At 43.0% G+C, this 71870-nt stretch overlaps 3 protein-coding genes across 6 annotated transcripts; 2 read left to right on the top strand and 1 right to left on the bottom strand.

Annotated features, from left to right (window-relative positions):
• The first annotated feature begins 2218 nt into the window (after positions 1–2218).
• LOC121572739 (plasminogen activator inhibitor 1) lies at positions 2219–8334 on the top strand. The gene is made up of 8 exons (XM_041884761.2): positions 2219–2372; positions 4123–4361; positions 4700–4924; positions 5176–5370; positions 5912–6211; positions 6560–6646; positions 7667–7750; positions 8166–8334. The coding sequence occupies exons 2-8, from the start codon at positions 4124–4126 to the stop codon at positions 8210–8212; spliced, it is 1176 nt and encodes a 391-aa protein (XP_041740695.2). The 5' UTR covers positions 2219–2372; position 4123; the 3' UTR covers positions 8213–8334.
• A 1303-nt stretch (positions 8335–9637) lies between these two features.
• On the top strand, positions 9638–37789 carry LOC121571295 (AP-1 complex subunit sigma-1A). Of its 4 annotated transcripts, XM_041882687.2 has the most exons (7): positions 9808–9996; positions 10901–11076; positions 11718–11754; positions 14058–14236; positions 29518–29626; positions 33295–33432; positions 35576–37789. In XM_041882687.2, exons 4-7 carry the CDS (start codon positions 14058–14060, stop codon positions 35621–35623), a joined length of 474 nt encoding a protein of 157 aa, XP_041738621.1. In that variant the 5' UTR covers positions 9808–9996; positions 10901–11076; positions 11718–11754; the 3' UTR covers positions 35624–37789. The 4 variants fall into 4 exon arrangements, with proteins under 4 accessions (XP_041738622.1, XP_041738621.1, XP_041738620.1 ...); XM_041882686.2 differs by lacking the exon at positions 10901–11076; XM_041882684.2 differs by lacking the exons at positions 10901–11076; positions 11718–11754 and having other exon boundaries at positions 9809–9996.
• Positions 37790–58855: 21066 nt separating this feature from the next.
• vgf (VGF nerve growth factor inducible) lies at positions 58856–64903 on the bottom strand. The gene is made up of 2 exons (XM_041882683.2): positions 64676–64903; positions 58856–61597 (listed from the first exon to the last, which is right to left on the bottom strand). Exon 2 carries the CDS (start codon positions 61551–61553, stop codon positions 59367–59369), a length of 2187 nt encoding a protein of 728 aa, XP_041738617.2. The 5' UTR covers positions 61554–61597; positions 64676–64903; the 3' UTR covers positions 58856–59366.
• Between the last annotated feature and the right edge of the window lie 6967 nt (positions 64904–71870).

Here is a 71870-nt window from a genome sequence, read left to right on the forward strand (position 1 = left end):
CTAGTGCAGTGGCGGGTCATTTCAGTTTTCACACCTCTTAAACACACATAGCTGTTGGAGAAAAGGAAATATATACAGGGCCTCTCAGCAAAATGTCAGAATACGCAGACATGCATGCACACACACACCTTCACGGACATTTTCAACTTCTCCCTGACCCAGTCTGTAATACTTACGTTTCAAGCAGACCTCCATAGTCCCTGTGCTCAAGAACGCAAAGGTAACCTGTCTCAATGACTATTGGCCCATAGCACTCACATCTGTAGCCATGCAATGCTTTGAAAGGCTGGTCATGGCTCACATCAACACCATCATCCCAGACACCCTGGACCTACTTGAATTCACATACCGCCCCAACAGATCCACAGATGACGCAATCTCTATTGCACTCCACACTGCCCTTTCCCACCTGGACAAGAGGAACACCTATTTGAGAATGCTGTTCATTGACTACAGCTCATCGTTCAACACCATAGTGCCTGCCCTCCAAGCTCATCACTAAGCTAAGGATCCTGGGACTGAACACTTCCCTCTGCAACTGGATCCTATAGGGAGGAGGTCAGAGACCTGGCAGTGTGGTGCCAGGACAACAATCTCTCCCTTAATGTCAGTAAGACAAAGGGGCTGATCGTGGACTACAGGAAACGGAGGGCCGAGGACGCCCCATTCACATCAACAGGGCTGTAGTGGAGCGGGTTGAGAGCTTCAAGTTCCTTGGTGTCCAAATCACTAAGGATCTATCATGGTCCATGACAACGCCTCTTCCCCCTCAAGAGGTTGAAAAGATTTTGCATGGGCCCTCAGATCCTCAAAAAGTTATACAGCTGCACCATTGAGAGCATCTTGACTGGCTATATACACGGGGTACGGCAAGCGGTACTGATGCACCAAGTCTGGAACCAACAGGACCCTGAACAGCTTCTACCCCTAAGCCATAAGACTGCTAAATAGTTAGGTAAATAGTTAGTCCGAGTAGCTATTTGGTTATCTGCATTGACCCTTTTTGTACAAACTTTTTTTGACTAATCACATACGCTGCTGCTGTTTATTATCTGTCACTTTATTCCTTGTTATATGTACATATCTATTTAAATGACCTCGTACCCCTGCACATCGACTCGGTACTGGTACCCCATGTATATAGCCAAGTTATTGTTACTCATTCTGTATTTATTATTACCTTTATTATTACGTGTTATTACTTTTCTATTATTTCTCTATTTTCTTTCTCTCTGCATTGTTGGGAAGGGCCCCTAATCAAGCATTTCACTGTTAGTCTACACCTAATGTTTACGAAGCATGTGACAAATAACATTTGATTTGATTTGACCTACACACACACACACCATTGCCCCATCGCTCCCGCTGTCCATAGTCCTTGTGCTGATTGTACTTTGTTGCTGTAATTTACAGTATAGTACTGGGAGCTACTAGAATGGCTCATAAAAGTTGCAACAATGGCGTCATACCAGACCAGAGATGTTAGCTTCACTTCCACATGTTTTGTCTGTCTCTCTTATCTCTCACACACATACCTGTGAACATGCAGACGCTTTGTGAGTACGCGGCCATGGAATGCTTGCAGCTACAGAACCAAATTTGGAATTCTGATGTGTCAGATCTATGACTGTGTGTCACCCCTCTCTGAGAGGAGAGAAAGAGGGAGCGAGAGGAAGGGAGAGAGAGTGGAAAAGAGAGAGAGAAAACGACATGGGAAGAGTGGGGATGGAAGAGTAGACACAGTAGAGACAGGTAGAATTGGAACCACATGAGCTTTGCCAGACAATGGGAGCTCCAAACTCCCCTGAGTAAACAGCATGACTAAACCTACTCCCTCCCGCTCTCTCTCGCACTCTCTCTCTCTCTCTCTCTCTCTCTCTCTCTCTCTCTCTCTCTCGCTCTCTCTCCCCAAGTGCAAAAAGAAACAAAGAGAAAAATGTGCCTGAGTCTCTGTGTGAGGTAGAGAGTGAAAAAGAGGACATAAGTGAGTGTGTGTGTGCCAGGGAGAGAAAGAGAGAGAAAGCGTGTGTGTGTGTGTGTGTGTCACAGCCTCTCTAGGGAGTAGAAGCCTGTCCAGACAGTAAGGGATGTCAACATCATAGTCACTAGTAACTTCCTCTCCACACATGTCTACAGGAGCGGGGCCTATAGGGAAGAGGGAGGGGCCTAGGAAGCCATGCCGCTAGACTACGCTATATAAAGCAGCAGAACTCTCACACACTCACACTCAAATGATGCTTCTCTAGTAACTCACAGCGAAAAGACTGACAAACTGAGCTACTACTATTACAGCAACTCTCAAGCAACTCAAGAGCTACTTCAAGCTTATCTTCATCAAGTTCATCTACATCTTCCAACACTTGCGCTTCAAGGTAAGAGTGAGTTGATGATTATATTTTTTAGAGCAAATGTTAATGTTCTTGGAAATAGGCCCAGAAGGCAAACTTAGTCTTGTTTTCCATTTGTTGTTGTTATTATGAAACAAACCACTAAATGGAAACATATATTGTCTGTGTGCGTCACTAAACAAACTCAGAGGTTGTAACAATTGCATTGTAAGTTGCATACAGACAATATGTTGTAAGAGTCAATATTTGAACCCTGAACTTCTGAAAAAGAAAACACAGTATATTTTCAAATTCTACAACAGCAATGTGTGTTTAAAGATGTATGAACTCAAATGACCACCGCTGCACTAGAAGCCTTGAGGGCAAAATAAACTGTTCTGTTTCAAATGGTCCAAGTATACAATTAAACAGTCTTGATTAAGAAGCATATGTTTTTACATATATGAAAACAAATATAGAATGACAAACAAATGAGCAAATCAACAATAGCACGCAGTGGCACCCCAATAAACACTTGTTCAATTCTGTCTCTCTCTTTCTCTCACACACACTCACTGTCTGTCTGTCTGTCTGTCTGTCTGTCTCGTTTATTATCCCTTTTATACCATGGCTATAATTTAAAAATAAATTAATAAAATATAACCGGAACCCTTGGTTATAAAATCCTGCATAAGACACATGACATAATGGCCATAACAAACGCTCTCACCCATCTCTCTAGCTCTGTACATTTAGGATTAAGGTTACAGTTAAAATGAGAACCCTCATACTCCGTTAAAGTGGAACTGATAGCATTTTAGCAACAATCGTATTAAAATCTGTTCATACTGTATACACCCCCAGGAAGAATCTGACACTTTAAAAAAAATATCTGACAAGCGAGCACTTAGATATGGTCATTTTCACGTTTTCATAAATTCTTAGAATGTTTGGGAATTACGTCTCTCTCTTTCTCTCACACACACACACTCACTCACTGTCTGTCTGTCTGTCTGTCTGTCTGTCTGTCTGTCTGTCTGTCTGTCTGTCTGTCTGTCTGTCTGTCTGTCTGTCTGTCTGTCTGTCTGTCTGTCTGTCTCTTACTCTGTCTCTCTGTCTCTCCTCTCTCTTCTCTCTCTGTCTCTCTATGTGTGTGAGGCTGACACTTGGGTCTTGTCTCTTGTTTTGTCTCACCCATGTCTGTACCCACAGCAATCCAATGCCAGGGCCACTGTGCCAAGGTCTGTTTTCCATATTCATTAGTAGACACCGTAGCAAAATGTTTTGCTACAGAAAACGAAAATGTTTCTTATTGGTCAATTTGCTGCATAGTCCCTCCCTGTTTAAGTCAGTTTTCTTACGTTTGCTGCCTGGTGAATATGACCCTCTTTTTCAAAAGTGAACCATGTAAACTATTTTCATTTACTATCCTTCCTCCAGAAGTGTGGTTACATACCTCTGGCTGGGATGTCTGTACTGGTCCGGTTTAATATTACATATATTTGAAGGTTGCCCAACAAGAAACAGATTGAGCTATAAACACACTGTGGAATGCTTTTTAAAAGGGTTCTAAATTCTAATGGCTAGCAAGCAGAAACTGTGTCAAATAATTTATGCAACTGAGTCAGAAACGGACCTGTGTATTTGTTGAGAACATAAGACTTTAACAACTATGGTTTTAAATAACCCCTCAGGTAACACTCTTGTATGTACAGCAGCAATGCATCTGAAGGACCTTTTCATCTGTCTTTCTTTGATCCTTCTATCATTTGACTCATCTTTCTCCCCTCTCCAGGATGCTGTGCCTGTACGTGTGCTTCTTCCTCAGCTTCTCTGGAGTGGCCCTTTCTAACCTCCAGGAGAAACAGACAGACTTTGGAATGCGGGTCTTCTCCCATGTGGCCCAGACCTCCATGGGCTCTAACCTGGCCTTCTCACCCTACGGCGTGGCCACCATCCTGGGCATGGCTCAGCTGGGCGCTGGGGGTAACACCCTGAAGACACTCAATGCCAAATTGGGCTTCTCTCTACAAGGTAAGGGTTGACTGTTTTGTAGTCTCTTACCACAGCTGTTATGTATAACGACATAGGGTAGTTGCATGAGTTTTGCAAAGTGAGACAGATGGTAGACTTGGCTTTATCTAAACAATGAGGCCTTGATAATAACATAACTCCAGGCTGACATAGTTATAACAAAAAAGAGCCATCCTAGCTTGCGACTAGCAACATCCCCACTATCTCACCATCTCTATTTGCAATCGTGACTCATTCATTCTCTCATTCTCTCCATTCCACTTCTCCTCCTCCTCTTCCTTTCCAGCCTTCTTTGTACTTTTAATCATATATAAAAATCATTGATTCCTCTCCTCCAGAGCGAGGGATGTTGCGTCAGCAGTGTCTGCTACAGCAATACCTCTCCAGTGAGGAGGGAGTGGAGCTGGCCAGTGGGGTCATGGTAGAGAAGAAGATGGCCCTGGAGAAGGGCTTCAGGAGGCGGCTGGGGAAAGCCTTCCAGGCCTCCCCTCACCAGTTGGACTTCTCCAGGCCAGACCAGGCCCTGGAATTCATCAACGCCTGGGTCTCTGACCACACCGCAGGTGAGATACAGTAGTATAGTATTGGCTCATACCTTCAATGTCATGCCCATCATCACATATTGCAAGTGTGCAATTTGTGAAAATAGATGAAGTTGTAGTAGATGTAGCAACAACAATGCATACAACACAACCAGTGACAGACAGAGAGAATACAAGTTGCTTGTTTTCTCCAGCAAATAAAACTCTTCGTGGGATTAGACCGATTTATAATCTAAACAAACCTCCCTAACGCTCTCTTTTCTCTGCTCCAGGTACCATCCCTTCGTTCCTGTCATCCGGTGCTCTGACCGACGAGACCCGCATGGTCCTGCTGAACGCTCTGCACTTCCAGGGGTTATGGAAGGTGCCCTTTGACCCCAAGATGACAGAGGAGAGGCTGTTCCACTGTGCCAACGGCAGCTCTGTGCCCGTACCCATGATGAGGCTCACACATCGCTTCAACTATGGTGGGAAACTCAGGCTGTTTTTCAAGTGCAGAATTTTCCCATTAGACATTTTTACATTTAAGTCATTTAGCAGACGCTCTTATCCAGAGCAACTTACATGAGCAATTAGGGTTAAGTGCCTTGCTTAAGGGCACATCGACAGATTTTTCACCTAGTCGGCTCGGGGATTAGAACCAGCTACCTTTCGGTTACTGGCACAACGCTCTTACCCACTAAGCTACCTGCGCCTTTTTACATCCCATTGACATTAATACATCCTCTCTTCTCTTTAAATACTTTAGAAGTTAACTTAGAATACCTCATTTTGGGCAGAATCCTAACATGAAATCTGTGCACGTAACTCAAGTTTTCGCGTCTTCCATTGATATCATTTACACCCATTTAGTTAGGACTCTGCCCTTAGGGCATGCATTCTTCAACAGTGATTCAAACGAGTCCGCCCCAGCCCAGCAGCCAGTGTTTAAAACAGTCATGACTACAAGTACTACCTCCACTAATCAAACTGAAACTAATCCAACCTCTCCTCTCTTCTCCTCTACAGGTGAGTTCGAGACCCCCGACGGTGTGGACTATGACGTCATCGAGGTTCCGTACGAGGGCGAGTCCCTGAGCATGCTGCTGGTCACACCCTTCGAGTCCGAGAGGCCAGTGAGCGCGCTCAGTAGCGAGCTGACCACCAGACGCCTGCAGCAGTGGAGAGAGGAGTTGAGGAGTGTCAACCGTCAACAGGCCCTGCCCAGGTTTACCCTGGACACTGAGGTGGATCTGAAGTCTACACTGACCAGGATGGGGTTGGGGGACATGTTCAACCTGGCCAAAGCAGACTTCACTCGCATCACCAGTGAGTACCCTACCATTCATCACTTAGTAATTGGTGTCTGAAATGGCACCCTATTCTTTATATAGTGCACTACCTTTGATCAGGGCCCAGGGCTCTGGTCAAATGTAGGGCACTATGTAGGGAATAGGATGGGCTCTGTTGCAATATCCACACTACTAGCATTTCACTTTAGAATGTATTGGGCATATATTCTGTGGTATGAAAGTATGGACATTGGAAAGTGACAGACTTGGTCCTTTCTTTACTTCCATATGATCAGTGTGTGTGTTTAGCAAATACAGAATACTGTATGTTTCTCATTCTTTTTAGACAGCTAATCTAAACTCCCTCTCTTTCTTTCTCTGCCAGCTGAGGAAAGGCTGTGTGTGTCCAAGGTTCTGCAGAAAGTCAAGATTGAGGTGAACGAGAAGGGAACCAAGGGATCAGCTGCCACAGGTACATTACATGACCAATACTTATTCCTGATGATTTAACCAATAGTATAACGAAGTGTTTGACAGTTTTGACTAGGCTTTTATACAATACATTTATGATGAATTGATGATAGTATAGGCTACAGAGTTGCGTTTTGACAGTATTTGTTAAACGGATGTACATAACGATAATTAATTGATGTTAAAGTGATGATACTGTACAGAGTTGCGTTTTGACAGTATTTGTTATACGGATGTACATAACGATAATTAATTGATGTTAAAGTGATGATACTGTACAGAGTTGTGTTTTGACAGTATTTGTTATACGGATGTACATAACGATAATTAATTGATGTTAAAGTGATGATACTGTACAGAGTTGTGTTTTGACAGTATTTGTTATACGGATGTACATAACGATAATAAATTGATGTTAAAGTGATGATACTGTACAGAGTTGTGTTTTGACTGTATTTGTTATACGGATGTACATAACGATAATTAATTGATGTTAAAGTGATGGTACTGTACAGAGTTGTGTTTTGACAGTATTTGTTATACGGATGTACATAACGATAATGAATTGATGTTAAAGTGATGATACTGTACAGAGTTGTGTTTTGACAGTATTTGTTATACGGATGTACATAACGATAATTAATTGATGTTAAAGTGATGATACTGTACAGAGTTGTGTTTTGACAGTATTTGTTATACGGATGTACATAACGATAATTAATTGATGTTAAAGTGATGATACTGTACAGAGTTGTGTTTTGACAGTATTTATTATACGGATGTACATAATTAATTGATGTTAAAGTGATGATACTGTACAGAGTTGTGTTTTGACAGTATTTGTTATACGGATGTACATAACGATAATTAATTGATGTTAAAGTGATGATACTGTACAGAGTTGTGTTTTGACTGTATTTGTTATACGGATGTACATAACGATAATTAATTGATGTTAAAGTGATGATACTGTACAGAATTGTGTTTTGACAGTATTGTCTCCTCTCTTTGTCCCTTACAGCTGCCATTATGTTTTCTCGTATGGCTGTAGAGGAGATCACCCTGGACAGGCCCTTCCTTTTCCTCATCCAACACAAGTCCACAGGTGAGTTTCCCTCACTGTGCCTACACCACCATCTATGTTACAAACAACATCATGTTAGCCTTGGTTATCCACTGTCTCAAATCATCACAAGTCTAGCTAGCTGTGCCCTTTTTATACAAGTGCATACGCTTTCATGTAGGTTCAAGGGAAGTCCAGCCATTTTGTCCCTGCATATAGGCCCTCTGTAGCTCAGTTGGTAGAGCATGGCGTTTGCAACGCCAGGGTTGAGGGTTTGATTCCCACGGGGGGCCAGTATGAAAATGTATGCACTCACTAACTGTAAGTCGCTCTGGATAAGAGCGTCTGCTAAATGACTAAAATTTAAAAACACTGTATGATCTTGTACAGAATTATCTTTGACATACTTCCTACCCTGTTTGTCCTCTAATATAAAATGTTTGTTTTCCCCTCCCAGGTGCTGTACTGTTCATGGGTCAAGTCAACCAACCCCAGCAACACTAACAGACCAATATACCAGAGAGGAAGAAGCGAAGAGAGAGGAATAACGGCCCAAAATCTGTCTTCTCCAGCGAGGAGTTTTTGTATGGAGGTCAATGAAAGTGTCAAATTTGGTTAACAAAAAATGGAATGGCTTATTTGATCGAATACTAGTTTCTTAATGCTTAGGTTGTTACGAGTGTACACTTTATATCAAAGTTGTGCCTGTTGTTCACGCGCATATCTGCCCTCCCATTGGCTAGCTAGAAAGGTCCCACCTGATTTTGCCTCCTCCCGACTGCCTTCCATTTTTTAATAGATGTATTTTCATTGTTAGAGTGGCTACTTGAGTATCTTGTCAATATAATGGAGAATCTGTGCTGATACACAACGACCATGGACATTCCTTTCATTCCATTGGCAGGGACACCTGTCAATCAACTTGCTACTGAAACTGACCATGAATAGTTAAATCTATGACCTGGACAATAACTGTAACTTAAATGATACTTATCTGCATATTACCAAAAGGGCAAAATGCATATATTTTTATAAGTGAAAGTTTATATACCTGTTATTTGCGCTGATGTTTTTTATTTGTGAGCAATGGGTATGGATGAAAATGCCTGATATTGATATGAAGGGAAAATTATTGAATGGGTAAGATGTATTTTTATTTTGCTGTTGAATTGTATCTTTATTTTCTGTAATGCTCTGTTTGTTCCGACAAGTTGTATTTTTACAGTATTTATATATTTATTAAAATTACAACTTTTTTAAAAACATAATGTGTTGTGGACTACAATTTAAAAAGTTTGTGCATATTAGTGTTGACCTCTTGTGTCCATAACATGAATAGTGACTTAGAAAAGCAATAATGTAGTTGTTGGACTAGTTGGATCCAGAAATATAGGCTTTAATTCAGATAAATATACAATAAAATATGCCCCACAGTGTGACATTAGCTGTCTGTAACCTACCTGTTGTGGTTGCAGTAACTTTAGGCAACAGAGTAGGCCTAAATGTAATATTGAATGCAATTATGTGTAGAGCCTATGATAAAACTGCCAAGCTAAATTGTGTAGAAATCTATACAAATCTCTATCTGGCTGATTGAATAAGCCCCATGTAGCTCAGTTGGTAGAGCATGGCGCTTGCAACGCCAGGGTTGTGGGTTCGTTTCCCACGGGGGGCCAGTATGAAAATGTATGCATTCACTAACTGTAAGTCACTCTGGATAAGAGCGTCTGCTAAATTACTTAAATGTAATTGAACGCACACATTTTGGCAATCACTTCGTAAGAACTCAGTTTCCATGGAAACCACATGACTGTCTTGTCATGGCAACAACATCTGAACATACTGTACTGGTGCGAGATACACATGCCCCCCATCCCCCAACAATCCTATAGCACCCCGAATCAGATTTCTAATTTAATATAATCAACTCCTAAACGCAAACGAAACAACGTTGTGTCTACATACGTTTTTAGTTTTAGTTATGGCATTGTTTGAAATAGACCTAGTAGATCTAGCGAGTTCGACACAGTTGGCTTGGCTGCAAACTGACTTCACCGGTTGCCTCAAAATGCGCAATGCGCATGTTCACTGAGGAGGGGAACTGCTGACGTCTGTCACCGGAGTCGTTCTTACTAGCTAGCTGGCTGAATGGGTTGCTTGCTCGAGCAGTAGTATTCTGAAACAGACATGGAATGTTGACGTTTGCTGTGTTTAAAACGAAAAGGAAAATCAAGTAATTCATATACAAAGATCCAAGTTAATATTTGCGTTGAGAACCTGATAAAATGGTAAGTAATTTCGGCATAAAAAGAGATGAATAGCTAAAGCTAGCCGGCTAGCTCATTACATTACCTGCAAGCAAGGTGTATGGTTTCAGGAAGCAGAGTGAAGCAAGCTGGTTGGCCACCTGTGTTAGCTAGCAAGGTAAAGTGGCTAATGTTAACATAGCTACAGGTACTGTAGTCAACTTGCTTGCTTGCTAGTCGACAGGCCGCACATTTGAATTTTGCCTAATATAAATTCTAACTTCGATAGGAAGATGTATGTTGAGCTCACTAGCTAACAAGTTATCTTCGAAGGTAACCTTAACGTTACATAACTAAGGATTTTTGACATTTGCTTAGCTAGCCAAATAGTGTCGTGATTAGCCAAATAGCTAGCTTGCGACCTGGTTTGTTTGCTTACGACGAAATGTACACTTGAACTAGGTAGTTTGACATGTTCCTCAGGTTACTGTCATTGTTAGTGTGTGTGCATAGTTGGTGTTAACAGACGTAAAGTTAGCTGTTGACTGGCTACACGTTGCAGATACTCTGTGACCCTCACCTCTGACCCTGCACTACCTGCATTGATACAATGATCAATGTGTATTGATAAAATGGTGTTCCACTATTCAGACACCCCTTTCTCGTTTGCTGACCTGGTTGTCAGTCAGTTAGTTATGCTACTTCATTTGTATTGCTGCCCGTTTACTGCACCTTTACTGTGGACATAATTATAAACTGTTGACTATTAGACAATTGTCACCTTTGTCAACTTGAAGGGTGTCCAATCAAAAACGCATATTTTGACCAATGGGTAAAATAATATGTTACCTGTGTAGATAATCCTTTAAGAAAACCAATGGTCCAAACCTCATGTCTCTATCACAATCTGTTAAAAATCTATTGATTTGAGTTTTTACCCTTGTAGGACAGCCAGAATTAGGGTGACTAAATCAATGGAGGCCAGAGAAAAATGTGTTCAGAAATCAAGAAAATTGCATCGTGTCAGCTAGGCTGGATTCTGTGCAAGAATTAAGGCTACTGGCTACCTGACAGGCTCACTTTACTGTTGAGCTCATCATCTTTCTTCTCCAATCCGCAGAGGTAAGATGGATATTGATTTTGAGACATGACATTTAGTATTTTCATATTTTAGTATACACTTTTCATATTCATTCGAAATTCCTCTTCCTTTTTCAAGATTTCTCACAAAAACAAGTGTATCTCTGTGAAATGTCAACGGAGCACTGAGCGTATACCAAGCTTTTTATTTTCTAAGGCTATTAGGTTTAATTCAGTTTGTCATGCTGGTTTGGCTTTTTGCGACCCGCGGAACCAACTTGGAAGAAGACGACCACAAAATATAAAATCCTCAGAAGTTGTTAAAATAAATCTGACTGCAATGTCAACAGTGCTTGGTTCTAATTATCGGATGTATTAGGTTACAAAATCCGTCTTTTTGGATATAGTGTTAATGATATGTTAGAGAAAGACCCCACTGAACGATTCAAAACATGAATAATCATATTTGTCTTGGTAAAATGTATTTTATAACATACGGAAGTGAAATGTCATCACCAAATCACGTTTCACTCAGGGCAGTGTGTGGACACCCTACAACTTGGTAAATACTACCTACACTCCCTTCCTTCACCAGTACACTCCAATATAGGGAAATGCTGTCCTCACCAGTGTCCTACCACAGAACATAAAACCCCTTCCATGTCTCTCCTTCTCTCTGTCAGATTAATACTAGAGAGAAGGCACTGAGCGGGTTCGACTGTAAGTAAAGTGGAACTAGCAAAGAAGTTGACTGTGTTATTGATTGGTGTGAGTAGAGTTTGTACGGTCTGTCCAGTTCTGTGTTTTTAACCTAAAATCATGTGTAGCTCAGCTTTGCATCTATGTTTCGTGGTCACCAACCAACTAACTAGCTAACTAGCCGGTGTGCCAATCTGTTTGTACTATCATATCAACTCCTTGTTTGGCATGACAATGAGTGACGAGTTGGCATGATAGCACAAACAGACTCGCACTCAGGCTACTAACTAACTACTGACGTTCTCTGTGTAGCTTTCAGTCTAATATTGTGTTTGCTGTAGCCTCAGCCTAACTGATACCCAACAGTTACTGTCATTAATATTTGATTACCGGTAATATACTAATATTTGTGGTTGGCTGGCCGTTGCTTCTTGATGAGTGATGGTTCTAAGTTGTACTAATATTTATGTTTTAGATATACTGTACACAGTCCTGTATACTGTGTTGGCTAAGTTGAATAGTGTTAGCCTGGTCTCAGATATATTTGTGCTGTCTTGCCAACTCGTATATAGGAGTTGGCAAGACAGCGCAAACAGATCTGAGACCAGGCTAGAATACGGTGGGTTCGTTGACCATAGGAGTTGGCAAGACTGCACAAGCGAATCTGAGCCTAGGCTAGAATACGGTGGGTCCTTTGACTGCTTTATAACTAAGTAGGACTGCTTTATAACTAAGTAGGACTGCTGCTGCTACATCACACCACATTATAGGATCTGACACAGATGAGCCTAAGAATAATCTCCCAAAAGGAAGCTGCTCTATTCTTATGCACATCATGGCCTCCTTTACTTCACACTCCCTTGTCACATGCCCCTCTCTCTCTCTCTCTCTCTCTCTCTCTCTCTCTCTCTCTCTCTCTCTCTCTCTCTCTCTCTCTCTCTCTCTCTCTCTCTCTCTCTCTCTCTCTCTCTCTCTCTCTCTCTCTCTCTCTCTCTCTCTCTCTCTCTCTCTCTCTCTCTCTCTCTCTCTCTCTCTCTCTCTCTCTCTCTCTCTCTCTCTCTCTCTCTCTCTCTCTCTCTCTCTCTCTCTCTCTCTCTCTCTCTCTCTCTCTCTCTCTCTCTCTCTCTCTCTCTCTCTCTCTCTCTCTCTCACTGAAGAGACTCTTGATTTTATTAAATTTTTTGGAGAACACAAGCACTCCTCACATCTTCGCTGTAACTTTCTCTCACTCACTCACTAACACACCACACACACTGTATGCAAATAGAATGATAGTCATTTCAAAAGGTGACTTTCACAGATGATGTTGTAGGACATATTACAAAGTCGAGATCCAGGCCAATGTAAATGAGGAGGACTGTTGTGGGTGAGAGTTGGACCATATGGTACGGGGGGGGGGTGCTACATTAGTGGCCAGGCAGTCTCTAGGAGATTGACGCTACACCACACCACGTGGTTCCAGGGAGTTTAAAAGCAGAGACTGTAGATTGTTGTCCATGGAGGGTCTGATAACTAGTCCAGTGGGAGATGTAGTCTGTTACTGTACTTTTTCCCCCTCGTCAATATTAACAAGGTTGAAATGTAGGTATAGACGCATGTAGGCCCTACTAGCTTGTGACATGATAGATTGTGACATAAAAAATGGCACATTTGTGTCATGAGGTAAGGTCTGTCTGTCCGTCCGTCTTTCTCCCCCTCTCTCTCTCCCCCGACTCTTTCTCTCGCTCATAATCTCTCTCTTCCTCTTTATGCATATCGGTTGTTCATTTTTTAGTCAGTGTACATAGAACAAAATCTCCCCCATCATACTTATAATCCCCCTTTCCTGTGTTTCGACCCTTATCCCAGTCCAGGTTGCTAATAAATGAGACGTACTGCACCAGCACAAAAGCTTAACCGTGTGTGGTGTGTCCAGTATTAGGTCTTACTGCTTACTCTGTGTGTAAGCCTGTGTCTACCTAATATGTGTAGGCCTACATATCACTACCTGTCTGCTGTGCCCCCTCATCTTCTCTAGATGCGTTTCATGCTGCTGCTCAGTCGGCAGGGGAAGCTGCGTCTCCAGAAGTCCTCCCTCCCTCCCTCCCTCCCTCCCTCCCTCCCTCCCTCCCTCCCTCCCTCCCTCCCTCCCTCCCTATGCAAATGTGTCTGTTTGTTTTACCCTCTATGTTCTGTCTGTTGTACACACTAGTTCATCCTGAAGTTATCTGGTACTAACTTCCTCTCTATATGCTATTGATCCTGTCTCCTATCCTGTGTGTCTCCCCTCTTGTTTCCTCCCCATGTAGTCTGACATTAACTCAACCCTGGTCTCCCTCCTCTAGATGCGTTTCATGTTGCTGTTCAGTCGGCAGGGGAAGCTGCGTCTCCAGAAGTGGTACACGGCCACGGCCGAGAGGGACAAGAAGAAGATGGTGAGGGAGCTCATGCAGGTTGTGCTGGCCCGCAAGCCCAAGATGTGCAGCTTCCTGGAGTGGAGGGACCTCAAGATCGTCTACAAGAGGTACTGGAATACACACACACACCAGGAATTTTCTGCCATTGAAATCCTTGGGCGGTCCTGTCATGCCAAATAATGTCCCCCGGCCAAAAAAGTATCCCCCTCTGCGTCACAATGGAATTCGGTAAACTATTAGCGTCCGTTGCTATATCAACGGTGTGATGACCTAATGATTAGAATTTTGGAGGTCATTACAGCCTAAATGACGTTCTTTTCATCATCGCTATGCAAACATGCTGATTTCCGCGACAATTTCGCTGTTTAAACAAGTTTTGTTTAGCTAATAAAATGAAAACATTACTTCGAACTACTTTTGGGTACCTTGTTAACATTAGAACATAATCTGTGTCTTAAACGTTGCTACGTTTCGGAAATGGCAAAGAAAACGTCTAATCTACTTGACACGTTAAAGTTACTTACATTACAGATCAGTCAGCTAATTTCCACTCCATTCATATGCAAATCTGTTTGATTCATACACTGGCTTGTCTGGCTGTCATGTTTTTATGTAAATCTGCCCTTCCCTTATCTACACTGAAATAAGATAATGTCAGTAGTCCTCTATTATGATTCATAGCTCATTAGTACACCCTTGTGGTTGAATATATGTATCTATTGTAGGTGCTAGGATACAACAGTGAATAATGTGGAACAAATAAATACCATCAAAGGATACCTTACAACTTACAATGAACACCTTGTGGAACAGCTGTGAAAACCAACTTGGCAATATTTAAGATTTTAATAAATAAACGTTGATATTTCTTGGTACAGTTGTTTTGAACACTCACATGGCAATCATAGACTGAAATACTGAATTCTGGTGTTTGGAATATAGAGGAGGTGGTTGCTGTGTGGGTGGGAGGTTCTGCCTGTCACTTGTTCTCAACAGGTAGTTAGTCTCGGAAGGGGGACTTGAAGGGGGAGACTGCAAAGTCCAGGCACTGCTGCTCTCTTTGTTCTGAGTGTTTGCAGTGCTAGTGTTTTTAGTTAATCTGTATATCTCACAAATTATGTGCCCAGTATGCTAGAGCAATAACTTTCTTAGCAGATAATGATAACAGTAGCTGTAGATGATGTAATGAAAAGTTGGAGGGTGGTTGGTAATGGAGGACATCAGGTGGATCCACGTCTGGGTGTTGGGCAGAACCCCTATGTCCTGGAGAACAGGAGCAGAGTTAAAGGGAACAGGTTAGGAGACAGATGTAAACAAGCAAACACACAGGTTACACTTTACTGGGAGAAAATGTGATGGATTATTGCATTGATATAAATGGGAGATATGTACTTTTCAACACTTTTGGTAGCCTACCTCAAGCTGGTCCCCCTTCGACTCAGAGCACAGATAATCAGACTGATCCGAGCTCACTGGTTCTGGTGGACGGGATACCTCCTGGGGGGCTCGGACAGTCGATGGTCCTAAAGTCATTTGGAGAGGAAAATTGAAGAGGTACATTTTTATAAACTCTGCATAACTACAATTTCTTGCTTTCTCAAATGTCAACCAAAGCTTAATATACTTTGTCTATTGGGCTTCACCGAAGTGTAGGGCATCAGTGCTTTCAGTGGTCGACCGTCCAACTGCTCCAACTGGAGAAGATTATTGGCTTCCACCGAGGTAACCCTAGGAAGACAAAGAGAAAAATATCAGTGTTAGGGAAACTAAAGCTAGCTTCAGGTTATTTTGTGTGCAAATGCAAATAGTTATTCTCTGAGATTTTTTATATTCTCTTTAACAGATGGTGACCCCAGCTAGGAGCGAAAGAGCAGTGAGGTTTCCCAGGTCTCGCCTTCCTTTCGTCCTTCTTCCAAACCAAGTAATTCGCCCGGATGTCGTAGCACTTGGTCCCCTTCTTGATTCTGCTCCGGTAGCTCTCCTTCTGTTTCTCTTGCGCCTTGTAGATGTTCAGTCTCACCTTGATTGATAATAGGAATAAATGCAATTATATTTCATATTACAAAAACATTTCTTACATATCTCTTGGAGGGCCAGAACATAAATTAACAGCGGACAATCATTTTTACCTGGTCAAAAACCTCCACATCCTTCTCAGTCCGTGCCTGAAGGTGGTCCTCGAAGGCATTCTGATCTGGTTGGGCAACTTCTACCACGTCAGGTGGGGTTTCAGTGATCTGAAACACGTTATACAAAAATAGCAATAGACAAACACTAAGTCAATCACAAATTTGAAAGACTACAGTATATGCAATAATTGTATATACAATTGCATTGTTTACCTCCGTCAACAGCTGCGGCTCCTGTCCGTACTCGGTGGAGGCCTGGATGCTGCTGTTGTGTGCAAAGAGAATTACCTTCAGGTTGTTCGCCCACCCTTCCTGGTACCAATCAAGGGACTTTCCCATGTCAGTCTTGAGGGTCTGGTTGGTCCATTCACCAAACCTGGAGGAGGGGGTAGGAAAGCGATATCTATTGACAATGTAAGATATTGAAAGATGTCTAATTATGTACCATGGAAAAACAAAAACAAATTGTAAAAAATAAATAAGACAAACCATTGGTGATAGAATATAACCTATAACATTCGTACCTTGTTCTAGCGTTCATGACCTCGGTCACTCAAGATGACCTCAGGAGAACCCTGGGTGTTGAAGATATCCATCATCGCCTTGGAGGTGGCCTCGCCAGTCTCGTCCTTGATGGCTATCATACAAAACAAAAATCTATTTTGGGATCCAAGCACCCTTTATAATTGGTTACAGAAGGGAATTTAGAGTTAAGCACGTACTCTTCCTTTACTGACCTTAATGGGTATTACCTCCACCTACTTGGTAAAGTGATCGGTCGGCGTCAGACACCAGCTGTTGTCATTCCTGGATTTCGTGAAGGGTCCGATGAGGTCCACCCCCTAACATTTAGTGGTCCGATGAGGTCCACCCCTAACATTTAAAGTGTTAGAGAGAAGATTACTTTATTCTTACCCGTATCTGTGTCATACAGCATGCAGATTTTCATATTTGTAAGCATACTGACACACACACACATTCTATAATATTGAACTCTGCTGTGGTCAAATAAAGCAACCATTACCAAACAACTTATCAGGGCAAAATTTGAATTGGGACACTTACCAATCATGTGCCATGGTGAAACAACTTTGATGGGCTTCATCTCCGGCGCCACAGTCTTCGCCCTCTCAAACTTCTGGCAGGCTAGACAGGGTACTGAACATTAAGCACAAAGTGACAAATTGAAACATTGTGTGCTCTCTGATATGACATCAATTGAAATCATAATAATTTCAGATATAAAAGAATGTGATTGATAAACAAAAGGTTATTTCACTTGCCCAGCTGTCCGCCTCCTTGACAATTCTCAGTCAGAAGAAGCGTAGGTTGATTTTGGCTATCATGCGCTTCACTCCGAAATGGCCAGCATGCAACTCGGTCAGCACGGCCTCCTTCTCCTCCTTAGGAAAAATCACCCTTCTGTGTGGCTGGCCATCCTTCCCCCGTAGGTACATATGCTTGCCTAACAACTTGGAACAGAAGAGTTGTTGAAATACTCAAGTCTAAGTACATTTGCATTGCTGTCTTTCTCTCTCTCTCTCTCCATCTCTCTGTCTGTCTTCCACTCTCTGCCCACCTCTCTCTCCCTCTCTCACTTTAATCCTTTCTTTCTCATTTTCTGTCTAGCGAAGACACCTAGTTAAGGGCATTTGGAATGACCATAATTGCTTACACCTATCCATTTGATTGATCAGGTTTAATTTATAGGTACAGATACATGCATATGCACACATTGTGATATTGTTGTATGGTGGTATTAAACATTTTGTATTGTAGATATGTAGTGGTGTAATAATGTAATATAATGTACTTTTATCTTTTGTTTTATAAGTAATGTAAGTGCTTTAATATGTTTGGACCCCAGGAAGAGTAGCTGCTGGGGATCCCTAATAAATACAAATAGCTAGATACCTCAATACGACAGACCTATAACTATATACAGTGGGGAAAAAAAGTATTTAGTCAGCCACCAATTGTGCAAGTTCTCCCACTTAAAAAGATGAGAGAGGCCTGTAATTTTCATCATAGGTACACGTCAACTATGACAGACAAAATGAGAAAGAAAAATCCAGAAAATCACATTGTAGGATTTTTTATGAATTTATTGGCATATGATGGTGGAAAATAAGTATTTGGTCAATAACAAAAGTTTCTCAATACTTTGTTATATACCCTTTGTTGGCAATGACACAGGTCAAACGTTTTCTGTAAGTCTTCACAAGGTTTTCACACACTGTTGCTGGTATTTTGGCCCATTCCTCCATGCAGATCTCCTCTAGAGCAGTGATGTTTTGGGGCTGTCGCTGGGCAACAGACTTTCAACTCCCTCCAAAGATTTTCTATGGGGTTGAGATCTGGAGACTGGCTAGGCCACTCCAGGACCTTGAAATGCTTCTTACGAAGCCACTCCTTCGTTGCCCGGGCGGTGTGTTTGGAATCATTGTCATGCTGAAAGACCCAGCCACGTTTCATCTTCAATGCCCTTGCTGATGGAAGGAGGGTTTCACTCAAAATCTCACGATACATGGCCCCATTCATTCTTTCCTTTACACGGATCAGTCGTCCTGGTCCCTTTGCAGAAAAACAGCCCCAAAGCATGATGTTTCCAACCCCATGCTTCACAGTAGGTATGGTGTTCTTTGGATGCATTCAGCATTCTTTGTCCTCCAAACATGATGAGTTGAGTTTTTACCAAAAAGTTATATTTTGGTTTCATCTGACCATATGACATTCTCCCAATCCTCTTCTGGATCATCCAAATGCACTTCAGACGGGCCTGGACATGTACTGGCTTAAGCAGGGGGACACGTCTCGCACTGCAGGATTTGAGTCCCTGGCGGCGTAGTGTGTTACTGATGGTTGGCTTTGTTACTTTGGTCCCAGCTCTCTGCAGGTCATTCACTAGGTCCCCCTGTGTTGTTCTGGGATTTTTGCTCACCGTTCTTGTGATCATTTTGACCCCACGGGGTGAGATCTTGCGTGGAGCCCCAGATCGAGGGAGATTATCAGTGGTCTTGTATGTCTTCCATTTCCTAATAATTGCTCCCACAGTTGATTTCTTCAAACCAAGCTGCTTACCTATTGCAGATTCAGTCTTCCCAGCCTGGTGCAGGTCTACAATTTTGTTTTTGGTGTCCTTTGACAGCTCTTTGGTCTTGGCTATTGTGAAGTTTGGAGTGTGACTGTTTGAGGTTGTGGACAGGTGTCTTTTATACTGATAACAAGTTCAAACAGGTGCCATTAATACAGGTAACGAGTGGAGGACAGAGGAGCCTCTTAAAGAAGAAGTTACAGGTCTGTGAGAGCCAGAAATCTTGCTTGTTTGTAGGTGACCAAATACTTATTTTCCACCATAATTTGCAAATAAATTCATTAAAAATCCTACAATGGGATTTTCTGGATTTTTTTTTCTCAATTTGTCTGTCATAGTTGACGTGTACCTATGATGAAAATTACAGGCCTCTCTCATCTTTTTAAGTGGGAGAACTTGCACAATTGGTGGCTGACTAAATAATTTTTTTCCCCACTGTATGTGGAGGCTGCTGAATGGAGGACGGCTCATAATAATGGCTGGAATGGAGTCAACGGAATGGTATCCTCCACATCCCCGTGTTTGATACCATTCCATTTACTCCATTCCAGACATTATTATGAGCCGTCCTCCCCTCAGCAGCCTCCACTGAACTATAAGTATAGCTAGCAACATGTAGATGACCAACTAGCTAGATGAAAAATGGTTGTACATACAGTACCGGTCAAAAGTTTGAGAAAACCTACTCATTCAAGGGTTTTTCTTTATTTTTACTATTTTCTACATTGTAGAATAATTGTGAAGACATCAAAACTATGAAATGACACATATGGAATCATGTAGTAACCCAAAAAGTGTTAAACAAATCAAAATATATTTGAGATTTAAGATTCTTCAAATAGCCACCCTTTGCCTTGATGACAGCTTTGCACACTCTTGCCATTCTCTCAACCAGCTTCACCTGGAATGCTTTTCCAACAGTCTTGAAGGAGTTCCCACATATGCTGAGCACTTGTTGGCTTATTTTCCTTCACTCTGCGGTCCGACTCATCCCAAACCATCTCAATTTTGTTGAGGTCGGGGGATTGTGGAGGCCAGGTCATCTGATGCAGCACTCCATCACTCTCCTTCTTGGTAAAATAGCCCTTACACAGCCTGGAGGTATGTTGGGTCATTGTCCTGTTGAAAAACAAATGATAGTCCCACTAAGCCCAAACCAGATGGGATGGCGTATTGCTGCAGAATGCTGTGGTAGCCATGCTGGTTAAGTGTGCCTTGAATTCTTTAAAAAATCACACAGTGTCACCAGCAAAGCACCCCCACACCATAACACCTCCTCCTCCATGCTTTACAGTGGGAAATACACATGCGGAGATCATCCGTTCACCAACACCGCATCTCACAAAGACACAGCGGTTGGAACCAAAAATCTCCAATTTGGACAGATTTCCACCAGTCTAATGTCCATTGCTCGTGTTTCTTGGCCCAAGCAAGTCTCTTCTTCTCATTGGTGTCCTTTAGTAGTGGTTGGTTTGCAGCAATTCGACCATGAAGGCCTGATTTACACAGTCTCCTCTGAACAGTTGATGTTGAGATGTGTCTGTTACTTGAACTCTGTGAAGCATTTATTTGGGCTGCAATTTCTGAGGCTGGTAACTCTAATGAACTTATCCTCTGCAGCAAAGGTCACTCTGGGTCTTCTATTCCTGTGGTGGTCCTCATGAGAGCCAGTTTCATCATAGCGCTTGATGGTTTTTGCAACTTCACTTGAAGAAACTTTCAAAGTTCTTTCCGTATTGACTGACCTTCATGTCTTAAAGTAATGATAGACTGTCGTTTCTCTTTGCTTATTTGAGCTGTTCTTGCCAAAATATGGACTTGGTCTTTTACCAAATAGGGCTATCTTCTGTATACCCCCCTACCTTGTCACAACACAACTGATTGGCTCAAATGCATTAAGAAGGAAAGAAATTCAACAAATTAACTTTTAAGAAGGCACACCTGTTAATTGAAATGCATTCCAGTTGACTACCTCATGAAGCTGGTTGAGAGAATGCAAAGTGTGCAAAGCTGTCATCAAGGCAAAGGGTGGCTATTTGAAGAATCTCAAATATAAAATATATTTTGATTTGTTTAACACTTTTTTGGTTACTACATGATTCCATATGTGTTATTTCATAGTTTTGATGTCTTCACTATTATTCTAAAATATAGAAAATAGTAAAAAATACAGAAAAACCCTTGAATGAGTAGGTTTTCTAAAACTTTTGACCGGTAGTGTATTTCTTCCTATTTAACAATATTTTCTTATATGAAGAGAAATATATGGTAAAGAAAGAGTGTTCTCTTTTCAGTCCTCTGAAGTAGCAGGTTGTCACCGTCAAAAACACTGTTCTTGTAGAGCAATACTGAGGTAATAACTTTGCGCGGACTGAGTGAGCGCTTATGAGTTGAAATAGACCTAGAACTACCCGTGTCCTCCTTCCTTCGCCACCGCTACGAGGTAAAATAGAGCCAAGCAACCAGCATAGCAACGGACGCTTTGGTGTATTACGTAATCCTGTCAGAATTTTGCAAGTTCTAGCAACAGAAGCTAAAACTCATTGAATCCCATTGTGACCCGGGGGGGGGGGGGGACGACACTATTTGGTATGACAGGCCGCCTAAGTATTTTTTCTTGGTTGTGTGAAACCGCATGTAGCTGCTACATGCTCTGTTCACATACATACTTGAAAATGTGTAACAAGGGCTACTGCGTGCTACACATACAGTTGAAGTCGGAAGTTTACATACACTTAGGTTGGAGTCATTAAAACTTGTTTTTCAACCACTCCACAAATTTCTTGTTAACAAACTCTAGTTTTAGCAAGTCGGTTAGGACATCTACTTTGTGCATGACACAAGTAATTTTTCCAACAATTGTTTACAGACAGATTATTTCACTTATAATTGTGTATCACAATTCCAGTGGGTCAGAAGTTTACATACACTAAGTTGACTGTGCCTTTAAACAGCTAGGACATTCCAGAAAATGATGTCATGGCTTTAGAAGCTTCTGATAGGCTAATTGACATGATTTGAGTCAATTGGAGGTGTACCTGTGGATGTATTTCAAAGCCTACCTTCAAACTCAGTGCCTCTTTGCTAGACATCATGGGAAAATCAAAAGAAATCAGCCAAGACCTCAGAAAAAAAATTGTAGACCTCCACAAGTCTGGTTCATCCTTGGGAGCAATTTCCAAATGCCTGAAGGTACCACGTTCATCTGTACAAACAATAGTATGCAAGTATAAACACCATGGGACCACGCAGCCATCATACCAATCAGGAAGGAGACGCGTTCTGTCTCCTAGAGATGAACGTACTTTGGTGCAAAAAGTGCAAATCAATCCCAGAACAACAGCAAAGGACCTTGTGAAGATGCTGGTGGAAACCGGTACAAAATTATCTATATCCACAGTAAAACACGTCCTATATCGACATAACCTGAAAGGCCGCTCAGCAAGGAAGAAGCCACTGCTCTAAAACCGCCAAAAAAAGCCAGACTACGATTTGCAACTGCACATGGGGACAAAGATCGTACTTTTTGGAGAAATGTCCTCTGGTCTGATGAAACAAAAATAGAACTGTTTGGCCATAATGACCATCGTTATGTTTGGAGGAAAAAGGGGGAGCTTGCAAGCCGAAGAACACCATCCCAACCGTGAAGCACGGGGTTGGCAGCATCATGCTGTGGGGGTGCTTTGCTGCAGGAGGGACTGGTGCCCTTCACAAAATAGATGGCATCATGAGGAAGGAAAATGATGTGGATATATTGAAGCAACATCTCAAGACATCAGTCAGGAAGTTAAAGCTTGGTCGCAAATGGGTCTTCCAAATGGACAATGACCCCAAGCATACTTCCAAAGTTGTGGGAAAATGGCTTAAGGACAACAAAGTCAAGGTATTGGAGTGGCCATCACAAATCCCTGACCTCAATCCTATAGTTTGTGGGCAGAACTGAAAAAGCGTGTGTGAGGAAGGAGGCCTACAAACCTGACTCAGTTACACCAGCTCTGTCAGGAGGAATGGGCCAAAATTCACCCAACTTATTGTGGAAGGCTACCCGAAACGTTTGACCCAAGTTAAACAATTTTAAAGGCAATGCTACCAAATACTAATTGAGTGTATGTAAACTTCTGACCCACTGGGAATGTGATTAAATAAATAAAAGCTGAAATAAATCATTCTCTCTACTATTATTCTGACATTTCACATTCTTAAAATAAAGTGGTGATCCTAACTGACCTAAGACAGGGAATTTTTACTAGGATCAAATGTCAGGAATTGTGAAAAACTGAGTTTAAATGTATTTGTCTAAGGTGTATGTAAACTTCCGACTTCAACATAAGTATCTGAAATTATGTTTACTCACTCAAACACTCACAAAAATGGTATTACTTTATCCGAAAGGAACTTCAGTTGTGGCAAGTCGAATAAGATAAAGATGTATACTAGACATATAAACGGCAACATTCACACATGACATTACCAATGTTTAGGCCTATACAAGATAAATGGAAGTGACAAAAATCTATTTCATGAAAGAGCCATGCTCTACAAGATACACACAAACCACACAACTCAGTTTTAATTTAAAATCCATACTGATGCCGGTACAAAGCTGTTAGTGGCTCTCTTGGTTTTAAGACGACCTGAGTCTGTTCCCTGATGGCAGTACTGCATTTTGGCTGTTCAGTGGATGTGTAAGATCCAAAGTATTTTATTTGCCCATCCTTATGTTTGCGCTCTTTGTAAATGTCACGGAGAGCCTTTTGCTTTCTCCGTACAATATTACCACAGACCTGCACAACTCTCTCAAGGGTATTCAGACTTGCCCATGTGAGGGAGCCAAACCAGGCGACTACACTAAATGTTAAGACGGGCTCAATAAAACATCTGTAAACTGCCAACTGTCTCATCTGAAAATGAGTCGTCTTGGTTGGAATGACGAATCAGCCAGTGACTCAGTGTTTGGCGTTACACTAATTCCCTCCCTCTACTGGTAGTAATTGCTCTTCAAAAGTGGTTCCAGGGGGGCATTAAAAGAGACTTACCTGTCACATCATGATATTACTCTGTGTGTGTGTGTGTGTCTCCCAACCTATCTCCTGGCGTTATCACCCAGGCTCCAGGCTGTCTTTGAGGGGTGTTTGGTATTGTTTTCCCAAAACACTGATTTTACATTTGACAGCGTTTTCCGTTCCAACTGATGCTCAGTGACTCACCATTTGAACACTCATTCCTCCTCCCACCTCTCATACAGAAGCCATCCACACACAGCACTCGGTGTAGAAGTTGCCCATAGGATCCTACGTTAATCTACACCACAGTGATTCTGTACAAGCTTATGCTGCACTTCCACCTAAGACTTACCCCACACCTGTGTCGCCATTGTTTTTGTTAATTAGGCTTGGGCTGTATACCGGGATATTTGGAAATAGCCATGGGATGGTTTTTCAATACCGTTGAAACTATTTATTTGAAGTTTTTTAATAAATGTGAATCTTTTTTGCTACTTAAGTAAATACCTGCAGTCAACTTGTGCAATATGTTTAGGATATAAAGGAGATCGCGTTCTTCATTTCAGCTGTCACAATATTTCATTATGAAGCTTATTGGTAGTCCCCAGTCATGTGGTATTTGTTTACAAGCACACAACAACAAGAGACCAGAGCCTTGTGAGTCACTCACTGTTGTGTAGCATGCACCAGGTGGTCTAGTTACAGTATGGAATTCACAACGAAATGTTTTCCAGCTAGATATTTTTTATAACTATTAAGTTAACTGTCTAAAATGTGCTTAATACTCTGCAGTTGCGCATTTGGTTTGCTAATTTAGTAGCTAGTTAGCTACCTAGCTAAGTGGTTACCTTCTTCCAAAGTCAAGCTTCGCTTTGTAACAGCAGAGAATCCCTTCCTGGATCAAGAGCCTTGCTGTCTAACATTTGTTTTGTGCGTGCAACAAACTGTGAGTAGCATTTTTGAGTTAATTGTATAACTTTATGAGTTGGGATGTCCATCCTAAAAATGGTTTAGATCAGAGACTGTATAAAATGTTCGCAATGCGCTCGTTAGCATTTAGTTAGCATTCACTATGGGATTTTATATGTACCTGTTGGCATTGCTAACCTTTAGATTACAGAGGCGGTGGGGATAGAAAATAGTGCCCCTTGTGTTCTGTGCCGGTATAACCGAATATCCCGATATGGCACGAGGTCTGTATGACAAAATGGATACCGCCCAAGCCTAGTGTTAATGTAAGCTTTAGTGTAATTGTTTCCATCAGGAGTGTGACACTAAAGACTTGGGGCGGGCAGAATCAACAACCTCTGCATCAAGTTGCTTTGTGAGAAGTTGTTAAAGTTCACAGTTAGCCATTCTTATGTAAATGCCAGCTGAAAACTACCAGTGGCTTGGCCTTGGCCCCAAGTCAGGGCAGGTCCGCCGGAGCCATGGCCCAGTGAGAAACGGGTGCCGGCCCACATACATTGCCTTCAGAAAGTGTTCCCACCCCTTGACTTTTTCCACGTTTTGTTGTGTTACAGCCTGAATTTAAAATGCATTCAATTAAGAGTTTCTTTGTCACTGGCCTACACACAATACCCCATTAATGTCAAAGTGGATTCTACCACATAATCCGAGGTCGCACTTCCGCATCTGCGGTGAAAGGTGACAGAGCTAGAGCAGTGTTTGTCAGACCATGAGACATCCCGAAAATCGGTCTTCTCACAAAATCGTCTGTAGCATCCGAACGGATGGAAAGATGAGACTCACGAACATGATAGTGTTCTCCGTTTTCCTCTTCGACCCCCACAAGCGTCTTGGGACTCGTCTGAAGTTGGTACAGCCGATCTACCAACTTCTGTCTGTAGCGTCCGAACAGTTTTGGCTACACACTAATATGAACCCTCTGTGGAAATGTGAGACACTCACAAACACGTCGGTTGTTTTGCTCTAGAATGCCCACAGACCTCACAAGACTCGTCTTAAGGTCCCTCGGTACCAGCTGAAAAAATTTATTGAAGTACCGTACTAGTGAAAAGTTTGGACACACCTACCCATTCAAGGGTTTGTCTGTATTTTTTTACTATTTTCTACATATTAGAATAATAGTGAAGACATCAAAACTATGAACTAACACATATGGAATCATGTAGTAACCAAAAAAGTGTTAAACAAATCTAAATATATTTTATGTTTAGATTCTTCAAAGTAGCCACCCTTTGCCTTGATGACAGCTTTGCACACTCTTGGCATTCTCTCAACCAGCTTCACCTGGAATGCTTTTCCAACAGTCTTGAAGGAGTTCCCTCATATGCTGAGCACTTGTTGGCTGCTTTTCCTTCACTCTGCAGTCCAAATCATCCCAAAACTTCTCAATTGGGTTGAGGTCGGGTGATTGTGGAGGCCAGGTCATCTGATGCAGCACTTCATCACTCTCCTTCTTCGTCAAATAGCCCTTACACAGCCTGGAGGTATGTTGGGTCATTGTCCTGTTGAAAAACAAATGATTGTCCCACTAAGTGCAAACAAGATGGGATGGTGTATATCTGCAGAATGCTGTGGTAGCCATGCTGTTTAAGTGTGCCTTGAATTCTAAAAAAATCACAGACAGTGTCACCAGCAATGCACCCCCACAACATCACACCTCCTCCTCCAAGCTTCACGGGGGGAACCACACTTGCAGAGATCATCCATTCACCTACTCTACGTCTCACAAAGACACGGCAATTGGAACCAAAAATCTCAAATTTGGACTCATCAGACCAAAGGACAGATTTCCACCATTCTAATCTCCATTGCTCATGTTTCTTGGCCCAAGCAAGTCTCTTCTTCTTATTGGTGTCCTTTAGTAGTGGTTTCTTTGCAGCAATTGGATCATGAAGGCATGATTCACGCAGTCTCCTCTGAACAGTTGATGTTGAGATGTGTCTGTTACTTGAACTCTGTGAAGCATTTATTTGGGCTGCAATTTCTGAGGTTGGTAACTCTAATAAACTTATCCTCTGCAGCAGAGGTGACTCTGGGCCTTCTTTTCCTGTGGCGGGCCTCATGAGAGCCAGTTTCATCATTGCACTCGATGGTTTTTGCGACTGTACTTGAAGAAACTTTCAGAGTTCTTGACATTTTCCGGATTGACTGACCTTCATGTCTTAAAGTAATTATGGACTGTCGTTTCTCTTTGCTTATTTGAGCTGTTCTTGCCATAATATGGACTTGGTCTTTTACCAAATAGGGCTATCTTCTGTATAGCAAATCTACCTTGTCACAACACAACTGATTGGCTCAAACGCATTAAGAAGGAAAGAAATTCCACAAATTAACTTTTAACAAGGCACACCTGTTAATTAAAATGCATTCCTGGTGACTACCTCATGAAGCCAGTTGAGAGAATGCCAAGAGTGTGCAAAGCTGTCATCAAGGCAAAGGGTGGCTACTTGAAGAATCTCAAGTATAACATGTATTTTGATTTGTTTAACACTTTTTTGGTGACTACATGATTCCATATGTGTTATTTCATAGTTTTTATGTTTTCATTATTATTCTACAATGTAGAAAATAGTAAAAAATAAAGAAAAACCATTATTAATTACACTTTGGATGGTGTATCAATAAAACCAGTCACTGAAAAGATACAGGTGTCCTTCCTAACTCTGTTGCCGGAGAGGAAGGAAACTGCTCAGGGATTTCACCATGAGGCCAATGGTGACTTTTTAAAAGAGTTAGAGTTTAATGGCTGTGATAGGAGAAAACTGAGGATGGATCAACAACATTGTAGTTACTCCACAATGCTAACCTAAATGATAGAGTGAAAAGAAGGAAGCCTGTACAGAATAAAAATATTCCAAAACATGCATCCTGTTTGTAACGAAGCAATAAAGTTAAACTGCAAAAAATTTGTCAAAGCAATTACCTATTTGTCCTCAATACGAAGTGTTATGTTTGGGGCAAATCCAATACAACACATTACTGAGTACAACTCTCCATATTTTCAAGCATAGCGGTGGCTGCATCATGTTATGGGTTGACTTAAATCTGCTTGAAAATGTATGACAAGACTTGAAAATGGTTGTCTAGCAATGATCAACAACCAATTTGACAGAGCTTGAAGAATTTTGAAAAGAATAACGGGCAGATATTGTACAATCCAGGTGTGCAAAGCTCTTAGAGACTTACCCAGAATGACTCACAGCAGTAAGCGCTGCCAAAGTTGATTCTAACATCTATTGACGCAGTGGTGTGAATACTTATGTAAATGAGATATTTATGTATTTCATGTTCAATACATTTGCTAAAATGTCTAAACTTGTTTTCAATTTGTCATTATGGGGTATTGAGTGCAGATAGGTGAGATGTTTCTTTCTCTCATTTTAGTCCATTTTGAATTCAGGCTGTAACAAGAAAATAAGTTAAGTGGTATGAATACTTTCTGAAGGCACTGTAGAGGGAAACAGAAAACACAGGTAAATCTGATGGAAACTCTCAACAGTGCTCTCTGCAGTGTAGTGCAATACCTGTTTCTGGCCAGGTGAGAGTCAAAGAGCTGACTGACTTCGCTAATGCTCTAATACAGTGTTTCCCATCTCCGGTCCTCGAGTACCCTCAACAGCATACATTTTCTTTGTAGCCCCGGACAAAAACACCTGATTCAACTTGTCAAGGGATTGATGATTAGTTGACAAGTAGAATCAGGTGAGCTTGTCCGGGACCACAACAAAAATATGTACTGTTGGGGGTACTTGGGGGGGCTGGCGTTTGGAAACAACACACATACTTACACATGGTATAGTGCATAGCTTATCTTTCAGTAGTTATTAGTTGTCTAAGGGTGCGTTCAGTAGGACGCAACGTTTTGGAACGTTCAGATAGAATATGCTTTGTAGAACAACATGCCCCTCTGACATGTAGATTAAGAAATGTTGGCTATATTCGTGGCATTTCTATCTGCAACGTTTGACAACATTTGGCTACTGAACATGGCCCTGGGTTACTGACTGGCTGGAGCTCCATGGATTTCCCCAGAACGTTTAGTTCTCAGCTGAACCTCAATGAAGAAGGTGTGGGTGTGTTGAACCTCAATAACCCAAAGACTGTGTGGGGTTTTCTGGGTTCCTTCCTTCCAGTCCGCCTCTGCATGCTGTTTGCGCTAATAAGGTGTGTATGTGTTCGTGCGCGCTCTATAGGTATGCCAGTCTGTATTTCTGCTGTGCGGTGGAGGAGCAGGACAACGAACTCATCACTCTAGAGGTCATCCACCGCTTCGTAGAGCTACTGGATAAGTACTTCGGCAGTGTGAGTCTCTCGCTCTCTCTCTCATTTGACTTCTCTAGCCAACTCTTTCATTATCTCTTTAGCCAACTTCATTCTCTCTCTCCAACTGCTTATTTCTCACCTCCACTCTCATCTCATCAGATATTTTCCATTTCATCCTCCCTGCTTCTCTTCCATTTCATCCTCCCTGCTTCTCTTCCATTTCATCCTCCCTGCTTCTCTTCCATTTCATCCTCCCTGCTTCTCTTCCATTTCATCCTCCCTGCTTCTCTTCCATTTCATCCTCCCTGCTTCTCTTCCATTTCATCCTCCCTGCTTCTCTTCCATTTCATCCTCCCTGCTTCTCTTCCATTTCATTCTCCCTGCTTCTCTTCCATTTCATCCTCCCTGCTTCTCTTCCATTTCATCCTCCCTGCTTCTCTTCCATTTCATCCTCCCTGCTTCTCTTCCATTTCATCCTCCCTGCTTCTCTTCCATTTCATCCTCCCTGCTTCTCTTCCATTTCATTCTCCCTGCTTCTCTTCCATTTCATCCTCCCTGCTTCTCTTCCATTTCATCCTCCCTGCTTCTCTTCCATTTCATCCTCCCTGCCTCTCTTCTATATTACTACCGGACAATCTAAGGATTTTCATGTAAGTCGATGACTCGCACCATATGCTGTTTATTCCCGCTCACTGTCCCTCTGTTGATCTATTCAACTCTCCATATTTTCCACCAGTGTCGTCTGTCGGCTATACAGCCAATTTGGTTTAGACATATTTTCAGCCGGCTGCTTTTTCCACATAAATTAACTAGGCAACTTTTCAATTCACTAGTCAGAAAAAAGTCTGCCGAGCCCTCAACCATTAGAATGAACGACATGGATCTTCTAGCAATCTATTGACAGGCGCCTGTCAGTCACAAAGTGAGCGCTGACAGGGAAACACAGCTGGTTTGACAGTCTGCTGTCTGTCCCGCATCTCGTTACCTGGGTGTGTGTGTGTGTTGTGTGCGCTGTGGTTGCAGTCAAATTTCTTTACACAGAGGGAGAACGCATGATTTTGCATGTCCCATATAGTAGTGTGGTAACGACGATTCGAAATCCACTTAGCCTATTGTTTGCTGGCACATACATTTACCAAGCAAATCAACCATATGTATTTATAAAGCCCTTTTTACATCAGCAGATGTCACAAAGTGCTTATACAGAAACCCAGCCTAAAACCCCAAAGAGCAAGAAATGTAGATGTAGAAGCATGGTGGCTAGGAAATACTCCCTGGAAAGGCAGGAACCTAGGAAGAAACCTAGAGCGGAACCAGGCTCTGAGGAGTGGCCAGTCCTCTTCAGGCTGTGCCGGATGGAGATTATAAGAGTACATGGCCATTAAGGCCAGATCGTTCTTCAAGGTGTTCAAACGTTCATATAATGAACAAAAATATAAATGCAACATGTAAAGTGTTGGTCCAATCTTTCATGAGCCAAAATAAAAGATCCCTGAAATGTTCCTATGCACAAAAAGCTTATTTCTCTCTAATTTTATGCACCATTTTTTTTACATCCCTTTTTGTGAGCATTTCTCCTTTGCAATATCAATAAGCTGATTAAACAGCATGATCATTACACAGATGCACCTTGTGCTGGGGACAATAAAAGGCCACTCTAAAATGTGCAGTTTTGTCACACAACACAATGCCACAGAGGTCTGAAGTTGAGGGCGCGTGCAATTGACATGCTGTCTGCAGGAATGTCCACCAGAGCTGTTGCCAGAGAATTCTACTATAAGCCGCCTCCAACGTCGTTTTAGAGAATTTGGCAGTACAACTTACCGGCCTTACAACCGCAGACCACGTGTAACCACTCCAGACCAGGACCTCCACATCCGGGTTCTTCGCCTGCAGGATTGTCTGAGACCAGCCACCTGGACAACTGATGAAACTGAGGAGTATTTCTGTCTGTAATAAAGACCTTTTTGTGGGGAAAAACTCATTCTGATTGCCTGGGCCTGGCTCCCCAGTGGGTGGGCCTATGCCCTCCCAGGCCCACCCATGGATGGGCCTAATGAATTTATTTCAATTGACTGATGTCCTTATATGAACTGTAACTCAGTAAAGTCGTTGAAATTGTTGCATGTTGCGTAATAATCACCGTGGTTATAGATGGTGCAACAGGTCAGCACCTCAGGAGAAAATGTCAGTTGGCTTTTCATAGCCGAGCATTCAGAGGTCGAGACAGCAGGTGCAGTAGAGAGGGGGTCGAAACAGCAGGTCCGGGATAAGGTAGGACGTCTTGTGAACAGGTCAGGGTTCCATAGCCGCAGGCAGAACAGCAGAAACTGGATCAGCAGCACAACCAGCTGTGACGGGGATAGCCAGGAGTCGTCAGGCCAGGTAGTCCTGAGGCATGGTCCTAGGGCTCAGGTCCTCTTGGAGGGTAGAGAGGGTGAGAGAGATGGGAGAATTAGAGGGAGCATACTTAAGATCACACAGGACACCAAATAAGACAGGAGAATTACACCAGATATGACACTAACCCTAGATATCCGCACATAGACTAGGGGTCGTGGGACACTGTGGCCCTGTTCGACGATACCCCCAGACAGGATATAACCCCACCCACTTTGCCAGAGCACAGCCCCCACATCACCAGAGGGATATGAACAGACCACCAATTTACTACCCTGAAACAAGGCGGAGTATATCCCACTAAGATCTTCCCCACCGCATGAGACCGAGGGGGCGCAAAATCGGACAGGAAGATCATGTCAGTGACTCATCCCACTCAAGTCGAGTATAACTATCCAGCTCCACTCCACATTTAATTCTAAATGCCTACTGCTTGCAAAATATTTATTTTTTACTATATACATAGTTTATTTGCAGGATAAGGATTGTCCTGAATTTCAAGAATGCCTGAATTTCTTCGTCTTGCTTTTCTGGTTGGCTGGCAATTTTCACCATCCAATTATTTTAGTTTCACCAATGCACGGACCGTGGTGATACGTTGGCGCATGAGAATTATTCGAATATGGCAAATATTAGTCAATTATTGCATTCTATCCATGCTGGCTTTCACAGGCTACCGGAGACAATCATACCTGTCATACCTGTATTGCAGATGGCTGAGAAAATGCCTCTTAAAAGGGAGCTTGAAGCCTGTGAAAGTCAGCAGACTCTTACAGGATTCTTTAAAGGCCCAGTGCAGTGAAAATGTAGTTTTTCCTATGTTTTATATCATATTGTAGAACAGCTGATGAAACTTAACACTGTAGAAGTGCAAAAATGTTTTGGATCAGTGTTAATACCTGATTGCTGCTGGTAAAATATACAATCTAGCATTAGAATGTACGTACCAGAGGCCACCAAAATAGGTCTTGTTCTGCAAAAATATCTTAACCTGGGAGAACCCCCGCGCACCCCCCCCGGCCAAGGGGATCTTGGCTGGCTACTTTTTCGATTTGGCTGGCTCCTTCATGTGCTTGTGGAAAACACTGCTCTCCGCTCCCTAGCTTTGCTTATACTCTTCTATCGTGTAATTGGTGTACGTTTCCTGTATATATTGTATATACTGTATGTAGACTGTGTCAATTCCTCTGTCTATATTTTGTCTATTGATGTTGGCACCATTTCACCAAGTCAAATTCCTGGTATATGTAAATGTAATTGGCGAATAAAGGTGATTCTGATTCCACTCTGTGTGTGTGCCCTGGCAGGTATGTGAGCTGGACATCATCTTTAACTTTGAGAAGGCCTACTTTATACTGGATGAGTTTCTGATGGGGGGGGAGATCCAAGACACGTCCAAGAAGAGTGTACTCAAGGCCATCGAACAGGCCGACCTACTACAGGAGGTAGGATTCAGATTTAGAAAACTTTAATTCCTCAATGAGGCAATTCATCTAGCAGCAAACACAATACATACAAACGAAATCACATATTTAAAAACCGATAGCAAAGGATATTTACTGAATAAGTTGTTTTTAAAAAGACGTCAAAATTAGGCTTCATGTACAGTGAGGGAAAAAAGTATTTGATCCCCTGCTGATTTTGTACGTTTGCCCACTGACATGATCAGTCTATAATTTTAATGGTAGGTTTATTTGAACAGTGAGAGACAGAATAACAACAACAAAATCCAGAAACACGCATGTCAAAAATGTTATAAATTGATTTGCAATTTAATTGGGGAAATAAGTATTTGACCCCTCTGCAAAACATGACTTAGTACTTGTTGGCAATCACAGAGGTCAGACGTTTCTTGTAGTTGGCCACCAGGTTTGCACACATCTCAGGAGGGATTTTGTCCCACTCCTCTTTGCAGATCTTCTCCAAGTCATTAAGGTTTCGAGCCTGACGTTTGGCAACTCGAACTTTCAGCTCCCTCCACAGATTGGAGACTGGCTAGGCCACTCCAGGACCTTAATGTGCTTCTTCTTGAGCCACTCCTTTGTTGCCTTGGCCGTGTGTTTTGGGTCATTGTCATGCTGGAATTCCCATCCACGACCCATTTTCAATGCCCTGGCTGAGGGAAGGAGGTTCTCACCCAAGATTTGACAGTACATGGCCACGTCCATCGTCCCTTTGATGCGGTGAAGTTGTACTGTCCTCTTAGAAGAAAAACACCCCCAAAGCATAATGTTTCCACCTCCATGTTTGACGGTGGGGATGGTGTTCTTGGGGTCATAGGCAGCATTCCTCCTCCTCCAAACACGGCGAGTTGAGTTGATGCCAAAGAGCTCGATTTTGGTCTCATCTGACCACAACACTTTAACCCAGTTCTCCTCTGAATCATTCAGATGTTCATTGGCAAACTTCGGACGGGCCTGTATATGTGCTTTCTTGAGCAGGGGGACCTTGCGGGCGCTGCAGGATTTCAGTCCTTCACGGCGTAGTGTGTTACCAATTGTTTTCTTGGTGACTATGGTCCCAGCTGCCTTGAGATCATTGACAAGATCCTCCCGTGTAGTTCTGGGCTGATTCCTCAACGATCTCATGATCATTGCAACTCCACGAGGTGAGATCTTGCATGGAGCCCCAGGCCGAGGGAGATTGATGGTGCTTTTGTGTTTCTTCCATTTGCGAATAATCGCACCAACTGTTGTCACCTTCTCACCAAGCTGCTTGGCGATGGTCTTGTAGCCCATTCCAGCCTTGTGTAGGTCTACAATCTTGTCCCTGACATCCTTGGAGCGCTCTTTGGTCTTGGCCATGGTGGAGAGTTTGGAATCTGATTGATTGATTGCTTCTGTGGACAGGTGTCTTTTATACAGGTAACAAACTGAGATTAGGAGCACTAATCCTAATCTCAGCTCGTTACCTGTATAAAAGACACCTGGGAGCCAGAAATCCTTATTTCCTTCATTAAAATGCAAATCAATTTATAACATTTTTGACATGCGTTTTTCTGAATTTTTGTTGTTGTTATTCTGTGTCTCACTATTCAAATAAACCTACCATTAAAATTATAGACTGATAATTTCTTTGTCAGTGGGCAAACGTACAAAATCAGCACGGGATCAAATAATTTTTTCCCTCACTGTACATGATAGGAGTGATCTCTCTAATTAAAAAGAAGGAAAAACTCCAGCACACTGGTATTCTTGATACTTTGAACAATTTGATGGATCTATTTACTACCAACGTTTCGGTCTGTTGACCTCCTTCAGGGTATGTCTCTACCTCACTATGTGCCCTATTCAGGCTTGAGATGAGTTGATTTGCCATACGTAAAAATGTATGCGCACATGACTGTAAGTCGCTTTGGATAAAAGCGTCTGCTAAATGGCTTATTATTATTATATTATTGATTTAACACGGACTTAAGTCAATTTTTTTTAAACTTAAGTCCATGTTTTATTGACTTAAGTCCACGTTGAGTCTACTTATATCAAGTCTGAATCGGGCCTTATGACTTTACCTAACATCACTATGAATGATGTAGTTTTATTTGTCACCAATTATTCTGAGCCATCTGTTCCCCGTCTCCCCCTACAGGAGGACGAGTCTCCAAGAAGTGTTCTAGAGGAGATGGGCCTGGCGTAGTGACAGCAGGGTACTCTGATCCCAGCACTTTTTATCAGGCGACAGACGAAGAGACAGAGGACTTTGGGTTACATGTGCAACAGGGTGGAGGAAAGGGGGTTTGACGTGTGTGTGTGTTGGGTGGAGGGTGAATGGAGGGGGTTTGGGGGGGTGGCTGGGAGGGAGTAAGGGCTGGAATGGAAGCTGTTATCTAAGGCTGTGTCAAGTGGCACTCTATTCCCACATAGTACTCTAGGGCTCTGGCCAAAAGAAGTGCAGCTTTTTTTAGGTAAAATAGGGTGTCAATTGAGATTCACACATTGACGTTCTGGTACTGAATTCAAGACATTGCTGACATTGTTGTATATTATCATGATGATCCACACCCTATTTATATTAGCTCTGTGAAAATGGTGCCACTTTTGGCCGAATGATTTAGCTACTACTGTTGTATGACCCAGACTTGGGTTCAAATACTATCTGAAATTGTTCAAGTACTTCTAGCGTTTGCTTTAGCCTGCAGGGAGGCCATTATATTGGTTCCGTTCTGCCAGGACGCTCAATCAAGCTCAGCTTTAAGTATTTGAGATAGTATTTGAACCACGGTCTGATTTGACCTTTGAACTTTCCCTCGAGACGCAGGTCAGAATGCATCTTAAGACTTTTTTTAGCAGGAGATGAAATAAGACATCAAAACATTTTACCCAACAGATTACGTTTTATCAGATTAGGGTGCGTCTCAAATGGCACCCTATTCCCTATATAGTGCACTACTTTTGACCAGGGCCCATAGGGCTCTGGTCAAAATTAACGCTCTATGTAGGGAATAGGGTGGCATTTTGAGGGACACAGGGATTTTCTTTTAAATGAATGGTCGTTAAATATTTTGTAAATGTACCACACGTTATGAGAATAATATAATATGTTTGCTGTTTTTATTGTTTTTAAGGGACCACATTGATTGTCTGCATTGGTGAGTTATGTTGAACCCATAGTAGGATCTGTTGTAGGGGTACACACAAAGAACACATTCTTGCCCTTCCCATTTATATGTCAATCTGTAGAATGATTCTTCCCAAATTCCGGATCCATCCAGAGTTCCTTAGAATTGAGAATTATATTTCTGCGTTCTATTCCGCAACTGTTTTTCTCTGTCTCTCAGCCTGTGTGTGGCTGTGCTAACATGAATGTGTTTATGTGGAAAGGGCTCAATGTGATAGTATGCAATGTAGTGATGATGATGATGATTCAGATGAGACTAACCCAGGGCACGAAAATATAGGCAGAGAGAGGGAGAGTTTGTTGTTTCTGAGCAGCAACGTAAAACAAAAGGCAAACAAACTACTTTGACATACACGTGACTTTTTAGAGAAATAATGGACCTAGCTACCATTCCTATACCAACAAACACATTAAATGCAGTACGTTTTACGCCTATCAAATACCTACTTTCCAAAGAGTAATAATATTTTTGTCTGCAACGAGGGAATAGACCAATAGGAATAAACTGAAACTAGAAGAGTTTGGCTTCAGATTGTAGACATGTGTTCTTATTACCTGACTTTAGCCCATTGATTTAAATAAGATACGTTCCAACATTCATACTAGCATACTACTTGCTATTGTGCGTTCCCAATACATTGCTTCACTCCAATTAGTATCAATACATAGGCTACATTCCAATATCCACACTAGCATACCACTTAGGTGGTGTTCCAAATGGCACCCTATTTAGGGCAGTACTTTTGACCAGAGGCCGAAATATGGAACAGGGTGCAGTTTGGGATGAAGCCTTTGCCCACTGTATTGCTCCATTCAAAGTGGTATACTAGTATGGTCAATGGGACAGAACTATTGCTTCATTATTAGTAGTGCGCTAGTGTGGATTATTGGAACTGCGCCGAATAAGAAATTAGAAGATATTTTGATTTGCATTTTTTCAGGGACTCAAAAAGGTGTGTGTGTGTAGGGTTTTATTCATTTGGGATCCAGCATGAGGGATGGGTGGCATATGATAAATAACTATTGACCTACGGTCCAGTCATGGTACCCTATTCCTTTTATAGGGTTATGGTCAAAAGTAGTGCACTATAAAGAGAAAAGGGTACTATTTGGGATGCAGCATATTATCGAAGGGAATCGTGTGAATGTAATTTTATAATAAAAATAAAATGCAATTAGAAAGGACTTGTGTACTTGTGCTTTCTGGTTTGGTTATTGTCGTTTTTACCTTAGTTGAATGCACTGACAGTAACTTGGTCTGGATAAGAGCGTCTATCCGCTCTTGAAAATGTAAATGTAGCTAGTTATTGTTTAATAAGGTATGTTTGTTGTGTTAACTGTGAATGCCCATGCATGTTTTAACCTGTGGATTCCCATAGAAGGAAATGTCAGTCTATAGACTTACCATATACAGTGGGGCAAAAAAGTATTTAGTCAGCCACCAATTGTGCAAGTTCTCCCACTTAAAAAGATGAGAGAGGCCTGTAAATTTCATCATAGGTACACGTCAACTATGACAGACAAAATGAGAAAAAAAATCCAGAAAATCACATTGTAGGATTTTTTATGAATTTATTTGCAAATTATGGTGGAAAATAAGTATTTGGTCAATAACAAAAGTTTCTCAATACTTTGTTATATACCCTTTGTTGGCAATGACACATGTCAAATGTTTTCTGTATGTCTTCACAAGGTTTTCATACACTGTTGCTGGTATTTTGGCCCATTCCTCCATGCAGATCTCCTCTAGAGCAGTGATGTTTTGGGGCTGTCGCTGGGCAACACGGACTTTCAACTCCCTCCAAAGATTTTCTATGGGGTTGAGATCTGGAGACTGGCTAGGCCACTCCAGGACCTTGAAATGCTTCTTACGAAGCCACTCCTTCGTTGCCCAGGCGGTGTGTTTGGGATCATTGTCATGCTGAAAGACCCAGCCACGTTTCATCTTCAATGCCCTTGCTGATGGAAGGAGGTTTTCACTCAAAATCTCACGATACATGGCCCCATTCATTCTTTCCTTTACACGAATCAGTCGTCCTGGTCCCTTTGCAGAAAAACAGCCCCAAAGCATGATGTTTCCACCCCCATGCTTCACAGTAGGTATGGTGTTCTTTGGATGCAACTCAGCATTCTTTGTCCTCCAAACACGACAAGTAGAGTTTTTACCAAAAAGTTCTATTTTGGTTTCATATGACATTCTCCCAATCCTCTTCTGGATCATCCAAATGCACTCTAGCAAATTTCAGACGGGCCTGGACATGTACTGGCTTAAGCAGGGGGACACGTCTGGCACTGCATGATTTGAGTCACTGGCGGCGTAGTGTGTTACTGATGGTAGGCTTTGTTACTTTGGTCCCAGCTCTCTGCAGGTCATTCACTAGGTCCCCCCGTGTGGTTCTGGGATTTTTGCTCACCGTTCTTGTGATCATTTTGACCCCACGGGGTGAGATCTTGCGTGGAGCCCCAGATCGAGGGAGATTATCAGTGGTCTTGTATGTCTTCCATTTCCTAATATTTGCTCCCACAGTTGATTTCTTCAAACCAAGCTGCTTACCTATTGCAGATTCAGTCTTCCCAGCCTGGTGTAGGTCTACAATTTTGTTTCTGGTGTCCTTTGACAGCTCTTTGGTCTTGGCCATAGTGGAGTTTGGAGTGTGACTGTTTGAGGTTGTGGACAGGTGTCTTTTATACTGATAACAAGTTCAAACAGGTGCCATTAATACAGGTAACAAGTGGAGGACAGAAGAGACTCTTAAAGAAGAAGTTACAGGTCTGTGAGAGCCAGAAATCTTGCTTGTTTGTAGGTGACCAAATACTTATTTTCCACCATAATTTGCAAATAAATTCATTAAAAATCCTACAATGTGATTTTCTGGAATTTGTTTTCTCAATTTGTCTGTCATAGTTGACGTGTACCTATGATGAAAATTACAGGCCTCTCTCATCTTTTTAAGTGGGAGAACTTGCACAATTGGTGGCTGACTAAATACTTTTTTTCCCCACTGTATAGTACCAGTCAAAAGTTTGGACACACCTACTCATTCCAGGGTTTTTCTTTATTTTTACTATTTTCTACATTGTAGAATAATAGTGAAGACATCAACTATGAAATAACACATACGGAATCATGTAGTAACCAAAAAAGTGTTAAACAAATCGAAATATATTTTATATTTGAGATTCTTCAAAGTAGCCACCCTTTGCCTTGATGACAGCTTAGCACACTCTTGGCATTCTCTCAACCAGTTTCATAAGGAAGTCACCTGGAATGCATTTAAATTAACAGGTGTGGCTTGTTAAAAGTTAATTTGTGGAATTTCTTTCCTTAATGCGTTTGAGCCAATCAGATGTGTTGTGACAAGGTAGGGGGGGATATACAGAAGATAGCCCGATTTGGTAAAATACCAAGTCCATATTATGGCAAGAACAGCTCAAATAAGCAAAGAGAAACGACAGTCCATCATTACTTTAAGACATGAAGGTCAGTCAATCCGGAAAATTTCAAGAACTTTATAAGTTTCTTCAAGTGTTGTCGCAAAAACCATCAAGTGCTATGATGGAAATGGCTCTCATGAGTACCACCACAGGAAAGGAAGACCCAGAGTTACCTCTGCTGCAGAGGATAAGTTCATTAGAGTTACCAGCCTCAGAAATTGCATCCCAAAAAATGCTTCACAGAGTTCAAGAAACAGACACATCTCAACATCATCTGTTCAGAGGAGACTGCGTGAATCAGGCCGTCATGGTCGAGTTGCTGCAAAGAAACTACTACTAAAGGACACCAATAAGAAGAAGAGACTTAATTAGCATTCTCTCAGCCAGGTTCACCTGGAATGCTTTTCCAACAGTCTTGAAGGAGTTCCCACATATGCGGAGCACTTGTTGGCTGCTTTTCCTTCCTCTGTAGCCCAGCTGGTAGAGCACGGCGCTTGTAATGCCAGGGTAGTGGGTTCGATCCCCGTGCCCACCCATACACAAAAATGTATTCACGCATGGCTGTAAGTCGCTTTGGATAAAAGCGTCTGCTAAGTGGCATATTATTATTTTATTATTATCACTCTGCAGTCCATCTCAATTGGGTTGAGGTCGGGGGATTGTGGAGGCCAGGCCATCTGATGCAGCACTCCATCACTCTGCTTCTTTGTAAAATAGCCCTTACACAGCCTGGAGGTGTGTTGGGTCATTGTCCTGTTGAAAACAAATAATAGTCCCACTAAGCCCAAACCAGATGGGATGGCGTATTTTTGTAATAAATGTGAATATTTTTTGCTACTTAAGTAAATACCTGCAGTCAACTTGTGCAATATGTTTAGGAGATAAAGGAGATCGCGTTCTTCATTTCAGCTGTCACAATATTTCATTATGAAGCTTATTGGTAGTCCCCAGTCGTGGTATTTGTTTACAAGCACACAACAACAAGAGACCGGAGCCTTGTGAGTCACTCACTGTTGTGTAGCACGTGCCATGTGATCTAGTTACAGTATGGAATTCACAACGAAATTTTTGCCAGCTCGATATCTTTTATAACTATTAAGTTAACTGTCTAAAATGTGCTTAATACTCTGCAGTTGCGCATTTGGTTTGCTAAGTTAGTAGCTAGTTAGCTACCTAGCTAAGTGGTTACCTTCTTCCAAAGTCAAGCTTCGCTTTGTAACAGCAGAGAATCCCTTCCTGGATCAAGAGCCTTGCTGTCTAACATTTGTTTTCTGCGTGCAGCAAACTATGAGTAGCATTTTTGAGTTAATTGTATAACTTTATGAGCTAGGATGTCTGTCCTAAAAATGGTTTAGATCAGAGACTGTATAAAATGTTCGCAATACGCTCATTAGCACTTAGTTAGCATTCTCTATGGGATTTTATATGTACCTGTTAGCATTGCTAACCTTTGGATTACAGAAGCGGTGGGGATAGAAAATAGTGCCCCTTGTGTTCTATGCCGGTATAACCGAATATCCCGATATGGCACGAGGTCTGTATGACAAAATGGATACCGCCCAAGCCTAGTGTTAATGTAAGCTCTAGTGTAATTGTTTCCATCAGGAGTGTGACACTAAAGACTTGGGGTGGGCAGAATCAACTAACTCTGCATCAAGTTGCTTTGTGAGAAGGTGTTAAAGTTCACAGTTAGCCATTCTTATGTAAATGCCAGCTGAAAACTACCAGTGGCTTGGCCTTGGCCCCAAGTCAGGGCAGGTCCGCCGGAGCCATGGCCCAGTGAGACACGGGTGCCGGCCCACATACATTGCCTTCAGAAAGTATTCTCACCCCTTGACTTTTTCCACATTTTATTGTGTTACAGCCTGAATTTAAAATGCATTCAATTAAGATTTTATTTGTCACTGGCCTACACACAATACCCCATTAATGTCAAAGTGGATTCCACCACATCCTCCGAGGTCGCACTTCCGCATCTGCGGTGAAAGATGACAGAGCTAGAGCAGTGTTTGTCAGACCATGAGACATCCCGAAAATCGGTCTTCTCACAAAATCGTCTGTAGCAACCGAACGGATGGAAAGATGAGACTCACGAACATGATAGTGTTCTCCGTTTTCCTCTTCGACCTCCACAAGCGTCTTGGGACTCGTCTGAAGTCGGTACAGCCGATCTACCAACTTCTGTCTAGCGTCCGAACAGTTTTGGTTACACACTAATATGAACCCTCTGTGGAAATGTGACACATTTCCACCAGTCTAATGCCCATTGATTGTGTTTCTTGGCCCAAGCAGGTCTCTTCTTCTTATTGGTGTCCTTTAGTAGTGGTTTCTTTGCAGCAATTAGACCATGAAGGCCTGATACACACAGTCCCCTCTGAACAGTTGATGTTGAGATGTGTCTGTTACTTGAACTCTGTGAAACATTTATTTGGGCTGCAATTTCTGAAGCTGGTAACTCTAATGAACTTATCCTCTGCAGCAGAGGTAACTCTTGGTCTTCCATTCCTGTGGCGGTCCTCATGAGAGCCAGTTTCATCATAGCACTTGATGGTTTTTGCGACTGCACTTGAAGAAACTTTCAAAGTTCTTGAAATGTTCTGTATTGACTGACCTTCATGTCTTAAAGTAATGATGGACTGTCGTTTCTCCTTTGCTTATTTGAGCTGTTCTTGCCATAATATGGACTTGGTATTTTACCAAATAGGGCTATCTTCTGTATATCCCCCCCTACCTTGTCACAACAGAACATATTGGCTCAAACGCATTAAGAAGGAAATAAATTCCACAAATTAACTTTTAACAAGGCACACCTGTTAATTGAAATGCATTCCAGGTGACTACCTCATGAAGCTGGTTGAGAGAATGCCAAGAGTGTGCTAAGCTGTCATCAAGTCAAAGGGTGGGTATTTGAAGAATCTCAATTCTCCAATATAATTTGATTTGTTTAACAATTTTTTGGTTACTACATGATTCCATATGTGTTATTTCATAGTTTTGATGTCTTCACTATTATTCTACAATGTAAAAAATAGAAAACATAAAGAAAAACCCTTGAATGAGTAGGTGTGTCCAAACTTTTGACTGGTAGTGTATATCACACACACACACACAAAAGTATGTGGACACCCCTTCAAATGAGTGGATTCTGCTATTTTAGCCACACCCGTTGCTGACAGGTGTATACATTCGAGCACACGGCCATGCTATCTCCATAGGACAAACATTGGCAGTAGAATGTTCTTACTGAAGAGTTCAGTGACTTTCAACGTGGCCCTATCATAGGATGCCACCTTTCCAACAAGTCAGTTCGTCAAATTTCTGCCCTGCTAGATCTACTCCAGTCAACTGCAAGTGCTGTTGTTGTGAAGTGGAAACGTGTATCGCTTCAAAATCGTCTGTCCTCGGTTGCAACACTCACTACCGAGTTCCAAACTGCCTTTGGAAGCAACATCAGCACAAGAACTGTTCGTCGAGAGCTTCATGAAATGGGTTTCCATGGCCGAACAGCCGCACACAACCCTAAGATCACCATGCACAATGCCAAGCGTCGGCTGGAGTGGTGTAAAGCTCGCTGCCTTTGGACTCTGGAGCAGTGGAAATGCATTCTCTGGAGTGATGAATCATGCCTCACCATCTGACAGACTTACGGACTAATCTAGGTTTGGCGAATGCCAGGAGAACGCTACTTGCCCATATGCATAGTGCCAACTGTAAAGTTTGGTGGAGGAGGAATAATGGTCTGGGGCTGTTTTTCATGGTTCGGGCTAGGCCTCTTAGTTCCAGTGAAGGGAAATCTAAACACTACAGCATACAATGACATGCTTCCAACTTTGTGGCAACAGTTTCGGGAAGGCCCTTTCCTGTTTCAGCATGACAATGCCCCCATGCACAAAGCGAGGTCCATACAGAAATGGTTTGTCGAGATTGGTGTGGAAGAACTTGACTGGCCTGCACAGATCCCTGACTTCAACCAAACATCTTTGAGATGAATTGGAATGCCGACTGCGAGCCTGCCCAATCGCCCAACATCAGTGTCCGACCTCACTAATGCTCTTGTGGCTGAATGGAAGCAGCGATGTTCCAACATCTAGTGGAAAGCCTCCCAGTAGAGTAGAGGCTGTTATAGCAGCAAAGGGGGGACCAACTCTATATTAATGCCCATGATTTTGTAATGAGATGTTTGACGAGAAGGTGTCCACATACTTTTGGTCATGTAGTGTAATGCACAGCTACCAGTTGATGTAGCTACTGTTTTTAATTCAGAGAGAATCCAAAGCCTCTGTATAGGAAGCTGTTTGTGAGAGATAAGGTTGTGTGTTGTCTTTTCTTTACGTAGGTTTGTTGCATTAAAGAGGCAATCTGTGATTGGTACATCCATTTTTGGACTTTTAAATGAATTATATACAGTCGTGGTCAAAAGATTTGAGAATGACACAAGTATTGGTCTTCACAAAGTTTGCTGCTTCAGTGTTTTTAGATATTTTTGTCAGATGTTACTATGGTATACTGAAGTATAATTACAAGCATTCCATAAGTGTCAAAGGCTTTTATTGACAATTACATTAAGTTTATGCAAAGAGTCAATATTTGCAGTGTTGACTCTTCTTTTTCAAGACCTCTGCAATCCGCCCTGGCATGCTGTCAATTAACCTCTGGGCCACATCCTGACTGATGGCAGCCCATTCTTGCATAATCAATGCTTGGAGTTTGTCAAAATGTGTGGGTTTTTGTTTGTCCACCCGCCTCTTGAGGATTGACCACAAGTTATCAATGGGATTAAGGTCTGGGGAGTTTCCTGGCCATGGACCCAAATTGTCGATGTTCTGTTCCCCGAGCCACTTAGTTATCACTTTTGCCTTATAGCAAGGTGCTCCATCATGCTGGAAAAGGCATTGTTCGTCACCAAGTTGTTCTTGGATGGTTGGGAGAAGTTGCTCTCGGAGGATGTGTTAGTACCATTCTTTAATCATGGATGTTGTGATGTCACGAGAGGCTGTGTCCTGGAGGGACGTTACATCCCCCTGAGGTGGCTGCAAACCCAGACAGCTATGGCTCCATCTGCTGGTATGGTCGGGAACTCCACCCCTCTATGGCCAATCTTCCCACGCAGCTGAAACAAATCAGGAGCTGATGAGCTGAAGGTTTGGGGAAGGGAAGAGACACACTGAGGGAGTGTGTGGGGGGTGAAGAAACACAGTCTCCAACCTGGGCTCTCTGGAGGACAAGAGTGCTGCACGTCCACTTCCATGAGGAATATAAGGATTTGGAGATACTTACCTTTGGGAAATACTCACCTTTGGATATATGCACCTGTGGAAATACGTGAGAGACATTTGGAAGGACTTTTTGCTGGGTTGGCCACTAGCTGCAACGTGGACTACAGTAAGGATGGGGGAAAGTTATCTGGGCGAGTGAGAATTATGATTTTGGATGTGGAAGAGACATCCCTGAACTGTTAACCCTTAAAGAGCCACAAGAGAACAGAATTTTGTTATATTTTCGTTAATTTCCCAAGACCTATAATAAAATCCTTGTTTTGTTTGAACCTTGTCTCCTTGCACTACTTGAGCAATCCCGCTGAAAGCTGTGTAGCCTCTCGTGACGTCACAGATGGTGGAGAATACAGGCACGCTCAAGCGTTAATAGTGCATGTCAGAGGAGGATACCGAAGGTTTGATCACCCAGTTTTCCAAGTTGGCCGTAGGCTCCCCGCCGACTGAAATGGAGGACATATTGAAAGCCCTTGTTGCTGGCCAGCAAGCCCAGATGCAAGCAAACGTGGCTCTCTTGGAGGAGCAAAAGAAAGCCAACCTTCTGAAGGCAGAGGAATTGCAGTTGCAGAGACAGAGGGTGGTCCAAAATACCCGCCCAATAAAGGCAAGTGACTTTATATCTAAGATGGGAGCTACCGATGACATTGAGGCATACCTGCATGCATTTGAGGCCACGGCCACTAGGGAAGCCTGGCCCAAGCAACAGTGGGTTGGTCTGTTAGCCCCCCTTTCTAACCGGGGAATCGCTGAATGCTGTCCGGGACCTGGGCCCTGACCAGGTTACTGACTATGATGCCCTGAAGTCTGAGATCCTCAGCAGATATGGACTCACAAAGTTTGGTATGGCCCAGCGCTTTCACAGCTGGACCTTCCAACCAGACCAACCTCCTCGGGCGCAGATGCATGAACTTGTCCGAATCGCAAGGAAATGGCTGGATCCGCAGAGGAATACAGCAGCGGCGGTGGTGGAGGCCGTTGTGGTGGATCGTTACCTACGCGCCCTGCCTTATGAGGCAAAACGGTTCATCAGTCAACAGGCCTTGACCACGGCTGATCTGACCGTGGAAGCTGTGGAAAAGTACCAGGCCACAGCGGAGATGCTGAATGCTTCCCGAAAAGACCCCAGGAGGGCGGCCCCACCACAAATGGGAAGAACCCGTCCAAAGGACCCCAAGGTCTCGAACCCAGCCACGTCAGGACTTATCCCGGCTCCAGGGGGAGCCAGAAACCAGGCGGGTCCAAGAAGAGTACACCAGGAGGGGGGAAACTCGACAGTGTTACCGGTGTGGGGAGATGGGACATATCTCCTGGCAGTGTGGGAAACCAGCCGATGAACCTATGCCCACTGCGGAGTCCTCCAGCTCAGCACCCACACACCGTTTTGCCTCGCTCTTGGGAGTCGTAGATGGCGGCCCAGATCGACCCCCCACCTGCCCGGTAACTGTGAATCACCATGATGTGGAGGCCTTACTGGATTCTGGTAGCCGGGCCACCCTGGTGCGTAAGGATTTGGTGGGCCCAACGTGTCTGACCCCGGGGAAAGTCCTCCCAGTTTCCTGTGTCCATGGGGACACCAGAGAATACCCCATTACTGAACTTACAATGACCAGCACACGGGGAACCATACACACGACGGCGGGGGTGGTTGATTCCCTCCCCGTCCCTGTCCTAATTGGACGAGACTGCCCAGCCTTTTACCCACTCTGGAGAGAGTCTCAGGAGAGGATAACCCGAGTACCTCGGAAACGGAGAGGCAAGACTCATCCTGGGAAGGCTCCGGTGCAATCCTCCGAATTACTCACTCCCGCCCGGGCTCTGATAGGGATGGCAGGTGCCCAGACCGACACAGAGACGGAGCTACAGAATCTGGACAAAGAACTGTCTGGTCTGAAGGGGACCGCTGAGAGGTATCGTTTGTTAAAGCAACAGTTAGACATGAAGACAGAAGAGTTAGATATCCTCCAGGCTAAACTCCAACAGAGCTCCTTCCATAAGCAACAGGAGGAGCTGGAGAGGCTGCGCAGGACCATCGAGGAGTGTGAGGAGACCCTGCGCAGTAGTAAGGAGGTCCAGAAGAAGGCAGAGGAGAAGTACAAGGTGTTGGAGAACAAGATGAAGAATGCGGAGGCAAAGAGAGAGAAGGAACTGAAAGCTGCTCAACAGAAGCTAAACTCTGCTAAAACCAAGGCTGATGCGTTCAGTAAGAAACTCAAGGAGAGACAACAGGAGGCTGAGTCCCTGGTCCTAGAGGTGGAGGAGTTGAAGAGAGAGCAGGCTGGCAAGCACCACGGCAATGCGGACGCCCTCTCCCGGCGTGATGCCTTCTTCGCTGCCTTTACCCCGACGAGGACGTCGGTCCCGAGGAGGGGGATGTGTGATGTCACGAGAGGCTGTGTCCTGGAGGGACGTTACATCCCCCTGAGGTGGCTGCAAACCCAGACAGCTATGGCTCCATCTGCTGGTATGGTCGGGAACTCCACCCCTCTATGGCCAATCTTCCCACGCAGCTGAAACAAATCAGGAGCTGATGAGCTGAAGGTTTGGGGAAGGGAAGAGACACACTGAGGGAGTGTGGGGGGGGTGAAGAAACACAGTCTCCAACCTGGGCTCTCTGGAGGACAAGAGTGCTGCACGTCCACTTCCATGAGGAATATAAGGATTTGGAGATACTTACCTTTGGGAAATACTCACCTTTGGATATATGCACCTGTGGAAATACGTGAGAGACATTTGGAAGGACTTTTTGCTGGGTTGGCCACTAGCTGCAACGTGGACTACAGTAAGGCTGGGGGAAAGTTATCTGGGCGAGTGAGAATTATGATTTTGGATGTGGAAGAGACATCCCTGAACTGTTAACCCTTAAAGAGCCACAAGAGAACAGAATTTTGTTATATTTTCGTTAATTTCCCAAGACCTATAATAAAATCCTTGTTTTGTTTGAACCTTGTCTCCTTGCACTACTTGAGCAATCCCGCTGAAAGCTGTGTAGCCTCTCGTGACGTCACAATGTGTTCTTAGGCAAAATTGTGAGTGAGCCCACTCCCTTGGCTGAGAAGCAACCCCACACATGAATAGTCTCAGGATGCTTTACTGTTGGCATGACACAGGACTGATGGTAGCGCTCACCTTGTCTTCTCCGGACAAGCTTTTTTCCGGATGCCCCAAACAATCGGAAAGGGGATTCATCAGAGAAAATGACTTTACCCCAGTCCTCAGCAGTCCAATCCCTGTACCTTTTGCAGAATATCAGTCTGTCCCTGATGTTTTTCCTGGAGAGAAGTGGCTTCCTCGCTGCCCTTCTTGACACCAGGCCATCCTCCAAAAGTATTGCAGATGCACTCACACCTGCCTGCTGCCATTCCTGAGAAAGCTCTGCACTGGTGGTGCCCCGATCCCGCAGCTGAATCAACTTTAGGAGTCGGTCCTGGCGCTTGCTGGACTTTCTTAGGCGCCCTGAAGCCTTCTTCACAACAATTGAACCTCTCTCCTTGAAGTTCTTGATGATCCGATAAATGGTTGATTTAGGTGCAATCTTACTAGCAGCAATATCCTTGCCTGTGAAGCCCTTATTGTACAAAGCAATGATGACGCCACGTGTTTCCTTGCAGGTAACCGTGGTTAACAGAGGAAGAACAATGATTTCAAGCACCACCCTCCTTTTAAAGCTTCCAGTCTGTAATTCTAACTCAATCAGCAAGACAGAGTGATCTCCAGCCCTGTCCTCGTCAACACTCTCACCTGTGTTAACAAGAGAATCACTGACATGATGTCAGCTGGTCCTTTTGTGGCAGGGCTGAAATGCATTTTCATGGCAAAGAGGGACTTTGCAATTAATTGCACCTTATCTGATCACTCTTCATAACATATGCAAATTGCCATCATAAAAACTGAGGCAGCAGTCACAATATTTCATTATGAAGCTTATTGGTAGTCCCCCCCCCCACCCGCCCAAGTATTTGGACAAATTCACTTAGTGTAGTCAAAGGTGTAGTATTTGGTCCCATATTATTAGCACGCAATGAGTACTAAAAACATGTTGCGTGCATTTTTGGGGGGGTATGACCTTTGTGCCTTTAACTTTCTCACTCATCATTATTCACGATTCATTCATGATTATCCAAAATCATGGTAGAATCCATATTTATGTAGAAGTGTTCAGAAACATATTCTATTCTTACATACAATAAAAGTGACTCCAATGATACTACATGATTCACCTTTCCGTTCCTATTGGGCAAAATACAATCCACAACCAAAACAAACTGCAAATGCATCCAACAAGTTTGTAGTCACAAGCTTGATGTAGTCATTGAGTGCAAGGACTATGGGACCAAATAATACACTTTTGACTACTTAAAACACTATAAGTGAATTTGTCCACTCCAAATACTTGACTTTTTCAAATGGGGGGACAAGATACATAAAGTGCTTTAATTTATAAATGGTAAAACAGATTTGCAAAGATAGGGTGGCATTCTGTACTGTCACCTCATATTAAACATTTGATCTGAAATCCAAAAGGCTGGAGTATAGAGCCAAATTAAAATGTTTAGCTTCACTGTCCAAATACATATGGAGGTGAGTGTACTGTATACCCATTGATTTTATAAGAATATAACTTATAAATGCCTCATAAGCTTAGTTCAACTGTCATACCCCATCAGAACCCAAAATAAGCTTTTCTTACGCAATTGTTTCTAAACAATATAATTGTTAATTATTTACCAAAACAGTGGCAGGTGGCTGCTTGGTTGTTGTTTGAACTGCAGATTGCCCCTTTAAGTATGGATAACCTGCACCTTATATTTTGCTGACATTTGTTGTGTTGAAAAGTGGATGCATGTTTTTGTGGGAAATGTCAGGCTATAGGTGTAAATACATACCTGTTGATATAGCTACTGTTTGAAATTCAGAGAGAATCCTAAGCCAAAGCTGTTTGTGTAAGATAGGGAAGGAGGGAGGGGGGAGTGAGAGAAAGAAGGAAAGAAAAAAAGTGAAAAGAAGAGAGATGGAGCATTTAGGTGTATGAGTCACCGTTCCTTTGTGACAGTGTTGCAGTGAAGCATGGCCTTGCCATACAGCGGAGAGTGAGAAACGAGGGAGCGATGGAGGGATGCGATAAAGGAGGAGAGCTCAGTAAGTAAGTGCAGAGAAAAATGGTAGTGACAAGGTGGAGAGAAGGACTATTGGAAATGCAGAAGGAGTATTCAGGCAATGAATAATCTACTACAAACTATTCATTGTTTTCAGATCTGCACAAGGTAGGTGGGATGATTTGGGCATTCAGGGCGGGCGCCATGTTGGCCAGCCCAGAGCTCCCATTGGGATACAGCAGTAGCCCTGGCCACCGCCAAGCTAGCGTATGGAGATATGGGGCGCGTTCAGCAGGACACAACGTTTTGGAACTTTCAGATACAAATATTTATTGTACAACAAACATGCCTCTCTGACATGTAAAACAAGGAATCATGATGGCTCTATTCATGGCATTTCTATCTGCAACGTTTGGCAACTTGAACATGGCCATGGTTTATGCCAACAGTATGCTCTGCAGAACCCTCCTCCTCTCACATGGCCTATCCGGCTCCCTCACAACATCCACTGTAGATATCAAATTTGGTCTTTCAAGCATACTTAAATGAACACACTTCCCTTGCATACTAGATGCATACTTCCTAAAACACAAGATATACCTTAAAAGCTTTATGCCAGTCCCTTGCCTGTCCCCTCCTACTGCCAGAGACTTCTCTCTAACCCTCTGCATCATGCATCTTTAATGCTGTGTTGTTTCAGCAAGCCCACGTTACACTTACTGACAAGGGCGTGGAGAGAGAGGGAGGGAGAGAGAAGGAGAGGGAGGAGAGAGAAGGAGAGGGAGGAGAGAGAGGAGAGAGAAGGAGAGGGAGGAGAGAAGGAGAGGGAGGAGAGAGAGGAGAGGGAGGAGAGAGAGGAGAGGGAGGGAGAGAGAAGGAGAGAAGGAGAGGGAGAGAGAAGGAGAGAGAAGGAGAGGGAGGAGAGAGAGGAGAGGGAGGGAGAGAGAAGGAGAGAGAAGGAGAGGGAGGAGAGAATGAGAGGGAGGAGAGAGAGGAGAGGGAGGAGAGAGGGGAGGGAGAGAGAAGGAGAGAGGAGAGGGAGGGAGAGAGAAGGAGAGAGAAGGAGAGAGAAGGAGAGGGAGGAGAGAGAGGAGGGGGAGGAGAGAGAGGAGAGGGAGAGAGGAGAGAGAAGGAGAGAGAAGGAGAGGGAGGAGAGAGAGGAGAGGGAGGAGAGGTAGGAGAGGGAGGGAGAGAGAAGGAGAGAGAAAGAGAGGGAGGAGAGGGAGGAGAGAAGGAGAGGGAGGAGAGAGTGTGTGTGCGTGTGAGAGCGACCTTTCCAAAGGTGTGGGTGGCTTAGTAAGAGAGGAGGCAATGGAAATACAGTTCAATACACTCACACACACACACACAGTACAATGATGTGATTGCCATATTGCGTTCCAAAACTAGGCCCACAAACAGACTGTTGTTCTTGCTGTTATGAAAGAACAACAGTCCCACCCACACCTTCTCTTTCTCCACTTCTGTCCCTCCCTCCTTTCATTCTTGCCTTGTAAATTGCAGTGATTGGCCCATACCTTTTCTGAGAATGCTACTATATTTGTTGACGGTATGGGGCCCTAATGTGTGTGTGTGTGTGTGTGTGGGCGTGGGCATGTGCGTGCGTACCCGCATAAATGTGTGTGTGCTTGCATGTGCATCTGTTTAGCGTTGTTTGCCATATCTCTCTTTCTTGTGATATTGGTTTTTTGGGGTCAAGCATCAGCCACGATCAATAATGTTTGATACTGTGAAATAAAGTGCACTTAGAATGTTAGAATGCTGCTCCCCATTATGGTTTCCATCTGCCTGCTTCACAAATGGCACCCTATTCCCTACATACTGCACTACTTTTACCTATTGGCCCTGGTCAAAAGTAGTGCACTATATAGGGAGTAGGGTGCCATTTGGGATGCACATAGCATCAATACGTTGTCAGTACATAGATGGAAAATTACTGGGAACATATCACAAATAATGATACAGGTCGTAGGTACACACAGTGTGTGTGTGTGTGTGTGTGTGTGTGTCTGTGAGAGAGAGATAGGGACTGAAAGAGAAAGAAACAGGGAGAGGGGTCTGTTTTTGATTATGTGGGTGTGTATTCAATTTCCTGATATGGCCTGGCTATGGCTGGTTATCTCTCTCTCTCTCTCTGTGTGTGTGTGTGTGTGTGTGTGTGTGTGTGTGTGTGTGTGTGTGTGTGTGTGTGTGTGTGTGTGTGTGTGTGTGTGTGTGTGTGTGTGTGTGTGTGTGTGTGTGTGTGTGTGTGTGTGGTTATGGCTGGTTGTCTGTGTGCATAGGCTACAAACATGATGTGAGTTGATTTGACAGAGGTGATGCAGTAACTGTGGGTGTTTAAGTGAATGTATACGTTTATACAGGTAACTGCCAAAATAATGGAAACATGAGGGATACAAATTATATTGAAAGCAGGTGCTTCCACACAGGTGTGGTTCCTGAGTTAATTAAGAAATTAACATCCCATCATGCTTAGGGTCATAAAAATGCTGAACAGGCCATTATTTTGGCTACTATGGCTATGCCCCCATAGGATGACAATGCCTGCATCCACATAATATGAGTGGTCACTGAATGGTTTGATAAGCATGAAAACAATGTACACCATATGCCATGGCTGCCTCAGTCACCAGATCTCAACCCAATTCAACACTTATGGGAGTGTTCTGGAGCGGCACCTGAGACAGCATTTACCACCACCATCAACAAAACACCAAATTATGGAGTTTATTTTGGAAGAATGGTGTCGCATACCTCTAATAGAGTTCCAGACACTTGTAGAAGGTGCATTGAAGCTGTTTTGGCTCGTGGCGGCCCAACACCCTATTGAGACACTTTATGTTGGTGTTGCCTTTATTTTGGCAGTTACCTGTACATCTATCTCTGCATATGTTGACAGTATGTGCATGAGTGTGTAGTAGGCCCTCTCTGCAGTAGGTCCTGAGTGTGTGTGTGCCTGACTGTGCGCATAGTGTGTGCACTTCTTTGCTTCTTTGTGTGTGTGCGCGCAAGAGTGTGTGCTTGATTGTGTGTGTCTGTGCGTGAGGAGGCTGGGCTGGCTGCCTAGGGGTTCTGCAGTGGCTCTGCATGGAGATGGTGGAGCCAAGGATGACTCACCCAGCGGAGGGGAGGAGGGAGGGATGGAAAGGAGAGGGAGGGAGGGAGGAGGGGAGTCACATGACCAATGAATCACTGCTGCTACCCCTCCGTGGGCTGGCTGAGCTGCACTCATCAACCTCTCCTCTACTTATCTCATCCCTTCCTCTCCTCTTCTCCTTTCTTGTCCTCTTCTCTCCTTATCCCATGCCTCCCTCCATCTTTCTTCCCTCTCTCCTCTCCTCTTTTCTTCATATCTCATCCCTCCCTTCACTCCTCCTCTCATCCCTCCTTCCCTCCATCCCTCCTCTCCTCCACCCCCCCTCACCAACCTCCCTCCATCTATCCTCTCCCCCACCCCCCCTCACCAACCTCCCTCCATCTATCCTCTCTTCCTCTCATTTCTTTGTAATCTATCTCTTTATTTAGTCCATATTTATACAGAGTTTCCTTTTGTTGGTGTTTCTGATACAATCATTTATGTTAGTTAGCTACTTCATTATTATTCTCTCTCTCTCTCTCTCTCTCTCTCTCTCACTCTCTCTCTCTTTCTCTTTCTCTTTCTCTTTCTCTTTCTCTTTCTCTCTCTCTCTCTCTCTCTCTCTCTCTCTCTCTCTCTCTCTCTCTCTCTCTCTCTCTCTCTCTCTCTCTCTCTCTCTCTCTCTCTCTCTCTCTCTCTCTCTCTCTCTCTCTCTCTCTCTCTCTCTCTCTCTCTCTCTCTCTCTTTCTCTCTCTCTCTCTCTCTCTCTCACTCACTCACTCACTCACTCACTCACACAACAATTTACCCCATGCTTCCCTAGCCATATGATTGAATAACCTTTGACAGTGTGAGTCTCCATCAGATCTCTATCATCTCCAGCGGGCTCCAGAGGGTGCAGACCACCTGTTCGACAAGGGGGAAACAGGCACTCCTCACTGAGATCAAAGCTTCTGGCCGACCCCTTGTGCTCTGGATCTCAGCGTGACAGTGATGCATGTTTGATTCTCCCCAGTAACAGTGGTAGGTCCCTGACACAGCGGCACAATGGGGCTTTGTCGGTACATATAGTCTGACATGACTTCCGTTCCTCTCTTCCCTCATTCCCCCTCTTACTTCTCTCCCTTCCTTCCCTCTCTTCTCCTCCTGTTCCTTTGCTGGATACATGGGGTGAATTGATGGATTTAACCTCAAACAACTCCCTAAACACACACACCCCAACCCTTCTTCTCATCTCTTACCCCTTCCTTCCCTCCTCTGCTTTCTTCCCCTTCCTCCTCTCCCCTTAGGTGCATGTTTTATCGGACCAACACAACCCCTCTTCCTCCCTGTATCCCTCTTCCGCTTCCTCTCTCACCCCCCTCTTCTTTCCTACTCCCTCACAACCCCTCATCCCTCACATCCCCACTTACCCTCTTCTGCTCCATTCCACCTCTTCCCTCTCTCATCCCCCTCTCCTTCCATCCCTCCCTCCTCCCTCCAGTCAGTACAGAATTAACAAGGCAACATGGTTTGAATTGAAGAAGGGAGTCCATAAGCGTAGACAAAGGATATCAAGGATCTGGAAGGATTCTGTATGGAGGAATGGTCTAAGATCCCTCCCAATGTGTTCTCCAACATAAAACATTTTAGAAAAAGGCTCAGTGTCGTTATCCTCGCAAGGTGAGGTATTGAAATGTATTGAAAACAGGGGTGTCAATCATTTTGACCCCTACCTTTTTGAGACTTGTTAAACTGAATCTATTTCTCTGAGCAATTTTATTAGTATAAAATAATATAATTTCCCCCAAAAAAATTGCATTAAGAACACGTGCTCTTTCCATGAAATAGACTGACCAGGTGAAAGCTATGATCCCTTATTGATGTCACTTTTTAAATCCACTTCAATCAGTGTAGATGAAGGGGAGTAGACAGGTTAAATAAGTATTTTTAAGCCTTGAGACAATTGAGACATGCATTGTGTATGTGGGCCATTCAGAGGGTGAATGGGCAAGACAAAAAATGTAAGTGCCTTTTGAAAGGGGTATGGTAGTAAGTGCCAGGCGCACCGGTTTGTGTCAAGAACTGCAATGCTGCTGGGTTTTTCATGCTCAACAGTTTCCTGTGTGTATCAAGAATGGTCCACCACCCAAAGGACATTCCAGCCAACTTGGGAAGCATCAACATGGGCCAGTATACCTGAGGACTGCTTTCGACACCTTGTAGAGTCCATGCCCAGAAGGAATTGAGGCTGTTCTAATATTGCAACTCAATATTAGGAAGGTGTTCCTAATGTTTGATATACTCAGTGTAGCTCAGTACTTGAGTTATTTGACACAGTAATTTTTGCTCATCTTTATCAAGGGTGTCAATCATTTCAGATGTACAAAATGTCATGACTGTAGTCAAATGGGACAAGAGATATACTTGTTCAAAGTTTGGATTTCAGTTGATTAATATAGTGCCCCCCTTGGGCCAATCAGTGTAATTTTGTAAATGCCTTAACTTTATTGCAAGATGCATCATTCACCCAAGTGGTGTCTGAAATATCGCTTGTGACTAAAGTACGTACGTACGAATGGACGGAGACAGATCCATAGTCCCCATCTGATTTAATTGTGGGGGACAATAGGTGGTGTGTTGACATTGATTGGCTGTAAGTCTCATGCAGGTTGTACGCTAATCACTTTATTATAAAGGAGTAAATTGTAGCAGTAGCAGTATCAGTTTTATCTACGGTTGCACAATTCTGGTAACTTTCCCAAAAACTTTCCCAAAATGTTTCAGAAATCCCTGTTGGAAGATTGCCGGAATCAGAAGGGATTAAGCAAGAAATCCCTAATCCTCCAACCAGGGTTTCTGGAAAACCTGGGAATTTGTGGAAAATTACCGGAATTTTTGCTACCCTTGTGTATCAGAGACATAATTAATTATGAAGCATGACTCGAACGTTAGTTTTCATTGAGTCATACTGAAGAAGTCTAAATACTGTATATGGCTCTGACCGATACCTATTGGTGGATACAGTATTGAAGTTATCAAGCATAGTGTGTTGTTTTCATAATGGTTTGTCCCACTGTTGCTGCTTGCGATAGGTGGGAAAAGGAGTCAAAGCCAGGAGCCAATAGAACTTCACAACAATGTTCTATCTACAAAAAAGGAGTTGTAAAAAAAAAAAGGCATTTCACTTTCATTATAAAAAATAGTTGATTTTATTTATTTCTCTCTGTGTAGCAAAACTAGTCATCATGGATACATGCGGTTATTTACAATCAGCAATACGCATGTTTATTACGACATAGGTACATCTAGAAATAGAGCACATAGAGCAGAACAACATCCTCGTACAATACTTCAACAGGTTTTTTTCTGGTACGTCGTACGTCTATAAAGTCATCTTTTAGTTATCCTTTTAGATTTTTTTTATACTTTTTTTTAATGCTCGTTAAGTTCATCAAAAAGAAGCAACACATTTTAGATGCAGGTACACAGAAACGTGCAGCAGACACTGTCTTCTGTCTGTCTTTCTTTCTCTTTCATCCCTGTCGCTTTCTCTTTCCCTCCCTCTCTTTTTGTAAAAGAAACTAAACAAAATAATCTGTTTCAAAGTGGAAGTGATGTTTAGGTATACCCTCCCCACTTTCATGGCCTTCGAAATAATCTCCCTCTCCTACAGCAGATATCTTATGAGGTTTGTGAGGCCAATTCTGTCCCCTTCGATCAGTGTTTCTAGTACCAGGTGGACCCACTCAAATGCCAAATGCAATGAGTTCAGTCCAGTGAACTGAAAAAGTCCTTAAGGTATGTCCCAAATGGCACCTATTCCCGATATAGTGCGCTCCTTTTGACCAGAGCCATATGGTCTAAGTCTAAATCTCAGTCAAGCAGAACACACATCAAATCAAACACCACTCCAAATGTTTTTCCAGCGTTTCTCCCCTCATCGCTTCTCTAAAATAATGGATTTTTCACTAGTGTCTGTGGCGTCAGTCACATTGAAAATGGTTTCACTTTGAGATTGTCTCTGCTGTGTTTGATTGAGCTTTGATGCTAGCCAAGCCAATGGTTGCATCCCAAATGGCACCCTTTTCCCTATATAGTGCACTACTTTTGACCAGCGCCCATAGGGATTACCAAATGGTTATTTAAAAGACATGAGGGTGACAAAATTCTATTTTTGTTGGGGTTTCGTTTACAAGGAAATATTGAACGAGTAAGGATTTTGAGGTGATTAGATATTGATTTCCAATAACACAAAATACATTATTTTTTTCCGGTGAGATTCTGAATCCCAGTCCTTTCCAGCCTCTAAAGGCATAAACAGAGACATTGGTTTCTCTACAGTAGCACAGAGTGAAAATCCTTGACCCTTTTCAGTTTTTTTCCATATACTCATTTCATATCACTCGTTCATCGTACGTGAGAGACGATTCCATTCCAACTCAAGTCAGTTTCATTGAAAAATACCCATAACATTTTTCTATTTGTGAATCGAATTTTCAATTTCATCCTCTGAATCGACTTGAGATCGAATGGAATTGTGATCACGATCCCATTTCTCTACAAGGGCTTAACTCAATTCTACCCCCTTTACAAAAACAACAGCCTTCTTAGCAAGATGAGGGGGAAATCATAATAAGGCAATTTAACTGTATTTCAGTATTTTCAGCTTATTTTCTTTAAAATCACTTTGTCTTACAAATATTTGGAATGTATGAATGTGTAAATCTTAACACTGCTTTGTAGAAAAAAACAAGTACATTACAAGTATATAAAATAAATAAAATAATATATTAATAAAGTAATCAAAGTGTCCAGACGGATAATTGACATAAAAATCAAACATTATGTAAAAAATAAAAAAGGAAATAACAAAACAGAAGTGATTAAAACAGACAAGTAACACTCAAAGGTAAAAAACAAAACAATATATTTGGTAAATAAATAGTGACAGTCCTGGACTGCATTTGTGTACAGTATGCCACCTTATCATCAAGGGTATCAATGCAATAACAATGACTTTTTCTCTGTCCTTGACAATAACTGTTTGCATCTGTGAGTTCTTGAAAAACGTCCAAATATATCTTTTTTGCACACTTCATTTTCTACAAACAACCAATGACATAACTGAAATGGTAACAATGTAAACACTGATAATAATAAAACATAACAGATACATATTGGTAAGGCTTTATATCCATTGGGGCCTCTTCTCCAATACAATGGCTAGTCTTTTGGAATATAAAATGCGCTTGACTGCGCATTTTGGTTCCAAACATTGACATCTGTGTATTCGTTAACAACTATAAGTCTCTTGTATGAGTTTTGGATTACAGGCAACATGATAGTCAGGCTGCGTCCCAAATGGCACCCTATCCCGTATATAAAGTGCACTACTTTGGACCAGAGCCCTATGGACCCTGGTCAAAAGTATCGCACTACATAGGGAATAGGGTGCCATTTGCGATTCCCCCTCTATGTTTAATGTCTTCTGAATGATGCCGATGCTCCCTCATATTTTCCAGAAATCCAGGATGATGTGATGAGTCTATAGTTCTGTATGTGGTTGGTTTTGTGCCCCTCTTTCAGTCATTTTGGACAACAGCTTCAGTTTCATCTTCCAAAGGGCAGGAGGAATGCATGGATGTGTGTCCTCCTGACCTCCCTCTCTTTTCTATCTGCAAGTTTGTTTTTACTCTATTCAAAAAAAGCTAAATGTCATTTTTGTGTTGCTCTTTCCTTGACAAAAATCGAACTGTACATTTTAAAGAGACAGACAAAGACAAAACCCGAAAAAACGAAATCAAAAGTAAGCTGTGAATTTTTTTCTTCTTCCATTGTTCCCTCTTCCTCCCTTTTTCCCCTCCCTCCCTCCTTCCCGCCCCCTCTCTCTCTTTCCTCTCCTTTTACTGAAACATCCTAGGCCTGGGTTTCATAAAGACCTGTTGAATGTAGTTCTCCAGGTCTTCGTCGCTATCTTGCTGCTGCGGCCCCATCCCTATCCCCTGCATCCCATAGTAATCTTGGTCCCGGGTCACCAAAGGAGCTGAGGGTGCTTGGTAATAGTAACCATGCCGATGGCGAGGCTGAACCTGACCCCTGGATGGGGACGAGCGAGGTTTAGGCATGGGGACGGGTAGGGGGTTGTATGTCCTGGGGTGTGGGGGGAGGAGGTAGTTGGGGTAGTTGGAGTAATTTGGGTAGTAGAGGTTCCGCCGGAGTGCCGCAGGGGGCTTCCTCGGGCGTGGCTGTACCCAGGGACGGTACCTCCTCTTGGGGGGGAAGTCAAAGTCGTAGTCCAGAGAATTCGACAAGAGGTCGTTGAGCGTGAAGGATGGCTTGGCGTAGTAGCGGGGCTTGGGCTTGGGAGGGGGGAAGTAAATTGGGTAGTAGCCTCGATAGGGCTTCTGTTGGTAGAAGGGATAGGTAGGGTAGTTGGAGGAAGTCCTAAAGGACTTCTGTTGAGGTTTGATCCAGAGGTTTTGGTCTTGGTTTGAGGGTTTGATGGAGGATTTGTCCTTGAACCAGGCCTTGAGGGGGTTGATGGCTGGGAGAGGCTGCTTCAGGGTGGGGTAGCGGGGGGGTGAAGGCTGGGCATCAATGGCTTTGGCTGCCGGGTAAACCAGGGGTCTTTGCAGGGGTCGTTGCCAGGGTAATGTCTCGGGAGCGTCTTTCTTCTTCTTCTTCTCGACGTCGCTGATGATGTCAACGACATCGTCCGCGGGGAGGTGGAGCTTACTGGACATCTCGATGAGCTTATCGATGGTCTGAGCATCAATATCATCATCCTCGCTGACCTCCTCGTCAGAGCGCTTGTCCTCTGCTGCGTTGGACAGCAGGGTCTTCTTGTTCTGGTACTTTCCTTTGTCCTGTTTGACCATGTACTGCAGGAGCATGTCCGAGGCGATGTCTGCCAACTTCTCCTCCTCGGCTTTGGCCCTCTGCGCCTCGGCCGCCTGCCTCCTGACCTCCTCCTGCTCCTCCTTAGCCCTCCTCTCTTCCTCCTCGGGGCTCAGCATTTCCTCATCATCATCATCATCATCCTCCTCCTCAGCCGCCGGGCGAGCCAGATTATTGTCAAAGTCGTCCATGAAGTTGCCTCCTCTATAAGTGGGCATGTTCAGGGCTTTCTGCATCTCCTCTTGCCATTTGAGCTTCTTCGACATGGCTCGGGGGTATCCTTTAGCTTTGGGTTTTATCTGGTTGTGGATCAGGGCTTGGTCTGTGTCATCTTGGCTGTAGCCCCTGCTCTCCCTCCCTCTCTGCTCCTGGGCCTGGGACTCCCTCTCTCTCTTGTTAGCTGTGTTGTAGTTCTGTAGTTCCTCCAACATGCTCTGGAGGTTCTGCACTTCCTCTGGACTTAGCTGCTCCTCTTGCTGGGTCTCCTGTGAGGTGGGAGGTCCCTGCTGCGCATCCTCTCTAGCCCCCACTTCCTGCACTCCCACCTCCTCCCCTCTTTCTCCTTCTGCCGGAGGTTGTTCCTCCTTTACAGGAATTGTCTGGCTGGTGGTGCGGCTAGTCACTTTTTCTGTTAGTCTTTCCTCCTCCTCCTGCACTCTCTTCCTCTCCTCCTCCTCATCCCTCTCTCGTTCCTCCTTGCCCTGCGCCGCAGCGGCCGCCATAACCAGCTCAAGCTCCTCGCGACCGTCCCTGTTTCGGTCTGCTCCCTCATCCAATACAGCTCTCACCTCCTCTCCCTTCTCCTTCTCCTCCTCCTGCCTCTCTCCCTCATTTTCCTCCTCTCCTCTCTCCTTTTCCTTCCTCCTATCCTCCACACCGCCGTTCCTCCTCTCCCCGTACGGCTTATTCATCGCCTCCAGCAGAACGGCTGCTAACGTTTTGGGGTCCATGTCTCCAAAAAGCTCATCCTCCTCTTCCTCCTCCTCCTCTGCCCTCTCTCTCTGTGGAAGTCCGCCCTTCCTCGCTTCATTCTCTCCCTCGGGTAGCCTAAGCCCAAGAGGGGGAGGAGCATGGCTGTCGCTGGGGCTGTGTGTCTCGGTCGCCACGGAGGCAGTGAGTGGGAGGGTTAGGGTGAGTCCAAACAGGACGACCAGTAGGATAAGGGCACTTGTGGCGAAGTGGGACCGCGTCATGACCACACAGAACAGACAAGAGGGGGCGAGGGAAAGTGATGCGCCTGGAGAGAGCGAGACAGACAGAGAAAATATAGATTTATGTTAGATAGGATAATAAAAAGGGGTGAACCCATATATAATTGTAATTCAATGGAACCCCCTGCCCCTATACAATATAAAGCTTTTTTTATATATACCTATAGTGAAACGTTTTAAAGGATGGTACAAATTGTTTAATGGTTTAATGAGCCTTTACTGCATATACAGTTCAGTTAAAGTATGTGGTGTCACTGCCAAGAAAACCATTAGCTCACAGCATTATTAAAGTGAAATGAATTAATGGAATTAATTAATGAGTCAGCCGGTAAAATAATGAGGGATATGAACCAAAATATAAGCATGTCATCACTCATCTGCATGTGAAAACAATTCTCAACTCAGAATCATGATGAAACGCTAGAGTAGGTTGCTTTTACAACAGATGCAATTTATTCAGTACACACTATCAATAGCCTATCCATGTTTCCCCCATAAATATAAAATACATAATAAACAAAATACAATAATTATTCACCTTAATCAACATAGATCATGCACCTCTGTGCAGGTCACAAATAACATCCGTTGAGTATTGGGACCCACACAAAATGGCTGACCAGTATTAGACCTATACAGTTTGAAATGGTTTCTCAACGTCTTGCTTGCTTTTCGGCTATTTCCAAGGCTCACATTAATTGCTTTCACAACAACACCTTTAAAGTCAAATTGGACAAACTGGATTTTCCTCAAGTGAACTTTTCTGCTCCACAGGCTACATGTAGGCTATTTACTGCAAGGTGTCAAGATAAGTCAAACTCTTGTGGGTCGATTCGTGTTAAACCGTTGGATTAGGCACATGCAGTATTTAGCATTTTCTCGTGCCTCCACTAAACTGATCTAACAAAAGGTTAATTGGCTCAGTGTCTCGAGCTGGTGCTGCCTGCGCGTGTAATGCTCCCTTCGCATGTGAGCGCGCCAGGCACGTGGCAACAGGGCGGGTGGCAACTGACAAGAAAGCGTTCCAATGCGCGTGCTACAGAGAAGAAGTAGGTGTTACTTGTAAGGTCATCTATATCTGTGGCCATGGCAACAACAGATTTCACATTGATCACTAGAGTATAATAACTATCCATAACTGACATAGCTTAACTGCACAATGATTTAGGGGATATTTTTTCTCTCTGAGAAATACAACAAGTAGCATGAATAGATTGATGAAATAATCAATCACAATTGATAATCTCCTTTATAAGAATTCATTACAGCCACAACAATATCAAACATAAACCCATTGGATTTAACCACTGGCACGGGTCTGTATTCATTGCAGATATCGTTCTAGAATGTAGATGAGATTGAAAATGGAATAATGAGATTAAAAGATCATAATACCGCATTGAGTCTGCATCCCAATTGGCAGGCTATTCCCTACCCTACATAGTGCACTACTTTTGACCAGAGCCCTATGGGTCCTGGTCAAAATTGTAAGCCAACAGTTAATAAGGTGCCATTTGGAATGCAGGAATGAGGTTTGACCCCTGGGTAATCATAACACAGATGGGTCAGTGTAATCCACAGTGAGAGATTAGGAAACAACCTACCTGGCCTGGATGATGCACCCGTGTGTGTGTGTGTGTGTGTGTGTGTGGATGATGCACCACACGTCTCACTTTCTCCCCATAGAGTGATCTTTCCTAACATGCCCAAGTTATGTGTAGGCCAACTGTATAGCAACAATATAGATCACCTTACAATTATTGCATCTCTTTTGTTGGCTTTATTGGTCCCACTTTTTCATACTTAATTCTTTAGCTGTATAATGTTTGGTAAACATTGTACCTAATGTGTGGTACACTTTGTACAGTCATTAAAAAGCTTCTGTAACCGCATCTCTCTGTCTCTCCCTTTCATCATTCTATCGGCTAATACCCATCCATGAGGGCAATATACTTAGGGTGCAGTCTCTCCACCAAAGCACATTATTAATCTGCTTTTTAAAAGCCCTATCGCACCATAATCTGCTCTGTAGAAACGCCACACAACCTGGAGGAAGCTCTCTGTTGCCTCAAGATTAAAAGTGCAAGAACTGTATCACCACAGGAACTCTAGAATGCATGAAAGTATAGAAGAAAGCCGAGCAATTTGCACTTATATACATAAGTAATACATGTACATAATAAATGTAAGATTCTCAACTAACTCTTAAAAAAGTAGCATCAAAATTGGTTTGACATGCAAAACCACTCTTTGACGCAGCCAGATGCAGCTGTTTAAAGTGTCCTTTTCACCCTTTGTCTTTATTTGGTCTTCCTGGGGTTATTTTGGGCAGTTGGTGAAGCCATGGTGATGGCAAAGATGATGAAAGACTGGGAAGAGGCGTGGCTATGATGATGATGATGATGATGATGATGGTTATGATGATGATATGACAATTATCATGATCTCCGGTAATCATTGTCAACATGATTACCACAATCATTAGCCAACCTCATTATTCTATCATTCGATTATTTTTCTTCTCATAATCCACACCCATTTTCTTGTAGGCTATTCATACTGAGAGTTAGTAATCTCTTACAATTTACAAAGATTAGAATAGAAAAATATGTTGTAAACTTTTCTGACAATACATTCATTTATGTTGATCTTTTAAAACACTTTTGTTTAATAATAATAATATATATATATTTAGGGGGTAGATCATTTTTAATACTGCAGATAGATTGTGGATTCTATCAATGTAATTGTCTGCATCATTTCCATCCCCCATATATATATTTTTTGTAAATATATTGTTTGTAAAAAATATATATATTTAAATAATAAGAATTCTTTAAATATATTTTCTTTATTTATTATTTTCCCATAACCCTACCACCCCTCCAGTAAACGAATTAAATATATTTTCCTTCTTTATTATTACTTTTTTTTTTGTTACTATTTCTTTCAACTACACAGTCTGTCTAACAAAAAGCAAGGTGGAAGCACAAACAAACTAAACAAATCACATTACTATTGCTTTTGTTTTCAATCGTTCATGCCATAGATCAATCAGTTTGATCACTTTTAAAATAAGATATATTAAAGTAGTTAAGACTTACCTGGTGTTGTGTGGTGAAACCAGAAACGCAGCCTGGTGTAGTTAAAGGTACTTTCTCCTCCTTGTCACTCCACAAATCTCTCTCTAATTCAACATGTTACTCTATAACTCAACACACCAATGTCTACCTAACACAAATAAAGCTCGGTGTTGTTTGGAAGCGTGTATATAAAGTAGCTAGTTGTTATTTCTCCCTTTAGGTTTCCCTACTGTTGCCTGATTCGTTATGTGTCTGTTTCAGTGAGTATTATAACCAACAGCACCGCTTCTTTATACGTCCACCCTCCCTGCCCACGTGATCCGACGTCAGAATTTTCCCCTATTGACGTAAGCAAGCTTTCATTGATAAGAATTTTCGCTTCGCTCGAATGAACCACGAGCGTTCTGGCTCTGCCACTCTGCAGTAGCCTGATGAATGAACGGAAGCGGAGTGAATGAAATAGTATTTCGCCCGCCAGAGGGAGGGAGGGAGGGGGCACAGCGAAAAGCACATCACAGAGGGAAAGAGGGAGCAAAATAGATAGGTGAACTCATAGCCGCGGGAAGTAGTTTGGGGGTGGGTACTGCCGACAGGAGGGGGGATGCAATATTATTTTCTTGCCTGCGCTGAAGACATCTATATTGGTCGCTAACTAGTAAAGGTTTGGGATTTTTTTAAACTAAATATATTTGAGTGTTTACCAGCATTTGTAATTTGAGTCTGATAATGATCTGTACAAAAACAGTTAATCTGATACTACTATATAAAAATACTTGCTTGATATACACTAAAACACCTACTCATTCAAGGGTTATTTTTTACATTGTAGAATAATAGTGAAGACATCAAAACTAGGAAATAACAGATATGGAATCATGTAGTAACTAAAAAAAGTGTTAAAAAATCAAAATATATTTTACATTTGAGATTCTTCAAATAGCCACCCTTTGCCTTGATGACAGCTTTGCACACTCTTGGCATTCTCTCAACCAGCTTCACCTGGAATGCTTTTCCAACAGTCTTGAAGGAGTTCCAACATATGCTGAGCACTTGTTGGCTGCTTTTCCTTCACTCTGCGGTCCGACTCATCCCAAACCATCTCAATTTGGTTGAGGTCGGGTGATTGTGGAGGCCAGGTCATCTGATGCAGCACTCCATCACTCTCCTTCTTGGTAAAATAGCCCTTACACAGCCTGGAGGTGTGTTGGGTCATTGTCCTGTTGAAAAACAAATGATAGTCCCACTAAGCCCAAACCCGATGGGATGGCGTATCCAATTTGGACTCCAGACGAAAGGACACATTTCCACCTGTCTAATGTCCATTGCTTGTGTTTCTTGGCCCAAGCAAGTCTCTTCTTATTATTGGTGTCCTTTAGTAGTGGTTTCTTTGCATCAATTCGAACATGAAGGCCTGATTCACACAGTCTCCTCTGAACAGTTGATGTTGAGATGTGTCTGTTACTTGAACTCTGTGAAGCATTTATTTGGGCTGCAATTTCTGAGGCTGGTAACTCTAATGAACTTATCTTCTGCAGCAGAGGTAACTCTGGGTCTTCCATTCCTGTGGTGGTCCTCATGAGAGCCAATTTCATCATAGTGCTTGATGGTTTTTACGACTGCACTTGAAGAAACATTCAAAGTTCTTGAAATGTTCCGTATTGACTGACCTTCATGTCTTAAAGTAATGATAGACTGTCGTTTCTCTTTGCTTATTTGAGCTGTTCTTGCCATAATATGGACTTGGTCTTTTACCAAATAGGGTTATCTTCTGTATACCTTGTCACAACAGAACTGATTGGCTCAAATGCATTAAGACGGAAATAAATTCCACAAACTAACTTTTAAGAAGGCACACCTGTTAATTGAAATGCATTCCAGGTGACTACCCCATGAAGCTGGTTGAGAGAATGCCAGGAGTGTGCAAAGCTGTCATCAAGGCATAGGGTAGCTATTTGAAGAATCTCAAATATAAAATATATTTTGATTTGTTTAACTCTTTTTTGGTTACTACATGATTCCATATGTGTTATTTCATAGTTTTGATGTCTTCACTATTATTCTACAATGTAGAAAATAGTAAAAATAAAGAAAAACCCTTGAATGAGTAGGTGTCCAAACTTTTGACTTGTACTGTATATATACACTACCGTTCAAAAGTTTGGGGTCACTTAGAAATGTCCTTGTGTCACGACTTCCGCAGAGGCTGCCTCCCCTCCTTGTTCGGGCAGGCTTCGGCGTTCGTCGCTATTTGAGTACTAACCACTGCCGCCCCAATCATCATCACAATTGTCTTGTCAATCCCACACACCTGGTTCTATTCCCCTAATTAGTCTGTGTATAAGTGTTCCCTCTGCTCCCTTGCGGGTGATTGTTTATTTGTGGAGGTTAGTGAAGCTCGGTAGAGCTCGTGTATTGTGTATCGACGGGAGTATTTTTCCCGTATGCCTTGTATTTTCCAGTGCGCCTGTTTTGTGCTCTGGAGTGTGTTTGACACATTTCTGCGTAAACCTGTATTTTGCGGATTAAAGCCTGTTATTTTGTGATTTACCCTCCTGCACCTGACTCCTTCATCACCACCTCATCACACCTTGTTTTTGAAAGAAAAGCAATTTATTTGTCCATTAAAATAACATAAAATTGATCAGAAATACAGTGTAGACATTGTCAATGTTGTAAATGGCGATTGTAGCTGGAAACAGCTGATTTTTAATGGAATATCTATGTAAGCGTACACAGGCCCATCGTCAGCAACCATCAGTCCTGTGTTACAATGGCACGTTGTGTTAGCTAATCCAAGTTTATCATTTTAAAAGGCTAATTGATCATTATAAAACCATTTTAGAATTATGTTAGCACAGCTGAAAACTGTTGTGCTGATTAAAGAAGCAATAAAACTGGCCTTCTTGAGACTAGTTGAGTATGTCTATTTCAGACCTTATGGTATTTTCCAAGGATGAGCATAAGAGCATTAAATGGGGAGAAGACCACTACAAGTCTGGCCATGTGGAGCAGTGCTGCTATAGTGTGGGGCAACTTACCGGTTTGGTCAGGGCCAACATATGAGGGATAAGGTTTATCCTGTGTTGGTGAGTGTGTTTGAGCATCTTAGCAATACAATGTGTTCTATACAGCTGTCAACATTCTACAAGGAAAAAGCCACTTGATCAATTATATACAGTGGGGAAAAAAAGTATTTAGTCAGCCACCAATTGTGCAAGTTCTCCCACTTAAAAAGATGAGAGAGGCCTGTAATTTTCATCATAGGTACACGTCAACTATGACAGACAAATTGAGAATTTTTTTTCCAGAAAATCACATTGTAGGATTTTTAATGATTTATTTGCAAATTATGGTGGAAAATAAGTATTTGGTCACCTACAAACAAGCAAGATTTCTGGCTCTCACAGACCTGTAACTTCTTCTTTAAGAGGCTCCTCTGTCCTCCACTCGTTACCTGTATTAATGGCACCTGTTTGAACTTGTTATCAGTATAAAATACACCTGTCCACAACTTCAAACAGTCACACTCCAAACTCCACTATGGCCAAGACCAAAGAGCTGTCAAAAGACACCAGAAACACAATTGTAGACCTGCACCAGGCTGGGAAGACTGAATATGCAATAGGTAAGCAGCTTGGTTTGAAGAAATCAACTGTGGGAGCAATTATTAGGAAATGGAAGACATACAAGACCACTGATAATCTCCCTCGATCTGAGGCTCCACGCAAGATCTCACCCCGTGGGGTCAAAATGATCACAAGAACAGTGAGCAAAAATCCCAGAACCACACGGGGGGACCTAGTAAATGACCTGCAGAGAGCTGGGACCAAAGTAACAAAGCCTACCATCAGTAACACACTACGCCGCCAGGGACTCAAATCCTGCAGTGACAGACGTGTCCCCCTGCTTAAGCCAGTACATGTCCAGGCCCGTTTGAAGTTTGCGAGAGTGCATTTGGATGATCCAGAAGAGGATTGGGAGAATGTCATATGGTCAGATGAAACCAAAATATAACTTTTTGGTAAAAACTCAACTCGTCTTGTTTGGAGGACAAAGAATGCTGAGTTGCATCCAAAGAACACCATTCCTACTGTGAAGCATGGGGGTGGAAACATCATGCTTTGGGGCTGTTTTTCTGCAAAGGGACCAGGACGACTGATCCGTGTAAAGGAAAGAATGAATGGGGCCATGTATCGTGAGATTTTGAGTGAAAACCTCCATCCATCAGCAAGGGCATTGAAGATGAAACGTGGCTGGGTCTTTCAGCATGACAATGATCCCAAACACACCGCCCGGGCAACGAAGGAGTGGCTTCGTAAGAAGCATTTCAAGGTCCTGGAGTGGCCTAGCCAGTCTCCAGATCTCAACCCCATAGAAAATCTTTGGAGGGAGTTGAAAATCCGTGTTGCCCAGCGACAGCCCCAATACATCACTGCTCTAGTGGAGATCTGCATGGAGGAATGGGCCAAAATACCAGCAACAGTGTGTGAAAACCTTGTGAAGACTTACAGAAAATGTTTGACCTGTGTCATTGCCAACAAAGGGTATATAACAAAGTATTGAGAAACTTTTGTTATTGAACAAATACTTATTTTCCACCATTATTTGCAAATAAATTCATTAAAAATCCTACAATGTGATTTTCTGGATTGTTTTTTCTCATTTTGTCTGTCATAGTTGACGTGTACCTATGGTGAAAATTACAGGCCTCTCTCATCTTTTTAAGTGGGAGAACTTGCACAATTGGTGGCTGACTAAATACATTTTTTCCCCACTGTAATCATTAACCAGACTACCCCTGATACTTCGATTAAGCAATAAGGCCCGAGGAGGTGTGGTATATGGCCAATATACCACGGCTAAGGGTTGTTCTCCGCAACGCAGAGTGCCTGGACACAGGTCTAGGATCCTGGGTGCCTCACCGGATAGTCTGGTGAAGACCATCCTTCCTGGCACCAGGTCCAAGGTCAACTTCACATCACTGGAAGGGACACCTGCTTCTTCATTGTGTGGACCACCAAAGCCTCCATCACAATCTCCATCCAGTGTGACGAACTCTGGCAGACTCATTATGCTCTTCCTGTCAGTACCTGTTTTCAGGGAAGCCAATGGTCTAAAAATATTCCACGTAGTTCATACACACACACTAAGCTGCCAGAATAGGTTATATCGTCGCTCCGTTACTCCGTCGCTGCTTAAAAGGGTCCTCAAATCGCAGTCGTTGGATGGGGTACTGTCTGTAAAGTGGGGCACAGATAACGAAGAGGAGGACATCATGGCATTCAAAATGGTTACAGGGATGGATGTGCAGGAGTCAGGGCTTTGGGTCACGGGATCAGCGTTCTCGTTGCACCTCCTGTCAGTACCTGTTTTCAGGGAAGCCAATGGTCCAAAAATATTCCACGTAGTTCATACACACACACACACACACACACACACACACACACACACACACACACACACACACACACACACTATTCTCCCAGAATAGGTTATATTACATACAGTGAGGGAAAAAAGTATTTGATCCCCTGCTGATTTTGTACGTTTGCCCACTGACAAAGAAATGATCAGTCTCTAATTTTAATGGTAGGTTTATTTGAACAGTGAGAGACAGAATAACAACAACAAAAATCCAGAAAAACGCATGTAAAAAATGTTATAAATTGACTTGCATTTTAATGAGGGAAATAAGTATTTGACCCCCTCTCAATCAGAAAGATTTCTGGCTCCCAGGTGTCTTTTATACAGGTAACGAGCTGAGATTAGGAGCACACGCTTAAAGGGAGTGCTCCTAATCTCAGCTTGTTACCTGTATAAAAGACACCTGTCCACAGAAGCAATCAATCAATCAGATTCCAAACTCTCCACCATGGCCAAGACCAAAGAGCTCTCCAAGGATGTCAGGGACAAGATTGTAGACCTACACAAGGCTGGAATGGGCTACAAGACCATCGCCAAGCAGCTTGGTGAGAAGGTGACAACAGTTGGTGCGATTATTCGCAAATGGAAGAAACACAAAATAACTCAATCTCCCTCGGCCTGGGGCTCCATGCAAGATCTCACCTCGTGGAGTTGCAATGATCATGAGAACGGTGAGGAATCAGCCCAGAACTACACGGGAGGATCTTGTCAATGATCTCAAGGCAGCTGGGACCATAGTCACCAAGAAAACAATTGGTAACACACTATGCCGTGAAGGACTGAAATCCTGCAGCGCCCGCAAGGTTCCCCTGCTCAAGAAAGCACATATACATGCCCGTCTGAAGTTTGCCAATGAACATCTGAATGATTCAGAGGAGAACTGGGTGAAAGTGTTGTGGTCAGATGAGACCAAAATCGAGCTCTTTGGCATCAACTCAAGTCGCCGTGTTTGGAGGAGGAGGAATGCTGCCTATGACCCCAAGAACACCATCCCCACCATCAAATATGGAGGTGGAAACATTATACTTTGGGGATGTATTTCTGCTAAGGGGACAGGAGAACTTCACCGCATCAAAGGGACGATGGGACGGGGCCATGTACTGTCAAATCTTGGGTGAGAACCTCCTTCCCTTAGCCAGGGCATTGAAAATGGGTCGTGGATGGGTATTCCAGCATGACAATGACCCAAAACACACGGCCAAGGCATCAAAGGAGTGGCTCAAGAAGAAGCACATTAAGGTCTGTGGTCTGTGGAGGGAGCTGAATGTTCGAGTTGCCAAACGTCAGCCTCGAAACCTTAATGACTTGGAGAAGATCTGCAAAGAGGAGTGGGACAAAATTCCTCCTGAGATGTGTGCAAACCTGGTGGCCAACTACAAGAAACGTCTGACCTCTGTGATTGCCAACAAGGGTTTTGCCACCAAGTACTAAGTCATGTTTTGCAGAGGGCTCAAATACTTATTTCCCTCATTAAAATGCAAATAAATTTATAAAATTTCTGACATGCGTTTTTCTGGATTTTTTTGTTGTTATTCTGTCTCTCACTGTTCAAATAAACCTACCATTAAAATTATAGACTGATCATTTCTTTTGTCAGTGGGGAAACGTACAACATCAGCAGGGGATCAAATACTTTTTTCCCTCACTGTTCAAGTTTTGCTCAAAGCAGCCAACTAAAGTAATGTAGTTAACGTAAGTTCAATCACAAAGGCTGGTCTGAGTGCATCTCCTCACAGCTTCATTCAGTAGTACTTCACAATTCACATTTCATTTTATTATGGGCACAGTGGGA

The sequence above is a fragment of the Coregonus clupeaformis genome, chromosome 8 (genome assembly GCF_020615455.1).
Source record: "Coregonus clupeaformis isolate EN_2021a chromosome 8, ASM2061545v1, whole genome shotgun sequence".
NCBI lineage: Eukaryota > Metazoa > Chordata > Actinopteri > Salmoniformes > Salmonidae > Coregonus > Coregonus clupeaformis.

What these genes read in the sequence shown, in the direction of transcription:
- LOC121572739 (XM_041884761.2), top strand. Translation starts at nt 4,124, where the DNA reads ATGCTGTGCCTGTACGTGTGCTTCTTCCTCAGCTTCTCTGGAGTGGCC. An exon ending in CACACATCGCTTCAACTATG is followed by an intron (nt 5,371 to 5,911) that starts GTGGGAAACTCA and finishes TCTCCTCTACAG; the next exon opens with GTGAGTTCGAGACCCCCGAC. An exon ending in CAAGGGATCAGCTGCCACAG is followed by an intron (nt 6,647 to 7,666) that starts GTACATTACATG and finishes TGTCCCTTACAG; the next exon opens with CTGCCATTATGTTTTCTCGT.
- LOC121571295 (XM_041882684.2), top strand. An exon ending in TGGATAAGTACTTCGGCAGT is followed by an intron (nt 29,627 to 33,294) that starts GTGAGTCTCTCG and finishes GTGCCCTGGCAG; the next exon opens with GTATGTGAGCTGGACATCAT. An exon ending in AGGCCGACCTACTACAGGAG is followed by an intron (nt 33,433 to 35,575) that starts GTAGGATTCAGA and finishes CTCCCCCTACAG; the next exon opens with GAGGACGAGTCTCCAAGAAG.
- vgf (XM_041882683.2), bottom strand. Translation starts at nt 61,553, where the DNA reads ATGACGCGGTCCCACTTCGCCACAAGTGCCCTTATCCTACTGGTCGTC.